At 44.7% G+C, this 72089-nt stretch overlaps 1 protein-coding gene across 1 annotated transcript; it reads left to right on the top strand.

Annotated features, from left to right (window-relative positions):
- The first annotated feature begins 13602 nt into the window (after window positions 1-13602).
- On the top strand, window positions 13603-71164 carry LOC123349779 (butyrophilin subfamily 3 member A3-like). The gene is made up of 19 exons (XM_044987952.1): window positions 13603-13743; window positions 26486-26595; window positions 30596-30943; window positions 33222-33305; window positions 34812-34829; window positions 35477-35557; window positions 38672-38698; window positions 41744-41767; window positions 43383-43412; window positions 47255-47275; window positions 48137-48157; window positions 51625-51645; window positions 52156-52185; window positions 55264-55284; window positions 56151-56171; window positions 61734-61754; window positions 62591-62611; window positions 69123-69149; window positions 69568-71164. The coding sequence occupies exons 2-19, from the start codon at window positions 26526-26528 to the stop codon at window positions 70095-70097; spliced, it is 1416 nt and encodes a 471-aa protein (XP_044843887.1). The 5' UTR covers window positions 13603-13743; window positions 26486-26525; the 3' UTR covers window positions 70098-71164.
- The last annotated feature ends 925 nt before the right edge of the window (window positions 71165-72089 follow it).

Below are 72089 nucleotides of genomic sequence, written 5' to 3'. Positions count from 1 at the left end.
TCCAGTGTCGGTAACCCACCTTCATGGTCCAGTCCCCAGTATATCTACCTCTCACTCCCAACCTCATCTTGCAGAATCACGGCCACCTCCTTCACTTGGACCTTCAATAGCTCTACCTCATGGCCTGGAAGATACATGGTTGAACCAAGCAGAGCTTGCTTGTTCGGACCCGGTGAGGCAGGTGCTTCTGGAGAGCCATAAGCCATCTACCAGGGCCACTTAGATAGCAAAATGGAAACCATTTTCTATCTGGTGTGCCCAAAGGCACGTACTCCTGCTCCAGGCTTCAATCTCATGTATTCTGGATTATCTCCTGCACTTGAAAGATCAGCGCCTGGCATTCGGTTCTCTCAGGGTCTATCTCGTGGCTATATTGGCTTTTCATCCTGGTGTTTCTGGGCCCTCAGTGTTTGCACACCCCATCATGGGACGTTTCCCGAAAGGTTTGAAGAAGATTCATCCCCCGATGAAGCCCCCTGTTCTTGTCTGGGACCTTAATTTAGTCCTTTCTCGCCTCATGGGTGCTCCTTTCCAGCCATTAACTTCCTATTCACTCCTCTACCTCCCTGAAGGTTGCTTTTTTGGTGGCCATCACCTTCACACTATGCATGTCTGAGCTGTGGGCCCTCACGTCTGAGCCTCCATAAACAATTTTTCATAAAGACAAGGTGCTGCTTAGACGTCTCCTGGCCTTTCTTCCTCAAGTCGTGTCCCGCTTTCATGTTAGCCAGAACATTTTTCTGCCAGTTTTCTACTGAAAACTGCATGCCAGCCCTCATGAACAGCGGCAGCATTTGCTGGATGTTAGAAGGACACTCGCCTTCTATATAGACCGAATGAAGCTGTTCCACCAAAGCACCCCGTAGTTCGTCACTTTAGCAGAGCGGATGAAAGGTTTCCCAGTCTCTTCCCAGTGGATCTCCTCCCGGACCACAGCATGTATTCGCGCTTGTTATGATTTGGTGAAGGTTCCTGCGACTGCCATTATGATTCACTCCATTAGAGAGCAGGCCTTGTTGACAGCCTTCCTGGCCCACATACCTCTTCAGGAGAGCTGCAGGGCTGCCACGTGGTCTTCAGTGCACACCTTTACGTCACACTACGCCATCGTCCACCAATCTCGGGACGATGTGGCCTTTGGCAGAGCGGTTCTTCAATCTTCAATACCTTGATTCCAACCCCACCTCCGAGGTAAGACTTGGGAGTCACCTAACTGGAATTGATATGAGCAAGCACTCAAAGAAGAAAAAATGGTTATTCATCCTTTTTGTAACTGTTGTTCTTCTAGATGTGTTGCTCATATCTATTCCATTCCCCCCCCCACACACACCTTCCCCTCTGTTGGAGTTGCTGGCAAGAAGGAACTGAAGGGAGATCGGGCCAGCAGAGTCGTATATAGAGCGCCATATTGGCTCCACTTCAGGGGGCTCCACGGCCGGCCCGACGGGTTGCTGCTAGGGAAAAGTTTCTGACAGCCGTGCACACAGCATGCACACACACTAACTGGAAGAGATATGAGCAACACATCTCAAACAACAGTTACAAAAAGGGTGAATAATTATTTTTTGTTACTCTTAGCTGGTAGCCCGGTCTGGAGGGGAAAACACAACGCCCTTGTAAACGGATCCAACATGGAAACCGATGTTGACTTTACTGAGAGTGTGTCCTGTTAGGAGACACAGGCATGCCCCAAACACAGGAGACAGCATCATAATTAACGGTAAGTGTCCAGGAGAATAGTGAGCTTCTAGCACAGGGGCAGGTGCATACTTGTGACATGCTACCCACCCCCTATAGAGCTTCGACCCATTCATTTCTCCATCTGTGACTCTCCAGGCATGGCTCCACCCCAGCTCCACCAGGCATGCTGTGCTGTCAAAGTGATGATGTATGTGTTTAGATTTTTAATTTCTGTGAGCTTGTTAACACAGTCCTGCCACCAATGCATTGTCCACCAGGCCTAACTGTGGAAGTATCAGGTGTCTCCTGATAAGCCCCTAATCTCCAACCCATTCCTCTTGTTCCTCTTGTCACACCTCGGGCAGGCATTAGGGATAGATAGCCCTCACACTGAGAGCTTGGGTATAGCAGGCAGGAAATCCTTTCTACACAAGGGGGCTGGATTTACCTAGTCATTGTGCCTGGGCTGTCCTTGTAATGCCTCCTTATCTGTCCATGTCCAGAAACTGGGATCAACTATTGAGCTTTCTTTCTTTCTTTCTTTCTTTCTTTCTTTCTTTCTTTCTTTCTTTCTTTCTTTCTTTCTTTCTTTTACCAAAAACAAAAGGAGTGTGTCGGGGAGGAAGACAAAGGTTATTGTTCATGGACTGATTGCTCATCTGGTGTAAATTGATGTAGCTCCACTGAAATCCACTGCCAATTTGCATCAAATTATGTCCCCATGAAGTTTTGCTTTAGTAGCTCTGGAGCACTTGTTCATTTATTATTGTTTTTTAAGTCTTTATAAAAATTGCAATAAAACATAGTTTTAAAAAAATGTTGCAGTGCGGGAGGACTAGATTGGGTATTAGGAAAAACTTTCACTAGAAGGGTAGTGAAGCCCTGGAACGAGTTACCTAGAGGAGTGGTGGAATCTACATCCTTATAAATTTTTAAGGCTTGGCTTGACAAAGCCCTGGTTGGGATGATTTAGTTGAGGTTGGTCCTGCTTTGAGCAGGAGGACTAGATGACTTCCTGAGGCCTCTTTCAACACTAATCTTCTATGATTCTATGATTCTGCTCTAGTATACAAAAGTCATCTTTCCCTGGTGTTACACCAGTGTAAACAAGAGCTGAATTGCATAAGGAGCTCCAGGCAAAGATTCCCTTCAAGCTCAATATATGAGTATGGAATTAGACTTTTACTAAGGCATTTTGCGAAAGCTCATTTGTTTAGGGCATCATACTTTGGGAGGCAGTTCCAATATGGTTTTCCTTGCAAATACCCCATGTCTTTTCTTATCTATGTTCTAATAGAACATGAGACTATGGGGTGAACTATCAGAGCAGCAGCATCCTCTCAACATGATATTCCAGCATTTTGCTCTGTCAGTTCAATATAATCTCAATTATAAATGACTCCACTATGAAAACTGTTCAGCACAATACTCCTCAGGTGGTAGTGATCTTCATGTTCCCCGCTTTGTCCACCCAAAATCCTTAATTACTGCTGACCTAACTCCTAAAGCATGGCTTTGCAAGCAGATTCACAGGGATGCCTTACAAACACTCATAGGATATCTGTTCCCTATGCTTTTTATTCTTAAAATCCTGTCAGATGTGCTGTAGAAACCTTTGGAAAAATGCACAGAAAGAATATTCAATGGAGAATTAATCAGACCCTATCTAATGAAATCATAGAGAATAATTCTTTCTTTGATGCTAGTGTAAAAAAAAGTGAATATAGCAAAATTGTATCTGCCCAGTTGCAAAGAATTGATAAATAAATCAGCTCCGACAGCCCAAGTATAGTTAATGAAAATATCAGTTCAAAGCTTTGTTTTTATATAAACCAGTTTACGGTAAGTAAATGCAGGTGTGTAGATTGATATTAATACATTAATGAATAGTCAGAGTCTCGGGAATTCTTTTCCCCATATTTACTAGTCTAAAGATCACAGAAATGAATGCAATAAAATCTCCTGAGTTTATAATGCAGCAATAAAACCCAACAGGTATGATGTATTGCTGGATGAATATCTTGAGTATTTAAAATTTGAACAGAACATGAACAAAAGCTATTTTGAAATATTTACATGGCTTTACCTTTAGTGTAACTAGAGCTGGGTAAATAGTGGAACTGAAGAAAAAAATGTTTTCCTTTGGGTTGAACCAAAAACAAATATGTTGTGAATCCAAAAAAAAAAATTCCTCCGACCCAATTTGAAATCTTGAAAAAAAATTTAAAAAAAAGCAAAAAGCAAAAGAAGACTACCTTCACAAAATGTTCTACTTCTAACCCAAGGATTAGAGCATTTATCTGGGAGACCCACGTTTATTTCCCCCATTCTGCTTGAAATGGAGCAGGTATTTGAACAGGGATCTAGTATTTTTCACACATGAGCCCCAACCACTGAGCTATGGGATGTGCTGGTGTGAGGTCCTTCAATCTCTCCTGTTCCACTGTGGTTAAATGATTAAATGGTCTTTGAATCAGTGATTTGATTTTGGGTCTTTTATATCCTGGGTAAATGCTCCAAGCTCTAGTGTCATTCTCATGCTCTTTTCCCTGCCTGAATGGCTATTCATTATCATTTCTAATGGCACTTCACAGTCCCATATTTATATGTGCACACACAGAGTCTCACTCTGCTCCCCCTGTTTTGTGTAGAAAAATGAAGATACGGATTGATTTTAGTGGTATTAACTTTAATTTTGTATTTTCTGATTTTCAGAGGTGTTTTTGCCACCTTGACACCTTCAGTTAGTTAGTATTCTGGCCCACAAATGAGAGAATGGACAGAGGCTCAGACCTCCCATCTCATGTGGAGGGAGAAGGGAAAACAGCTGAAACCTCCTTAGTGAGGCTAAGCCCCACAAAATCCATGGGAATAATGATAGATACTATTCTTTAGGAAAATAAGTCCTTCAAAAATACAATTGACAAAAGAGTCTACATTTCCATACTCTTCTAGGCTGGATTTAAATGAGAAAATCATCAAGATTTGTATTTCTATTTTTAGTTTCCAACTGATTTCAAGTCCCGTGAGACATGCTGTTGGACTTAGGGAAGTCACAACAGCTCTGATCATTCATAAAATGACTGCAGTATCATGCCTCTGGCACTTGGCTTAGTGCTTGATAGCAGGTTAGCTACAGCTGTGGTTGTTTCAGCTTTAATCTCCAGGCACGTTCCCTTCACATGCACATTCTCCTGGGGTCTAGGACCTTAGAAGGTGAGAGCGTCCCAGAGCTCTGTCTGCATCCCAAGCTGGAACATGTTCACCATAATTAAACAGCCCCTTAGCCCGAGTCCTGCGAGCCTGAGTCAGCCAGCACAGTCCAGTTGCTGGTGTTTAACTGCAATGTAGACATACTCATGGAGTTGAAGGCCAGAAGGGACCATTAGATCATCTAGTCTGACCTCCTGTAGAGCACCCACCAGAGAATTTCACCTAGTTACCCCAAATTGAGACCAACAGCATGTATTGGCCTTAACAGTTAGTCCTGCCTGCCTGATGCGCTCTAAAACCATTTTCAAATGTTCTAGGTGTTCGGGCCATGAATCAGAAAAAATGGCCACATCATCGAGGTATGCAACTGCACAGTCTTCCAATCCTGCTAGTAGACCATCCACCAGCCTTTGGAAGGTGGCAGGTGCATTCCGCAGTCCGAACGGAAGCACAGTAAACTCATACACCCCTGCATGGGTGATGAAGGCAGATTTTTCCCTGGCGGGTTCATCTAGTGGTACCTGCCAGTATCCCTTGGTTAAATCAATGGTAGAGATGAACTGGGCACGTCCCAACTTTTCCAATAGCTCATCAGTGCGTGGCATCGGATAGTTGTCTGGACGAGTTACAGCATTTAGCTTACGGTAGTCCACACAAAAGCGTATTTTCCCATCTGGTTTGGGAACCAGAACCACTGGAGATGCCCATGCACTGGTAGAAGGGCGGATGATACCCATCTCCAACATGTTGTCAATCTCCTGTTTAATAGCAACTTTGGCATGAGGTGACACCCGGTAGGGTGGTGTTCTAATCGGGTGAGCATTACCTGTGTCAATGGAGTGGTAGGTTTGCTCAGTCCGTCCTGGGATGGCTGAGAACAAGGGGTCGAAGTCAGTGTACAGTCCCTTGATCTGTTGCCGCTGTAGACGTTGTAGGGTTGTGGAGAGGGTCACCTCTTCCACACCACCATTTCTTTTACCTTCGTAGTAGACACCTTCAGGCCACTCGGTGTCATCTCCTTCCTGAACTGTAAAGTGACAGACCTGTAATTCTCTGGGATAAAAGGGCTTTAGAGAGTTAACATGAAACACTTTAGGCTTTAAAGAGGAATCAGGGAATGTTATGAGGTAGTTAACAGCTCCCAGGCGCTCCTGGACCATGTATGGTCCTTCCCAGGACGCTTCCATCTTATGGGCCTGTTGCGCCTTCAAGACCATGACCTGGTCTCCTACCTTGAAGGACCGCTCCTTGGCATGTCGATCATACCAGACCTTTTGCTCCGCTTGAGCATCTCTTAAGTTCTCTCGAGCATGGGCCCAAGAGTCTCGGAGGGTGTTTTGAAGGTTGCTTACAAAGTCCAGAATGTTAGTCCCTGGAGGAGGTGTAAACCCCTCCCATTGCTGCTTTACCAGCTGTAATGGCCCCTTAACCTCATGGCCATACACCAGCTCGAATGGTGAGAATCCTAAACTCGGATGTGGAACAGCCCTGTAGGCAAACAGCAACTGTTGTAACACTAGATCCCAATTATTGGAGTGTTCATTGACGAATTTGCGGATCATGGCCCCCAAAGTTCCATTGAACCTTTCCACTAGGCCATTAGTTTGGTGATGGTACGGGGTGGCAACCAAGTGATGCACCCCATGAGTTTCCCACAGGTCTTTCATGGTCCCTGATAGGAAATTTGTTCCCGAATCTGTAAGAATTTCAGAGGGCCAACCCACCCTGGTAAAAATGTCAGTTAAGGCCTGGCACACAGTGTTAGCCCTGGTGTTGCCTAGAGCTACTGCTTCCGGCCATCTGGTAGCAAAGTCCACAAAAGTCAGTATGTACTGTTTTCCTCTGGGGGTCTTGTTTGGGAAAGGACCCATAATATCCACAGCTACTCGCTGAAATGGGACCTCCATTATGGGGAGTGGTTGGAGAGGGGCCTTGACCTGGTCTTGAGGTTTTCCTACCTTTTGGCATACCTCACAAGACCGGACATACTTGACAACGTCCTTGCCCATCCCCTCCCAGTCAAAGGACCTTCCCAACCTGTCTTTGCTTCGTTTCACCCCAGAATGGCCACTAGGGTGATCATGGGCTAAGCTTAAGAGCTTTTCCCGGTACTTGGTCGGAACGAGCAACCGTTTTTGAGGATGCCAGCCCTCCTGGTGTCCACCAGAAAGAAATTCCTTGTATAACAGTCCTTTCTCCACAACGAACCGGGATCGGGTAGTAGAGCTGAGAGGCGGTGGGTTGCTGCGTGCCGCCGCCCATGCTTTCTTGAGGCTGTGATCAGCTTCCTGCTCTCTCTGGAACTGTTCCCTTGAGGCGGGAGACACCAGTTCCTCTGGAAGCGATGTAGGTGATGAGGTTGTTTCCGTTGACTGTGGACCGCTCCCCGCTGGTGCACAAAGTGTCATTTCAGGCTCCGGCTGAGCCTCTTGGGTAGGGTTGTTTGCTGCTTCTGCCAGTTCAGGCCCGTTGGCGCCCTCTGGCGGTGGAGTTGCAAGCGCTGGCGCCGGTGCTGGCGGTGGTTGCTCTTCCAGTTCCGGTTCTGGGACTGGATGTACTATGGCTGCTGTAGGTGTTGGCCTGGGATCCGGTTCCACCACCTCTGTCTGGGTCTCTGGTAACACAGACGGGGTCCCGGTGGATGGCTCAGGAACAGGGATGGGTCCGGCAGCTCGTCTGGCTTGGCTGCGTGTAACCACTCCCTCTGTTTTTTGCTGTTCAATGTGTCGGGCCAAGTCGTTCCCCAGTAGCATGGGAATCGGATGGTTGTCATAGACAGCAAAAGTCCACTTCCCTGACCAGCCCTTGTACTGGACAGGTAAACGCACTGTAGGTAATGTTACAGGTTTTGACATGAAGGGTCGAATTGTCACTTTGGTTTTCTGGTTGATGAATTTGGGGTCCACGAAGGTTCGGTGGATAGCTGACACATGTGCTGCAGTGTCTCTCCATGCCCCCCAAACCTGTTTTTCCTGTTGGATGGGAATGTACTTTGGCGAGCACTTCCCCCCACCTTAGGAATCCTGAGTGATACCTGATATCACAAAGGAAGGACACACCTCTAGGGAAGAGTTTTTCCTCAGCATAGCCAGCAGAGAAAAAAACTCCTCCCAACCCTGAAAACTGCTTGAAACTTGCCTTTTCCTCAAGCTGCCTCAAGCAAACAGAAGAAAACTGCTTCCAACAAAGCCTGCTGGAACTTAATTCCCTCCAGCCAACCTGGCTGAAACTGTAAACTCCCTCTTCTGTCAGGTTGCTTTCCTGCTCTAGAAGAAGAGAATAGCTCCCTTCAGCGTAGCCCAGCTGAAAAAAACTGCTTGTAACAATGGGTTCGAAACTCCGCTGCCACCATGTCAGAGTCTACCCTCACTTGAAACTGGGCGGTTTCAAAGTGAGGACCCGCATGTCTTCCCCCACCCCAAAATCCTAGGGTAGGTCTCCCCTTCGGCTGCCACCACCCGGTCAATTTCGTGGGCCGGGACACCCCTGTTTCCCCCCTTGGGAACACAGATCAATTCACAGAGGAGGACCCTCCCCCCTCCTCCCTCTCTCCAGCCTGCTCTGGAGACAGAGGTGCCTGGATTCAAACGCCTTGAATCTCTACACACAGGGAAGCAGCCCACTTCCCCCTCCCCTTCCCCTGAATTTCCCCAAGGGAAGGAATTAACCAAGTCCAAAGAAAAGAAAAGAATTTATTAAGAGAACAAAAGAAAATACAGAATCTCTATGAATCCAAGCTGGGCACTCATAGGGTATAACCTTGCTAAGTTCTGGAGAGAATCCTCTCTCTTTTTCAGTACAACCAGTACAAGCAGAATTAAGAATAATCAATAACAAACACACAGAATTGCAAACATAGGATTATCAGATAAGGACACAAAGTATCTTTCTAATACTCACTATCTTGACTAGAAGAAATTAGTTCAGAAAGGTGGAACTTGTAGGGACTTGATTAACTCGTCTGGTCTCTTGAACTCCAACCGGCCAAAGACAAAGACCCCCCCAAACAGAGGGAAAAGTTCCCTCCTAGGAGTTTCAAATTCTCTTCCCTGATTGGTCCTCAGGTCAGATGCCCACCAGGTACTATGCTTTAACCCTTTACTAACTATTCATGACAGTCTGGCTTCAGCTTCTACCCAATAGTTCTTGTTGAGACAGAAATGGTTACAAACAAACCAAAGTAAAAATATTTTTCTAAGACTAAAACTGAACTGAACAAACAAAAATATTTTGTTCAAAGTAGATTTCTCACCACAGTCCTTCTTCCAGCTGGCCAGTCCTTAGCCAGGGTCCAACACAGAGACAATTGCACTTGGTATCTTTGACTGTCAAGGGAATGGTTTCAGAGTAGCAGCCGTGTTAGTCTGTATCCGCAAAAAGAACAGGAGTACTTGTGGCACCTTAAAGACTAACAAATTTATTTTAGCATGAGCTTTCGTGAGCTACAGCTCACTTCTTCGGATGTAGCTCACGAAAGCTCATGCTAAAATAAATTTGTTAGTCTTTAAGGTGCCACAAGTACTCCTGTTCTTGTCAAGGGAATGATAACCCTGGGGTTCTCTCCCTTTTTCTTTTATAGTCCAGTAACCTTTACAATGTAGTCTTTGAAAAGTAGCCTAGACAAAGTTTCTCTCACCTGATGGGGTGCAGATGCCATTCTATCTACTCCCCCACTTGATAGTTTTATAGCTTTGTTCGCGTTATTTGCATCTTGATAGTCTCTGCCTGGTAACCCAGTTGGTCAGAAGCACAAATATCCATTCCTTGGTCTAGGGCATATTGGGTTCATGCATTGCTTGCCAAACATATTTCAAGAATGCAATTCCAGCCCATATTCATAGTTCTTTGTATGCACCCCATACACACACCGTGTGATGATTCTTCGGACCAGCGTGTTACCAGTTTGTATATGGCACCTTCCATGACAACTTTTAGACACAGATTATAACCCAGTGATTTGGGGTTTGCTGAGCTGGTCAGGTCATCTGAGATGCCTGCAAGATACTGGGGAGCCCCTTGCTTTCTGGCACTAACATGCTTTTAGCATCACAGTGATTTCATTGCCTAGAGCTAGATTGTGCCCAGCCATTACACAAATGTGCAGTGGAAAGGAGGAAATATTGGGCTGAATCAGAACGAGGTTGGATTCCAGCCCTGTGTCCCTAGCCTGCTTCCTCTCCCTCTCTGGGAGTGAGGTGCATTATAAAGACATGGGGAGTGGCTGGCATGGCCCTGGCTCAAACCCCACAATGAGAATTGGCCAGTGGAGTTGACTGGCTGCCCCAGGGTTTCTGAGATGGACCTAGCAGCCTGGGTGCATCTTGGGGCATGGGCTGCATGTATAATAGGCTAAGGGAAGCTAAGCCTCCCTTAAGCCAAGCCCTCGTCCCGACCATGCTCCACTCTCTCCCCCACGCTGGTGCCCAAGCCAGCAGGAGCTGAGCTTTGCTGCTGGCCTGAGGCCAGTGGGCCGGCGCTGAGGGTGGCTGTTGGGCCAGCGCTGCGCCCGATGCTGAAGCTGTCCGGCGACCCAGTGCAAGGCGAGGCAGTTTGGCCAGGGCTTCTCTTGCTGTGTGTGTGTAGGGGGGTGGGTGCTCCAGGCAGTGCCAGATGGGGGTAGGGGCGAGGCCCTGGGTGCAAGGGGCAGGGCTGTGTGGCTAGCCCCCCCTATGGGAGGGGATCACATGCCGCCCATGCCTGGGACATGCCAAGCCAGTCCCAGGCGGGGACAGCATTTACTTGCTTATGGGCTTCCCCAGAAGCTCTAGCATGGTCTCATCTGGCCAAGCCCTCTCCCCGCACTGGCTGCTCCCTGCTAGCCGTGTACCACCAAAGCAGCCACAACAGTAGGACACCCTGTGGCCGGTTTGCTCACCTAGGCATGCAGGCTGCCCTGCACTCAGTTCCTTGCTCTGAGCACCTGCCTCCGGCTCCTTGAGTTCCAGGCTGAGCCATGGTATCTGGTCATGCCCAGAGGGAGTGAAACGAGTGAGCTGTTTTATAGTCTCTGGCTATTCCAGTGGCTTTAACGACTTTTAATGTTTGTTTGTGAGATCTCCTGTGTCTCAGCCCCCTCATCTGGTTTCCATGGGGCTTCGGGAGACATTTGGTCATTGGTCCCTCAGCTGGTGTAAGCCCCCTGCCTGGTTGATTGGCCTGGAGGATCCTCTCAAACCAGCTTGGTGCTGGCATTCGGCTGTCAGAGGTAAAAGCCCCATGCCCAGAGTCTGCCTCAACAGCCCTGTCTGCTATGGGATCTGCTTCCCCCCACTTCTCTGGTTCACTCCAAGGTCAAGCCAGTAGCTGCACTCACAGTTAAACCAGCAGTGCTGGCCCCTGTGTGGTGTCTGGTTCCTCTCAGCACCCTGGCAGACAGCAGGTATTCGTGTAGTGATACTGTACATTATTTGCTAGGTGTATTACCATACTACCTGGATGCCCCACTCATGTGCCAGGACCTCATTGTGCTAGGTGCTGTACATACACAGATGTGTAAAGCCTCTAGCTAAACAAATTCTTCAGTTCCTTGATATTTATAGATTAACATATTTTAAGGCCCAAGGCCATTATGATCATCTAGTCTTAACTCCTGCCTTACATAGGCCCTAGGGTTTCACCCACTAATTCCTGCATTGAGTCCAAGAACTTGTAGTTGAACTAGAGCCGATCTTTCTGAAAGAAGCCCAATCCTGCTTTAAAGATTCCAGATGATGGAGAATTTACCATATCCTCAGGGGAGTTGTTCCAATGGTTAATTACTCTCATTTTTTTTAAAATTTGCACTTTATTTCCAGGTAAAATTTTTCTAACTTCAATTTCTAGTCACTGGATCCTGTTCTGCCTTTATCTGACAGGAGAAAGGGCCCCCATACAAATATCTTCTCCATGTGTTGGTATTTACAGACTGTGATCAAGATGAGCTCATTTCTTTCTTGTTTGCTTAGACCAGCAGTGAAATGGTTAACAATGATGCTATTTAAATGACTGTTAAAAGGTTTCAGAGATAACAATGCACTGAGTTGAATGGGGACAGTTTGCCCCATCAAATCTCATTTCAGTCTGTCCACATACATCACTAGCATCCCTGCGTCTGTTACACTCAGTTCACAATTTGAATTGTGTTGTCAGTTGGTGTACATGTGTGTTCTCGCTATATGCTGTCCCAGTCCTGCGCAGACAGTTGGTTCAGCAAACCTCAACAGTACTACCAAAAAAAGACCATAGGCTTAGTTTGGTGGCAAAAAAGCTTGGCCAGGTTTACTATCTAAAAAGCACTTTATCAGCATTCCATACACTGCATGGGCATCCTGCATGTATGCTCATGAACGTACCAGCACATTCAGTGTAAAGTCATTTCCTAAGCCAGTACAAAGAATCAAGGGGTGTACCTCGATATTTATGTGGTGAAACCAACAACTTACATGCCTCATGACATCTGTTTGTTACCTCTTCTTGTACCTTGTTCTTGATGTCTCAGACAAAACACCCCTATTCATTATTCTGTCAAACCATCTTATCTTGTGCTAGTTTGGGCAGTTAACCATTTCTGAGCAACTCCATGAGTTAATGCATCAATTCTGGGTGTTATCTGCTCACTTTTAGCTTTTGACATTGAAATTCTTTTTTATCCACTCCCTTGCAATCAAGTCACAGCTCCTGCCTCCTAATATGCTCTGTTAACTGCTCCATTTTCTCCTTCATCTGATTTACCAATCTGGTGAAAGTATTGTTTGCTACTTCTCCTTCCTGAGCACTTATTTCTCCCATTCTGACAGGCACCAGCCTAGGTCTCGGTTTAGGTTTTACAAGCACCTGGCTCCCATGATACAGTGATGGTTGCAGTAAGGCTCCCCCTACCCATGGATTGCTTGGTGGCTCTTTGTCTGGGTCATGCCCAATGTCCCCATTCCAGCAACCATTCCAATCATTCCATGTTCCATCTTTTAATTTTGCTCAGGGCACCTTTTTCCATTTCTGTCCCCATTCTTCAGGCACTGTACAATTACCTAAAATCTGCTGTTGCCAAAAAAGATTTATAATGGGGGATGGCACTTCTATTTTATGCAGATTGTCTACAGCGGTTCCTCATTTTCTATTCTGTTCCTGTGCTTTCCAGGGCTCTGTTACTTCTCTAATTGTCTTGGGTCTTCTATGACTTGCTCTGCCAATTTCAAGGCATATTGTCTAAGGCAATTTACTGCCATATTCGTTAATTTCAATATTCTACCCTTATTATTACTTTTTTAAATCTCTACCTCTGCCATTGTTTTACATATTTCAGTCCATGTTTCCCCATTATCCTTTTTGAACTCATATTGATCTCCTTTGCTGGCTATCCAGAGTGTCCATATCTCATCAAACTCTGTTGAGATATTTAGGGAGGAGAGGAGAGGATTACCTCCCTCTAATTTATTAATCTGTTTTTGATAGAGATGGGGTGAATTTCAATTCCCTTCAATATTGCCCAGCCTGGCATTCCCATGTCTGTATGTAACCCCCAATATCGAGGTTGTTTTAACATGGTTTGTTAAATGTTTGTTTGTTACAGACATAAAATTCATTCCCATCTAAACACTAAAATAGCTTTAGGGATCTGGGCAACCTTCCCTGGAAAAGACACATAAACTCCAGAACAACAGAAGAGTTAATATTTAACATACACTTTTTGCTTTCACTTTCCTTGTTCAGAGTTCAGCCCTTTTGTATTCAAAGTGTGCAATCCATTCCTCACAGGCACACTCTCAAATCCCATTTTAATTCCTTGGTTTTATTAACACTGGAGCCCCCGCATCTGGCACTGAGGGATGGAGAACCTTCCGGATTGGGGTCCAGCTTAATTACCTGAAAAAGGTAAGAGCCTCTGCTTTAATGCCAAATCCTCTGCTTGTGTTGAGGGGTGTGGCTGTGTTCACTTCAAGGAAGCTATAACTGTTTACGCTCACTGGCTCAGGGGACACAGTAAGGAAAACGGTGCCTGGAATCTATAGCTGAGTTCATAGTAGGAAGAATGCTTGATAGAGGACTGGACTTCATGACCTCTCGAGGTTCCTTCCAGTCCTATGATTCTATGATTGTGATTCTTTGAACAAATGTGTCACCTCTTCTTGATATTTTCCTCTTTTATTTGGTTGGTTGATCTGTCTGAGGGTTAACTAGCCCTGGACAATTTTGGGGCCCCGCAGGAGTGCTGGAACTCTGGCCCTGCCCCCTGTTCCTCCTCTCCCGCCCTCCATCCCTATGTCCTGTTCCTCCTCTCCCCCTGAGGGCATTTCCCCTGGCTTGGTCAGAAGATGAAACCTCTGGTAGGGATAGCTCAGTGGGTAGAGCATTGGCCTGCTAAACCCAGGGTTGTGAGTTCAATCTTTGAGAAGGCCACTTAGGGATCTGGTCCTGCTGGTGAAGGCAGGGGGCTGGACTAGATGACTTCTCAAGGTCCCTTCCAGTTCTAGGAGATTGGTATATCTCCAATTATTACCTTATTACCTCTGCCCCCACGCAGAGCTGGCTCTCCCACCCCCGCATGATGCGGGGCTGGTTTAAGGCCCCCTCTTACTCCCTATCCTGAGCACTGAGCAGAGCTGGCCCAGAGCACACCCCCTGTGGTGTGGAGCTGGCTAGGGTTTTCAATTTTGGTTGGATGTATTCCTGGAGATTTCATCACATGACCTAATCTTTAATTAAACATTAATCTTTAATTCCTGGAGACTCCAGGCCAATCCTAGAGACTTGGCCACCCTAGAGCTGGCCTGAGTCCCTCCTCCTGTCTGGAGCTGACATGAACTTCCCCTGCCCCATGATGGCCCAAGTCACACCCCCAAACATTCATCTGTCTCCCCATAGGGGGGCGTGCCTCACAGTTTGGGGACCACTGCCCTTGGCTGTGGTAAGAGTCACTGAGGGAGCCCGGGTATGTAGGGAGCCCCTGACCCACCACCTGCCCTGGGTGGTGGGTTAGAGGCCCAAGAGAAACTTCTGACCCATGTCCCAGCCCCCTGGGGCACACTGCCCAGAGCAGATAGAGGGTCCAGGGCTCTCCACAGTGGCCCAGGCTCCCTGGGAAGCTCTTACCACAGCCTGGCTTCTACTTCTAGCTAGGCCACGGGGTAAGGCCTTGGGGGAGGAAGGGGAAGAGCAAGGGTTGGGGCCCCATGGCAGGGAGAGGATATGGGGGGGCCCCAATGTTCTCTGTGGTCAGGGCCCCATATATCTTAATCTACCTCTGTGCAAAGGTTATAGTCCATCTCTTCTGATGATTCCTCTTTTGACTTCAGGCAAGTCACGTGTTAACAGCTACAGCCTTTAGTGCCACCAGATTCAAAATAAGAATCATAAACTGTATTCACTATTTTAAAGTACCTGAAATCTTCATCTGTTGCGGTTCTATTGAATCAATTTTTGTTGTCATAATAAAAATAATAATAATAATAATAATTTTGTTCTCTGATTGTCTCTATAAGATTGTGTTATAATAACATGTACAGGTCAAATATATATTTTAAAAACTTCCAAAATATTTTTGTGGATAAAAGCACAGTGCTCAGTTTGCTGTTACTCATGGGATTATGTTATTTGTTATGGCAGCTGCCAGATATTCCAGAGAGTGTTCACAGATCTCAAAAGTTAGATACATTTGTTATTCTTCTGTTTAAAATCTTTCTGGCATCCAATCAGAAACCAGAAACAATTCCAACTGCTGACCAATCATACACCATTAATAATGAGTATTCACAGACAGGTCATCGGCTAAAACAGGTTCATCTTATTTTTTTGGTAAATACTTAAAAAATAATAATGTTTGTTTGTTTTATCTGCCTAAGAAAGAAAGTGTATATTGTTACGGTGAAAGGTGCAAATGGCTAGCACATTACAGTCATTGATGGATAATCCCCCAGCACAAAACGCCCCACAGAAAAGGTTGAAGATACCACACAGTAAGGTCCCCCAGAGTGCTATTACGGGCTCTGTGTGGTCAAATCAGTCTTCTTTGGCTTGTACATACACAAGCACTCAGATAAATTATTTTGAATTTACTAAAGGGGTGAATTTAAAGTCAATTAGTTAAACTGTATTAAAGTCCTGTGTGGATGCTCTCATTCAGAATTAAAGTAGACTAAAAAAAATAAAGTCTTGGTGGGATAACTCACATGATTGGAGTACTGTCATGGATGGATATAAACTGTTCAGGAAGGAAAGGCAGGGCAGAAAAGGTGGGGGAGTTGCATTGTATGTAAGAGAGCAGTATGACTGCTCAGAGCTCCAGTATGAAACTGCAGAAAAACCTGAGAGTCTCTGGATTAAATTTAGAAGTATGAACAACAAGGGTAATGTCGTGCTGGGAGTCTGCTACAGACCACCGGACCAGGGGGATGAGGTGGACGAGGCTTTCCTCCAGCAACTAACAGAAGTTGCTAGATCACAGGCCCTGGTTCTCATGGGTGACTTTAATCACCCTGATATCTGCTGGGAGAGCTATACAGCGGTGCACAGACAATCCAGGAAGTTTCTGGAAAGTGTAGGGGACAATTTCCTGGTGCAAGTGCTGGAGGAACCAACTAGGGGAAAAGCTCTTCTTGACCTGCTGCTCACAAACAGGGAAGAAATAGTAGAGGAAGCAATAGTGGATGGGAACCTGGGAGGCAGTGACCATGAGATGGTCGAGTTCAGGATCCTGACACAAGGAAGAAAGGAGAGCAGCAAAATACAGACCATGGACTTTAGAAAAGCAGACTTCAACTCCCTCAGGGAACTGATGGGCAAGGTCCCCTGGGAGAATAACATGACGGGGAAAGGAGTCGAGGAATGCTGGCTGTATTTTAAAGAAACCTTATTGAGGTTGCAGCAACAAACCATCCCAATGTGTAGGAAGAAAAGTAAATATGGCAGGCCACCAGCTTGGCTTAACAGTGAAATCCTTGCTCGTCTTAAACACAAAAAAACAGCTTACAAGAAGTGGAAGATTGGACAAATAACCAGGGAGGAGTATAAAAGTATTGCTCAGGCATGCAGGTGTGAAATTAGGAAGGCCAAATCACACTTGGAGTTGCAGCTAGCCGGAGATGTTAGGAGTAACAAGAAGGGTTTCTTTAGGTATGTTAGCATCAAGAAGAAAGTCAAGGAAAGTGTGGGCCCCTTGCTGAATGAGGGAGGGAACCTAGTGACAGAGGAGGTGGAGAAAGCTAGTGTACTCAATGCTTTGGGTCAGCTCCCAGACAGCTGCACTCTGCAGCATGGTATGGGGAGGAGGTGACCAGCTCTCTGTGGAGAAAGTAGTAGTTCAGGACTATTTAGGAAAGCTGGATGAGCACAAGTCCATGGGGCCGGATGTGCTGCATCCGAGGGTGCTAAAGGAGTTGGCCGATGAGATTGAAGAGCCATTGGCCATTATCTTTGAAAAATCATGGCGAGCGGGGGAGGTCCCGGACGACTGGAAAAAGCTAATGTAGTGCCCATCTTTAAAAAAGGGAAGAAGGAAGATCCAGGGAACTACAGGCCAGTTAGTCTCACCTCAGTCCCTGGAAAAATCATGGAACAGGTCCTCAAGGAATCAATCCTGAACCACTTAAAGGAGGGGAAAGTGATCAGGAACAGTCAGCATGGATTCACCAAGGGCAAGTCATGCCTGACTAACCTAATTGCCTTCTATGATGAGATAACCGGCTCTGTGGATGAGGGGAAAGCAGTGGATGTGCTATTTCTGGACTTTAGCAAATCTTTTGATACATACAGTCTCCCACATTATTCTTGCCAGCAAGTTAAAGAAGTATGGGCTGGATGAATGGACGGTAATGTGGATAGAAAACTGGCTAGATGGTCGGGCTCAACGGGTAGTGATCAATGGTTCCATGTCTAGTTGGCAGCCGGTATCAAGTGGAGTGCCCCAAGGGTCGGTGCTGGGGTCGGTTTTATTCAATATCTTCATTAACGATCTGGAGGATGGTGTGGACTGCACCCTTAGCAAGTTTGCAGATGACACTAAACTGGGAGGAGTGGTTGATACGCTGGAGGGTAGGGATAGGATACAGAGGGACCTAGACAAACTAGAAGATTGGGCCAAAAGAAATATGATGAGGTTCAACAAGGACAAGTGCAGAGTCCTGCACTTAGGACGGAAGAATCCCATGCACTGCTATAGACTAGGGACCGACTGGCTGGGCAGCAGTTCTGCAGAAAAGGACCTCGGGGTTACAGTGGACGAAAAGCTGAATATGAGTCAACAGTGTGCCCTTGTTGCCAAGAAGGCTAATGGCATTTTGGGTTGTATAAGTAGGGGCATTTCCAGCAGATCGAGGGATGTGATCATTCCCCTCTACTCAGCACTGGTGAGGCCTCATTTGGAGTACTGTGTCCAGTTTTGGGCCCCACACTACAAGAAGGATGTGGATAAATTGGAGAGAGTCCAGCGGAGGACAACAAAAATGATTAGGGGGCTGGAGCACATGACTTATGAGGAGAGGCTGAGGGAACTGGGATTGTTTAGTCTGCAGAAGAGAAGAATGAGGGGGGATTTGATAGCTGCTTTCAACTACCTGAAAGGGGGTTCCAAAGAGGATGGATCTAGACTGTTCTCAGTGATAGAAGATGACAGAACAAGGAGTAATGGTCTTAAGTTGCAGAGGGGGAGGTTTAGGTTGGACATTAGGAAAAACTTTTTCACTAGTAGGGTGGTGAAGAACTGGAATGGATTACCTAGGGAGGTGGTGGAATCTCCTTCCTTAGAGGGTTTTAAGGTCAGGTTGACAAAGGCCTGGCTGGGATGATTTAGTTGGGTTTGGTCCTGCTTTGAGCAGGGGATTGGACTAGATGACCTCCTGAGGTCCCTTCCAACCCTGAGATTCTATGATTCTATGATTCTATGAAAGTCAAATTAAAGCCATTTGAATTCTAAATAAAAGCACCCACATCAGCAATTAATCCACTTTAAAAATTTAGTCAGATTATTTTTTCCCTAGTGTCCCTATGTAGACAAGATCTTGTGTCTCTGGCTTAGTCTACAGTTAAAATTTAGATTGACATAGCAACTATGCTCAGGTATGGGAAAATCCAGAGAGAGAGATACAATCTTTTGATATTACACAGAACTCTTTTTCAGGTCTAAGAAATTTACTCAGAGTGTCACAGCTAAATGCACACCCCTGAGCAAGGGCGCCAGAGCAAGGGACGCCAAGGGGCATTGATCTACCCACTTTTGAAAGCGGGTGGGCGTGTTGTATCCTCTTTTCACCACAGGCCTGGCCCCCTGCCTCTCATCTTCCCCTTGAGACCAGGCCCTCCAGCCAGGCTGGAAGCTGGAGCCCAGCTCGATAAAAGCGACCCACAGAGCTATGGGGGAGGACTGATAGCATCTCCTGGCCCATGTCCACCACCCCCGTACCCACAGCAGGTGGAGGGACTGCAGCTCCCCATAGGTGCCCAGACAGCTCTTACCATGGCCCAGCATCTGTGGCTCTTCAGTTGTCAGGAGCTGTGGACCCTCCACCTGCCTTGGTTGTAATGTCCAGGGATGGAGACATGGGCTGGGGGCCACTCTCAGCCCCGTCTCTGGTGAGCAGTCCTGGATTAGGGCTTTCCCACAGCCCTGGGTGGCACGTGACCCGCTCAACCCCACCAGTTCTGTCCAAAGCCCCGCCCCTTCAATGCCCCCTACCAGACCCCAGAGCCCCCCACCGCAGTCATCGCCCTCTGCCTCAGGCTAGTAACCCAGAGCGCCTGGAGGACGGACATCATGGCTCCAGCCCCAGAGTGCAGCCCCAGCCCCTCTCCCGCAGCCCCAGAGTGGCAGGATGGCAGGCAGCATGGCCCCCATCCCCAGACGTGGAGTGCCGGGAGAGCAAGCAGCCTGGCCCCAGAATCACAGGCACAGGAGCTAGGGTTGCAGGGGATGCTGCAGCATCTCCAGGCTCCCAGCTGCCAGCACTGCACCCGGGGTCTCAGTTGCTGGCCCACTGCCTGGGGTCCCGGCTACTGACCTCACGCACCCACGGCTCTGGCTGCTGCCCCACACACTCGACACTCTACTACTGCCCTCTTGCCTGGGGTTCCAGCTGCCGGCACTGCATGCCCGGGGTCCCGGCTGTCGGCCTCAGCTATGGAGGAGGGGTGGTGGAAAGGGGGCTGGCTTTCAGCACCCCCACTATTAAAAATTTTGCAGTGTCACTGCTCAGGACAAGCCTGCCAACCCCAGCCTGAGCTGGGCCCAAAGCTCATGGTAAGAGCTGATCCATAGCAGAGTGAGAAGCAGGAGATGGACTGGGGGTGCAGCATGGGAAGGGCCACACCTGGCTGTGTGGGGAGGCACAGCCTTAGGGTGACCAGATGTCCCGAATTTATATGGTCAGTTCCGGTATTTTGGGCTTTTTTCTTATATAGGCTCCTATTACCCCCCATCCCCTGTCCCAATTTTTCACACTTGCTGTCTGGTGACCCTATACAGCCTCCCCTGCCTATGATACCCGCCGCCCATGTCCACAGCTAAAAACTCAGGGACTGGGGCACGAAGAGGAATCTATGAAGCAGTGTGTCTGTAAACAGAGAAAGAGAGGCCAAAGACAGCTGCTAGTCAGGACAGGTTGGCAGTGCCTGGCCAGAGATGTTTGCAGAAGGGAGTGGTTTATGTTTCTTTGTTACTCCAGTTCCAGGGAATGGGACTAGTGTACATTTAATAAATAAACAGTATCACTGATTTCTCTTGTAAATGTGAAACTGTCCTGCTGGGCCTTGAATTTGGCAACTTTTTAGGTTAGGTTAGTTTAGTTTACTTTTTTTTAAATTTAGCTTTAAAAAAACCATGAAATAAAATAAATAAAATAAAACATGTGCCTATCCAAGGATCTGGGTTTCCCTGCCATAAATTACAAATAAACAAATAAAATTAGAAAACCAAGGTGTGTTAGGAAGCATCGTTTATGGAGTAACTTCTGTTGATGAGCGAGATGAGCTTTCAAACTTACAGAGAGCTCTTCTTCAGCTCTGGAAAACTTACTGACAGTATCACAGCTAAATACAAGATGGAACAGATTGTTTATCATAAATAATTAACACACATTTCAAGGGACCAAAATAAAATAAAATAAAATAAAATAAAATAAGTGCTTATCCAAGGATCTGGGCATCCCTGCCATAAATTACAACTAAACTAACATAACAATTACACAGCCAGCCGAACATAAAACTCCCATCCAATAACTCTGATTCCCCTCAAAAGCCTTTCTCTGCAGCACCTCAAAGAAGCTTTGAAAACCAGTTTCATGACTGGCCAGGCTAGGGTGTGAAAGTTCTGTTTGTTTCTCCTTGATGAACCCCTCCCCCACTCTCCCCTGTTCACTCTACTTCCCTGTAAGCTAGCCACCCTCCCTTCGCCCTTTCAATCACCACTCGCAGAGGCAATAAAGTCATTGTTACTTCACATTCATGCATTCTTTATTAATTCATCACACAAATAGGGGGATAACTGCCAAGGTAGCCTGGGAGGGGTGGGGGCAGGAGCGAAGCATCGGATGGGGTGGGGGAGGAAGGAAGGACAAGGACACACTGCATTTTAAAACTTTAAAACTTTTGAAGGACAGCCTTCTGTTGCTTGGGTAATCCTCTGGGGTGGAGTGGCTGAGTGCCCAGAGGCCCCCCCACCGCGTTCTTGGGCATCTGGGTGAGGAGGCTATGGAACTTGGGGAATAGGGCTGTTGGTTACACAGGGACTGTAGCAATGGTCTGTGCTCCTGCTGCCTTTCCTGCAGCTCAACCATAGGCTGGAGCATATCAGTTTGATGCTCCAGCAGTTGGAGCATCGACTCTTGCTTTCTGTCAGCAATCTGATGCCACCTATCCTCTTCAGCCCACCACTTACTCTCTTCAGCCAACGATTCAGCCCACCACCTCTCCTCGCATTCATATTGTGCTTTTCTGCACTCTGACATAGTCTGCCTCCGCGCATTCTGCTGTGCTCTGTCAGCATGGGAGGACATCTGGAGCTCTGAGAACATGTCATCCCGAGTGTGATTTTTTTGCCTTCTAATCTTCACTAGCCTCTGCGAAGGAGAAACATTTGCAGCTGGAGGAGGAAAAGGGAGAGGGGGTAGTTAAAAAGACACATTTTAGAGAACAATGGGTACACCCTTTCACGTTAAACCTTTCTATTCACATTACACAGCACATGTGCTTTCGTTACAAGGTCGCATTTTTCCTCTTATATTGAGGGCCTGCCGGTTTGGTGTGAGAGATCACTCACGCAGTGCCAGGCAACAGAATTTGGCTTGCAGGCAGCCATGGTAAGCCACAGTCTTTTGGCTTCTTTAGCCTTCCTAACATGTGGGAATGGATTCAAACAGCAGCGCCCTCATTTCCCATACTAAGCGCACATTGGGTTGGTCATTTAAAACGGGATGGCAATTTAAAAGGAGGGGCTGCGGTTTCCAGGTTAACGTGCAGCACAAACCCAACCCCCCCCACACACACCCCCCAGTTCTCTGGGATGATCACTTCACCCCTCCCCCCACCATGTGGCTAACAGCAGGGAACATTTCTGTTCAGCCGAGCAGGAATGGGCACCTCTGAATGTCCCCTTTATAAAATCACCCTATTTCAACCAGGTGACCATGAATGATATCACTCTCCTGAGGATAACAAAGAGAGATAAGGAATGGATGTTGTCTTAATGCCAGCAAACACCGGAACAATACGCTGTCAGGCTTTGTTATGCAATGATTCCAGACTACGTGCTACTGGCCTGGCATGGTAAATCATCCTACCATGGCGAATGGAATGAGGCAGCCCTCCCCAGAAACCTTTTGCAAAGGCTTTGGGAGTATATCAAGGAGACCTTTATGGAGATGTCCCTGGAGGATTTCTGCTCCATCCCCATACACATTAATAGTCTTTTCCAATAGCTGTACTGGCCGCGAATGCCAGGACAAATTAATCATTAAACACGCTTGCTTTTAAGCCATGTGTAATATTTACAAAGGTAAACTCACCAGAGGTCACTTGTCCACCTTCAGGGTACGGGAGCCTGCCTTGGGTGGGTTTGGGGGTTACTGGCTCCAGGTCCAGGGTGATAAACATATCCTGGCTGTTGGGGAAACCGGTTTCTCTGCTTCCTTGCTGTGAGCTGTCTTCAATGTCTTCATCATCATCTTCCTCATCCCCAAAACCCGCTTCCGTGTTGCGTGATACTCCATTGACGGAGTCAAAGCACAGGTTTGGGGTAGTGATGGTTGCACCCCCTGGCATGGCAGGCAGCTCAGCGTAGAAGTGGCATGTCTGCAGCTCTGCCCCAAACCTTCTGTTTGCCTATCTGGTTTTGTGGTAGGCTTGCCTTAGCTCCTTAATTTTCACGCGGCACTGCTGTGCATCCCTGTTATGGCCTCTGTCCTTCATGCCCTTTGAGACTTTTTCTAATGTTTTGGCATTTCATTTACATCAACGGAGTTCAGCTAGCACGGATTTGTCTCCCCATAGGGAGAGCAGATCCCGTACCTCCCGTTTGGTCCATGCTGGAGCTCTTTTGCGATCCTGGGACTCAACCATGGTTACCTGTGCTGATGATGTCAGGGACTTTAACCCCGACAGCGAAATTCATTGTCTGCTCACAGAGAGATAGGTAACACCAGCAAGGTCCAATCAAAAGCTCTTTATTCACAAGTGCACGCATCAATAGAGAGCAGCTCGTCTCCAGAGAGAACCAGCCACTCTTTACAGCTTAGTATTAGCCTATATAGACAGTTTTATTACGTCATACATCACTCACTTGAGCAACCCACCCCACTTTGTCTAACAACTTAAAACTAGACACTTTTAATATACACACATGCCTAGACTTTATGTCTACAACTTTAGATTATTAATTATATCTTAACAAGGACGAAAAGTTAGGAATACAGGGGAGTTTTAAACAAGCCTATAACTCAACCAGGGAGTTAGAATCTGAACTGTGGGATGCTAGAGTTTCTTATCAGTTCTTTAAACAGTGTTTCTAACACAGTACAGCTGGTACTATGCCAGGAATGCAATCCCTGGCTTATCTCACTTTTTCCAGGGCTTTGTGAGACAATGCTGCTTCTCAGTATTTTCCACTCTGGGATTACTCAGAAACCTCTGTTAGCCTGACTTCGGTCAGGTTGGTATAACTGGTTTTGTGCTACATCTTTATTTAGGCCTAACAATGAGCTCTGTGTGTTCACCTGTGCTCTCCACGCTGGGCAAACAGGAAATGAAATTCAAAATTTCGTGGGCCTTTTCCTGTCTACCTGGCCAGTGCATCTGAGTTGAGAGTGCTTTCCAGAGCGGTCACAATGGAGCACTCTGGGATATCTCCCGGAGGCCAATACTGTCGAATTGCATCCACACTACCCCAAATTCGACCCGGAAAGGCCGATTTCAGCACTAATCCCCTCGTCGGAGGTGGAGTAAAGAAATCAATTTAAAGAGCCCTTTAAGTAGAAAAAAAGGGCTTCATCGTGTGCACGGGTTCAGGCTTAAATCGAGGTGATGCTGCTAAATTCGACCTAAAATCATAGTGTAGACCAGGCCTTAGCCGTTGAATTCCTTAGGACTGTTCATGGCTTAGGGTACCAATCTGCAGGGCCGGCTCCAGGCACCAGCCTTGCGAGCAGGTGCCTGGGGCGTCCAATGAAGAGGGGAGTGGCATGTCCAGCAGCAATTCGGTGGCGGAGCCGTCACTCCCTCTCAGAACGAAGGACCTGCCGCTCATCGCGATCGCTGCTTTTTCTTTTTTTTTTTTTGTGCTTAGGGTGGCAAAAATGCTAGAGTCGGCCCTGCCAATCCACATGAGTCAAGCCACAGTGTCCATGTTTAAAGAAGGCTGAGCTCAGCAGTACAATCATCCTCAGACAGCAGAACCCACAGCCCCCTCTGACTTCAATGCCAGACATTTCCCTCTCATGTCTTTAGATTTTCACAGTCAAATTACATCTGCTTCCTATGTGGCAGCAGGGAAAAGGTTGATATAATTTGGACCTCAGATTTAAAAATATTAAACATCAGTTTGTTTCTTCAGATATTTATCTAATTTTTCAGCAAACTGGAGATTGGTTTTTGCAGTGTCACAAATTATATAGTTTTTAGAAATATGTTTGGACACAGAAAGTAACTCAAACATGACAATAGTAATTTAAATTCAAAGAAAGACACATTTGACAATGTAGGGCTTGTCTACATGGGGATTCTGAGGAAAATGAATCCAAATTAATAGTTTAATTAATCCACTTTAAATTCACACATTTTTCTACTCTGGAATAATTTTTCGAGTACCCCCATGTACACAAACCCTTTTGTGCTGATAGCTTATGTAGATTTTTTTAGTCACCTATGTCTTTAAGGCTATGTCTACATTACAATAAAAAAACCTGCAGCACCAAGTCTCTGAGCCCAGGTCAAATATCTTGGGATCACTGGGCTCTGACTGCATGGCTAAAAATTGCAGTGTAGACATTCAGGCTCAGGTTGAAGTCTGGGGTCTGAGACCCACCCCCTTCGTGGAGTTTCAGAGCCTGGGCTCCAGCCTGATCCCAAAGGTCTATGATGAAATCTACAGCCCCACAACCCAATCCCAGCCATTGCCATGCTGCGAGGCTTTTATTGCAGTGTGGACATACCCTAAGGCACAGCCCATGGTAACAGAAATCCTGGAGACACTGTGCTGGATATCCCTAGCGGAGAATTTCCACTCTGTAGGGAAGTAAATCCTCTAGCTTTGAGGTTGTGTTGCTGGCTTGCATGCTACCCCAGCTCCTGCAGCGTATGGCATAGGGGCATGAACTGACATGTCTTGAGCATTACAGAACTCCAGTTAAACTGATTGGCTGTAAGGGCCCTTTGGGGCGATAGCTAGGAAACCCCCCAGAACTGGCAAAGAACTGGTCTCAGAATTAGGGAGTTGCAACCATTTCCTTTGTTCTCCCCACTGCCACAACACCAAAGTTTGTCCAAGTGGAACTGGGTGCAGCTAAGCATATGGTTATGCCACAGTCACTGGGTGTGACTACAGCTCAAGGGGACATGCCTGAGCTAGCTTTAATCTCACTAGCTCAGTTCCTGGAGTGGTGCGGTGAAGCTGCAGCACCACCAGCTAGTCCTGGGATTAATTATCCTGGGTTATGGGCTGGTTCATGCAGCCTGGATTGACGCTTGTGCTGCTGCAGGACTGGAGCTAGCGAGATTAAAGAGCTCACAGGCAATGACTGCAGCCTGGACATTCCCTGCGTCTCTGGCCCATTGTGCCTCAGGGAGAGTCAGTGCCTCTAGCAGCCCTGGAGAAGGGTGGGGGCTGTGTCATGCTTGAGCAGCAGTGGAGTTGCAATCACATGGCCATGCACTTCCTGAGCACTAGGACTATGATAGTGAATGGCCCTTTCACCATGACAAAGGTTCTCACATGATCTCACCACACACATATTCACCCCCATGCTGGCGGGACACAGTGACACCTTCCCATATTGTTCCGCTTTCCCTGCATCATACAGTGACATCGGAGAAGGAAGGGAAGGAACAGCCTGGGGAATTTCAAGAGGGAATAATGAGAAATCAGTTGTCTTGTATTTCTGAGCATCTGTGTCTATTTTGATTGCTGTTCTCATTTCAGATCAGGCCCTGTGACTCTTCCCACCGCAGCTACCAGAGGCATGGAGCTACGGGAACAGCTCTCCAGCTGCTTGTTCTGTGCCATACTCCTAGCAACAATTCCCTTTTCAGGTAAAAGCATTGTCCATAAAACACATCTCTGCAGCACAGAATCCCTGGGCGAAGATGCTGAAAACTGCACAAAACCCCTGCTGGTATCTGTGTTTCAGCAGAGAAAATGATTTTGTTTGTGTTACTGAGATACAAACAGGTGATTCAGGAGACATTGAGGATATGGTCCTGGAAGCATCTGGGTGCTCTCAGCTCCTACTGAGCTCAGCATCTCACAGCAGGTTCTCAGCACCTTGCAGTTTCAGAGCCGTTATTAGCCCTGGTTTCTCCAGTGAGATGCTGAGCTCATCATGGACCTGCAGTCAGGACGAGGTGGAGCTGTGCTATTTGTGAGCTCTGGGGATCTGCCCCAACTCTAGCCATCAGGGAAAGGTGACCAGTGCAAAGCCTTTAGTGTAGAAAAGTAAAAACACAATTTGGCTTGGTTGAACTTATCCCAGCTTAAAACGACACGCTTCACTAGTGGAAATTGCATCTTGTTCTGTTTATATTTAGAGCAGGGGTGGCCAACCTGAACCTGAGAAGGAGCCAGTATTTACCAATGAACATTGTTAAAGAGCCACAGTAATTGGTCAGCAGCCTCCCATCCTCTACCCACCTTCAGTCCCAAATGCATCCCACCCACCAGCAGCCCCGCCAATCAGCACCTCCCCCTCCCTCCCCATGCTTCCTGCCTGCCGCAATCAGCTGTTTTGCAGTGCACAGGAGACTCTGGCGGGGAGTGGGGAGGAGCGAGGGAATGGTGGAAAGGGCCGAGTAGTGGCAGAACCTGGGGCAGAGCAGGGGGTTGAGCAGTGAGCACCGCACAGCAAATTGGAAAGTTAGCATCTGTATCTCCAGCCTCAGAGTCATTGCCTATGCAAGGAGCCGCATATTAACCTCTGAAGAGCCACATGCAGCTCCCAAACTACAGGTTGGCCACCCCTGATATGGAAGGTTGCGCTGGTGGCTGATGGCTGGAATCAGGGTTGACATTGATGGCATACAGAGGGTTGACATTTTCATTTGAAACTTCTTTTTTTCAATAGGAAAATGTCCTTTTCCCCACATGACCATTTTCTGAAAAAAAAAATCATCTTTCAACAGACCTCTTTTTCCCCTTCCTCCATTCCCTCCTCTCATTTCCTATTTTATAAGGGAAAAAGGAGAAAAGTGAGAAAAAACACAGATGCTGCTTCCCCCCAAAAAAACAAACAAAAAATCTTCTCTTTAATCAAGTATCAGAGGGATAGCCGTGTTAGTCTGGATCTGTAAAAGCAGCAAAGAATCCTGTGGCACCTTATAGACTAACAGACGTTTTGCAGCATGAGCTTTCGTGGGTGAATACCCACTTCTTCAGTGCAAGTGCACAGGATTCTTTGCTGCTCTTTAATCAAAACATTGGGGAAATTTGAATTGTTTCACCATGAAAAAAAAAATTTTTTTTTCTACATTTCTTGAAACATATCTTAACATTTTTCAACAAGCTCTGGTTGGCCTGGAATCGCCCAGGGAGGCTCTTGTTAATTATTTGGCACATTTGATCAATTATACAATGTCTTGTACTCCAATGGTGCAATAACAAAACTGAACTTCATTGTTCTCTGACTCCCATCTCTCAGCCCATCGGCTATGATTGGGGCTGAGTGACATCTTTCCACCACTTTCAGTCTTTAACCAGCTTCACAGCATCGTTTGTTTTTAAAACTTTTCTACCCAATGTATTCTCAATCTTCCTCTATTTCTAGTTCCTTGCACTCTGGCATATATCACTGTACATGGTATCCTTTTCAGGCCCATTCCTGACACATATCAAACCATCACAGTTATCCTTCGTGAATCTTCTGGAACACAGTTGGTTCTTGCCTTACCCATTTTCTTATCACTTCACTTTTTATTTTCTGCAGTCTAGAAACAATCAGTATTTCCTCCAGCCAGTTCATTTCTGCAGGCAATATCTTCCATGAGTTGGCTTGCCTCATACTCCAGCATTCCATCCTCCACAGCGGTATCAGCAAAGCACTTGTCTCATACATGCTGAGCTTCTTTGTTACAAACATGTCTTTAGCTTTCCAGATATGGTGCAGTTTTCTTATTATATCATTTTCACAATTCCCGTTCTTTGATACTTGTCATAAAGATACACCATTTTCCCACTTCTTCTAGTTCTTTGTCTCTGACTTTGATCTTTACCTCTTCTTCTTGTCTTCTTCCAATTGCCATAATTTTTGTCTTCCCTGTGCTGATGCCTAGTCCAAAGTTTCTACTTTCCTGGTCTAACTTACCAGGAATTCTCTGTAAATCCTCCTTGGTCAATGCTATAAGATCAATATCATCTGAGAAGCTAAGGTTTTTAATAATAATGTAACCCTTCTTCCCGGCTGAGTTGGCAGCAACTAGGGCCGGGTTCAGTATCTAGGGGTTCCGTTTCAATAACACAATGCAAAACTGGCTCGAGCCCCAACCCAGTGACCTGGGACAATTACATAGCACCTCCGGGCACCTCTAAGAGGCAATACATCCCCTCTCACAAGCACAGAGTCTGAGTGTTACAAAATCCTTTTAATAAAGGAGGGAAACAATGTGGCATTATGTTGGGGAAACTCCACAAACAGGATTCATAACACAAACCATGAGCAGAGTCTTAAGTCCAGCAACCCAAAAGATCACCCAAAGTCCCAAAAGTCCAACAACCCCAAAGTCTCTGTCCCTGGTCAATGCAGCGATAGAGTTCAAAAAGTTATTTGCAGAGTTTTACACCCCCAAGCCTGGGTGGAAATGTGGGGGGGACCTTAAAGGGCACCTTACATGGTCCGAGGCTGACTGCCACACCTTTCCATGGGGTTCTGCTGCAGCCTTCACCGTGAGCCGCTCCACTCCACCAGCCATCCCATGAACTGCTCCACTCTGCCAGCTGCTACACTCCACCAGCCATCCCATGAGCCACTCCAGCTATCCCACAAACTGCTCAACTCTTCTCCGTCAGCTGTCAGGCAAGCCACACCAATCTTCCCACAAACTGCTCCACTCTGCCAGCCACTTAGCAATAGATCTTCGGCCCCTCCCCCCCACACACTAGTAAACACAGCAGTCAGTGATTTTAGCTCTTGCTGACTTCCGCTTGTAATAGGGGAGCCCCAGTGCAGGTGTACCATTGGGCCAAAGTGAATTCAGCTCAGCAGCCTGTAATTCGACTCCTAATGGAATCAAAATTAGCTCTGATATTCAATAGTACAGAGAGAAGGTGGTGCAGTTAGTGTTTCAGGCCCTCAAGCAAGGCCCATACCATCAAATACCCATCACCAGCCTCTCCCAGTTCACTGGGTTTTGGAACCCATGTCCCTTGTATAGCAAGTGATACTTAGTTGATGGTGAGTCCCTCTGTCATAAAACAGTTCCACTGGCCTTGATTCACATAATCAGAATAACAACACTTTATTCTTCCTGTCCCAATAAAAATGAAACTGGGGATCCCACAGCAGCCAAAGTGACCATTTCGGGCAGCTGTGGGTTCATGCTAGGCGGGGTGGGTGTGCCTATGCAAACAAGATCAGCCCCTGAATTTCTTTTGCACAAATCACCACAATTCACCACCAGATGTCAGGGTAGAGCTCATCCTGACTCTGCTTACATTAAGAATAATCTTAGATCCTTATTACTCTTTAATTTATGAAGATAGATTCCTGCCTCACCACTTGGAATTCATGACTATTACAGACACCAGGGTACGATTACACTGTAGCCAGAGGACTGATTGCAACTAAGGTAGGAATACCTGTGTTATCTTGAATCTCGCTAGCCTGGAAGACACAGCAGCATGAACCCCTCTGTGCGTTAGGAATGTGAGTATGTATCTAGAGTTCCAGGAGAGCTTATACAGCTAAAGTCTAAGCCCCATGTGTTCATTGCTTTTTTTAGCAAGGCTAGCTATATTCAAGCTAGCACTGGCATATCTACTGAACTGCAGTCACACCTCCAGTTGCAGCATGGACACTCCCTCATTTAGGTTTGCTTCTTTCAGAGAGTTTTGAAGTCATCTCGTCCCCAGCTGTCATGGGGATCATCGGCCAGGATGTGGTCTTACCCTGCCAGATCTCCACCAGGACACAGCCGGACAATATGGAAGTGCAGTGGAAGAAAATTATTCAGACACATATAGAGACTGTCTATGAATATAGAGCCTGGACAGGCCAGGATGTGCCAGGACAGAAATACCAGGGCCGGACTGTGCTGTTGAAGGATGGATTCACCTCTGGGAATGTGTCCTTAAAGCTGAAGAACGTCCAATCGGCTGATAGGGGAACATACATCTGCATTGTGAAGACTAATGAGTGGAGCGCTGATGTTGAAACTGAGCTTCAAATTGCAGGTTGGTGATTTCATTGGCACTGGATCAGATTTTGCCTGTCCATGATGCAGATGTGCAGTGAGAAGAGAGCACAAGGCTCCTTGTCCCTCTCTGGGTCCTGTTTAAAGGTCAGGCAGAACTCCAGTCCCTGTCCCTCACGATGCCCTGAGGGTGCTGAGCAGGAGGCAGGCCCATAGCTCTGCCCAACATGAACCAGTCCGTGGAGCTGCCACCAATCTCTGCAAGAGGCTGCGAGCTGTATGTAGCAGCCTCTGTACACCTAGGCGCTCTGGCGTACGACAATTCCCCACTGGCCCCTTACTCTAAACTGCCTGTACGGGGCAACTGAGCCCTAAACGCAGAGAGTACGAAACACTGGGCCTGGTTTTCAGTCACACCAAGGACTCCTGATGCTGCACTGGACTCTTCTCCTGATGCTGCACTGGCAGTGTAAAGGGTCTTAAAGTGGGCAGAAATGGTCCCCTGAAAATAGGCCCTGAGCAGGTCTCTGGCTGGCTTAATGGCTTTGCACCCATTCAGCACCCAGCCTCCAACAGAAGGACAGATTGGGATGTGTTAGGCACCTGGGCAGAGCACAATGGATATCCTCTGCTTACCACAGCCCTTGGGGACCAGCTGCTCTAACTTACACCAGGGGTCTGGACAGGCCCTACCTGGCCACTGAATAGAGAGAGAGTCAAAGTGGGTTAAAGGCCTTTCTCTCTTCCATCCCTTGACCCAAGTGCAGGAACTAGGGAGTGGAGAAACAGGCCCAGCCCACTGAGGTCCCTGTCTAAGTGCTTATCTCCACTTCAGTGTAGACTCACACTACAGCAACAGGAGGGGTTCTATACTGTGGTTAGGTTGGCTTAACTGCATCACTCAAGGCCGGGTGTGGATTTTTCACCCCCCTGAGCAATATAGCTGGGTCAACCTAACTCGCCATGATTTGAAATCCCCTGAAGAAGCAGGTAGACAATTTCTTTGAACTCCAGCAGGAAAAACACAGAAATTGGGACAGTGCCCTGAGTTAAAAATAAAGCCATAACAAAGGGACAATGCTGTTTCCCTGAAGATCGTCCCTTCTGAATCTTTCTCTTGTTGCTTTAGCTGTTGCTTCTATGTCCATTGATGTGCTGGGTCCCCAGGACCAGGGGATTGACCTAGCCTGCAGGTCATCAGGGTGGTTCCCCAAACCTGAACTCCACTGGGTTACAAAGAATCAGCAGGATCTGCAGCCTGTGACCAAAACAGAGCAGGATCATGAATTTATGTACAGTGTTCTGAGCCATGTCACAACCCTGGGAGAGGAAACTGGACAAATCAGCTGTGTTATACAGAAAAGCTTGTAACAGATGACTGGCTGATAGCTAATGTAGCAACACTTTTATTTAAAAAAAGGCTTCAGAGGTGATCCTGGGAAATTACAGGCTGGTAAGTCTAACCTGAGTACCAGGCAAATTGGTTGCAAGTATAGCAAAGGGCAGAATTCTCAGACACTTGGATGAACGCAATATCTTGGGGAAGAGTCAATGCAGCTTTTGTAAAGGGCACTCACGCCTCACCAATTCTTTGAGGGAGTCAACATGTGGACAGAGGTGATGCATGGATACAGTGTAGTTGGATATTCAGAAAGCCTTAGACAAGGTCTCTCACCAAAGGCTCTTAAGCAAAGTAACCCATCATGGGATAAGAGGGAAGGCCCTCTCATAAATTAGAAATTGGTTGAAAGACAGGAAAGAAAGGAAAGGAAGAAGTTTTCAGTTTTCAGAAGGCAGAGCGGTAAATAGCGGGGTCATCCAAGGATCTGTATGGGGACCTGTGCTGTTCAACATCTTCATAAATGATCTGGGAAAGGAGGTGAACAGTGAGATGGAAAAAATTGCAGATATTAATGTTAATTCTGTTTGCTAACATTTGTATTATCTCTCTTAGCCTAACTTTGCAAAGCTACACGGCAGTCTTGGTTAACCATTCTTTAGCGTAACTTAGAGTTTCAGGCCTCTGTGTTAATCGATGCAAATGACAATTTTTGAATGCTGCATCCGATGAATTCCAGAATTTCAGGGAGTGTTCTAGATATCAATGGGCAGAACCCTGTCAATGTTGGGGGAAATCTGAAAACTGAAAAGGGCAAATGGAGGACACATGGATTGCCTAGCACCCGGATAGCAGAGCTAGCATAGAACTTTCAACCACTTCTAGAATTGTCTGTAGATCAAAGAACCAGTTGATGGCATAAAGAACACCTTTCAGCATAACAACTCCCCCATCTCATCTTTGTCCTGTGTCCCAATAGAATTAAAAAACAGTGAAACACTAAGAGAGAAAGGAAAGAAGAAAGTAAGATTTTCCCTCCCAGAAACCCCTCAGAAGAGCACTGGTAAGTCTGCATTCTTTGCTCTCTACTTTCAATAACACCAACATATTTATTATGCTAGATTATGAGTAATATCATAATAATAAAAGGTAAGAACCATTGAGGAACTTCAGGGTAGACACACACTACAGCAACAGGAGAGGTTCTCCCATCACAGTAGTGAATCCATCTCCCTGAGAGGTGAAAGCTAGGTTGACATATGAATTCTTGCGTACAGCTAGTGCTGTCTACACTGAAAGAGAGAGAAAAGAAGAGAGAAAGGAGAATAAGACTGTGGAGGTAGGAAGGTGGGAATGGGGATGCATGTGAGGAGAAGGGCAAGGGGTTGCACAGAGGACCTCCAGCATGCAGGGGCCATGGGGCACTTGGCACGAGGACAGAGTGGATGGAGGGACACACAGATTCCCTGGCATGGGGAAAGGTTGGTGGCTGCAGGGAGTCCCTGAAATAGAGGGGAATAGGATGGGGTCCCACAGGGAGCTGTGCGGGGATGAAGAGATGCAAGGAGCCCCTGGTGCATGCAATGAGCTCAGCCTGCATAAACTATGGACGGTGTGATCCCCCAACCCCAGTTTACAGGAGCCTGAGGTGTGTGAGGTGCTAAGAACCCACAGCTCCCAGTGACGTCAGGGTAACCTCCAGGAAGCTGGTTAGCATGTGTTGTGATATATCATGGCCAGAGGGCATCTGGAGAGCGTTAGCAGGGAGCCTTGTTCCCTGCAAGGGGAGGAAGGTTTTCTATAGATTAACTAGAGCACCTGAAGCCAATTAGAGCACCTGAAGTCAATTAGAGTACCAGCAGTGGGTCACATGATATAAACCCCTGCTTCAGGTCAGACAGTGTGGGTTGTTGGAGTAGGAAGGTTTGGTTGGAGCAGAGAGTGGTTTGAAGGAGTTGAAGCAGAGAACAAGTTTGAAGACAGACAAAGGGAAAGTTTGGAAGAGTGCTGTGGTGGGCTGGGAGGTCCAAAAACCCTAGTTAAGGGGCACCTGGCTTGTGTAGAAGGAAGGCAAGAAGCCCCTCCACAAGCTGAAGGGCAGGAGAAGGAAATAACCCAGGGGAAGGAACCACCAGTTCAAGTGGTTCACCACTAACCTCAGGGCCCCTGGGTTGGGAGCTGGAGAAGAGTGCAGGCCCAGGTCCCTCCCTCTCCACTCCACTCCTCAAGGACACTAGTGGGGTAATTAAAAATACCGGTTCAGAGGCAAGCAATGGCGCCCTGAACCTTCCCCAAAGAAGAGAAAGCACAAGACCCAGCATAACAGTACCGGCAATTTGCCACAGTGTGTAGGGTCTTCTCTTGTTTTCTTAAAACAATACTTCCTTAAACACAATGCACTTACCTATCACACCATTTCCCAAAACACACAAAAGAAAAGAAGCTTTGATTAGTACAATGTGGGCACACTCTCCTTCACTGGGGCATCTGATCTATTTCCCACCCCAGTGCACATATAGGAATCCACAGTTTTGAGGAAACAACATATTTTTTCTTTTTTTTCCCCCAGAAACCCCTGAGAACACTGGTAAGTCTGCATTCTCTACTTTCAATAACACCAATAACAACAAAACCTTTATTATGATCGATTATGAGTAACATCATAATAAGAAAAAGTAAGAACCGTTGGGGAGCTGCAGACAAAAGCCCTTTTAGGCACTGTGACAATTTTAAGGAAAGTCAAAGGCGAACAAGTGCATTTTGAGAACTTAAAATGAGGGAATTCTGCAGAAGATTTAACAAAATTCCTGACCACCCAAGCCTAGTGAGTCAGTTTGTGGTCAGGATTTATTGTTGACTCATTGGGATAAATTGTAGACAGTAGTTTTCCCCTTTTTATGCTTAAAGATTTTGTATGTTGTGAAAACTATTTGTTTAAAAAGAACCCTCTCTGGTATAATATTGAGGAACAAAAATAATAAAGGAGAAATTATGATGCTGTGCTTCTTGTTTCTTTGTTTTGAAATCTTGACAGGTCTGTATCCATTTCATCCCTTTCATCTGTCAAATAATTTTAATTGTGCTTCCAGCAAACACATACAACAAAGGACCCCAAACAATCTAGAACCATTGTCTCTTTTTAAAATGGAAAGACATTTCTGGATCAGCACAAATCTATGTGTTGGGTATTTTCAGTAACTAATTACCTTTTTTTTTTTTGGTCTTGTTCTACAGAAAACATGGTTAAGGCTATCTTAGGTCTACTCCTGAGCATGATCGTCATCGGGATCATCTTCTTCATTTACTATTGTTGCAGTAGGAAAAATTTCCTTCTACAGTTCTAGACTTTCTTCATATTTATCATATACAACTAAATTCTATGTAAATAATTATGTGACAGATAGGCTACTTCCGATCTAGACAAAATAATGTGTACCTCTTTCTTTCTTTTTTTTAATTTTGGTTTTGTGTATTGTTTTCAGGGTGGTGATTTTAAAGGTGTAGGTGATTTTAGGGAAGTGCTAGTCCTGTGTGTGTGTTTAAAATTTGTATCAGATTAATTGACAATTTTTTTTGGTTATTTTTTTCTGCTTATTGTAGTGTGTGCAATGGCCTATGGCTATGATGCTATATTAAATCACTTACTCGGTCTTTACTGAAATTGGCATCCAGGGGAATATTTGGTGAGCAGGGCTGCAGTCTTTGGCCCTTCACTTGCAAATGGTATAAAGTATTACTAGAAACAGGCTCAAGAATTGGAACCACTTTTTGACTCAGCCCCTCACATATTTGTGGGTGTTTGGCTCCATTATTTTGGTTCAGTGCATTATTGACAGACAAACCATGACGTTTTTCTCTGGATCCAGATTTAAATTGCATCTTTACAAAGCAAGCCCAGGAAAACAACATCTCCCCATAACCAACTGATAGGGTGCTCCAAGACCAGGAGGAATTTCAGCATATATTTGGTGATGTTTCCCCTGGTAAACCCTATGCTTTGGGGAAGGGCGCGGGCAAGGTTTCTTCTGACACTGACAATAATGTCAGGTACAAAGCCAGTTCCCTCTTAGCCCTGGTCTACACTATATAGTTAGGTTGACATAAGGCAGCTCACGTCGACCTATCTATGTCGTTGTACACACTACAGCCTTGCTGTGCTGTTTTAAGTGCCCTGCTACACTGACATAATAACTCCACTTCCACAAGAGGCGTAGGGCTTACGTTGGCTTAGTTAGGGTGAAGCAGTGTCTGTCTTGACAGTTCCATGAAACTGACAAGGAAGTTCTTCTGCTCCCAGCCGTGCTGCGCCCCTCAACCCTGTTCCCCACTCCCAGCTGGGCTGTTATCCAGCCTCTTCTCTTCCCGCCCAGAGCCGGACTGATCCAGGCGTCCCAGCTCCCTGCTTCCTGCTGGGAGACTGGCTGCACCGAGGCTCCCAGGTTCCCATTGGGAGTCCTGGCAGTTGTCCCATTCACAGAGGAGTGGGGAGGAGAGAGCCCAGGCATCTGCCCCACTCCCATTGGGGAGCATGGAGCCGAGAGCATGGGGGCTTGCTGTGCTCCCAGCGGGGAGTGCAGAGCTGAAAGCAGGGATGGGGGTCAGCTGGGCTCCCAGTGGGGAGCATGGAACTGAGAGCAGGTGTGGGAGGGCAGCTGGCAGGAAGCCTGGCAGGGAGTGCGCAGCCGAGTGCCCAGGAGGCTACCGTGGTTCCAGCAGGGTTTGCAAAACCAAAGTCATGCTCAGAGCAGGATGGATAGCTGGGAGAGGGCAGCTGGCAGGGACCCTGGGGTTATTGAGCTCCCGGCAGAGAGCTGTGAGCTGAGCTAAGAGCCCTGGCTCTCAGCTCCCCACAGTGTCCCTCCTAGGTCAGTGAAAGAGCTCATGGTGAGGACATGCACCACTGACTGAAGGAGGGTCACATGGACATGAACCACTGCAGTGACTGCTGTGGTGACTGTAAGTTGACCTAATATAGTCGACTTAAGTTTTTAGTGTCGACATGCCCACAGTGTCTGAGACCTAACGCTGCCTCCGTGGGGCAATATCCTCTTGCTCAAATCCTTTCTTGAGTGGTGGCAGTGACAGCCCTTCTGGATGTTCTCCAGGAGGGAGATGGAAGGGAAGAGTTGGTGTTAGAGGATGGGTGTTCCAGGAATACCAAACATACTGGTGCAACCATAGGCCTTGATCAAGGCAACTGTTCCACACAGCATCAGGTTCTGCCTGGAAGGATGTGGGATTGCGGCCATAATGCATGGATATCCTTAAGTGTTTTCATGGGGACAGACACACGGAACTCTTGTCAGGGCAAGCAAGGTACCCAGCTAGTGCATGCAGCCCATGTCTCTATAGGGCTTTCCTTACCTAGTGCAGACATTTCTTTTTCTGCATGATGCATTTTGTTAAATTGGGAAAGAAGAGGTTATATCTACAGACCTGGGGCTAGATCGACAAAGGAGTTGAGGCACTTTAGATGCCTACCTCCAAAATTCAGGTCCTCAAAACTCTTTCGCTGCTGCCACCTGACCCTGTAATTGTCTGCAGTTTCTCAACACCTGCATTTTTATTGGAAAAGTCCCCATGATGCCTATGTTTCTGCTAATGGCATATGCAAAACCACCTAAGTCCTGGAGACCAGGTTCCTAAGCTCACACCTAAGCCTCAGCAGCATAGTCAAACTAGGCATTGCCCACCAGACCAGGCCTTGCCAAAAATGATGCCAGAGAGGAGGTGTCACTAATGCCCTTATAGCCATTAACTTGTTGTTTGGACCACTCACCCAAAATGTTGGACACCCAGATTCAACTCCCTCTTCTGCCTGACATTGGATTCTCTAGCCTTCCCCACAATCCTTTTCAGGGGAGCATCCTAACCATGGGATAATCTGGGATAAAGGTCACACCCTTTTCCTTTCAGGCAGAGAAGGGACTTGAACCTAGGTCCGTTAGGAAAAGTTGTGGTTTAGACCCCTAGCTCTCAGAGAGGGCTCATGGCTGTCAGTCCTCAGTGGACTTCGGCCACTCCCTTCTCCTTAGCATTTCCTATTGGCTAGCTTAGGCATTTCCCTTCACAGCATGCTGGCTTTTGTGTAGCCCGTTCTTAGGCACCTAACTCTCCCCATGCATTGTTAGGGAATGTGGGTGCCTAACTCCAGATTGCACACTGCACTGGGAGGCAGGGCATCTAGAGATTAGGCTTTTCAATGCTGAGTCGCAGTCCTTTGTGTAGCTCGCTTTAAAATATATAGTAGACTTACTACTGTGCTAGGTGGTTTCTATTGAATAACACTGAGATCCTGTTTAAAAAACATACATCACTCCCTGTCTCTGGGGCTTTAGAATTTTAAGGCTGTAGGGTTTTAGGTAATGAGGAATTGCTATTTACATCGCCATGGGTGTTTTCATATATTATCTCTGATTTTTATTTTAGGAAAGAGAAGCAGAGATCCTGAAACAGGTAACAAATCGGGCAGATCAATGTAAATTTTTGCCAAGTATTTATGTTTATTCAAATATAACATATATATATATATATATATACACAAACACAAAGGATAAACAGAAAAAATACTATTTGCAGTGAGTACTAATTTCCCAGATGAGTATGTAACCAGTGAATTGGCCCATCAATTCCATACTCTTTTGGAAATTTTAGGAAAAATCCCCTCAGCTGTTTGAGACATTAAAATTACATTTTCCCTCAATATTGTAAGAACATTGTTACTCTTAAAGGGTTAGATTTTGACTTAACCATGATCCTTAAATATGGGTCAATGTGTAGCTGCACTGTCCCAATAGAAAAGAGGAAGGGACTGGACTTAGAAACGTACAACGTTGTGTGTTTCAATGAGACAGTTACACTCTCCCTCCCACAAACTGTCCAAGCAGAGAGAGGGAGGGAGGAAGAGACAATAGCCTCTGAACATGCCTGGGATCCTGGGAGGGGTAAAGAAGTACAGAGTAACACAAGGTAAACAATAGAAAGTGCAGGCAGAAAATGGGGAAGGCTGAAGACATCTGGGATTAAATGCACTCTCAGTATGCAAATTAGGACACTTGATTCTGGCCCCCATGAACTACTAAGGCAACATACAATAGCTGGAGTAGAGTTACAATAGTGCAAGGAAGGATTCTCCTGGCGTAAGCACAGCATAGCCCCATGCAGCTCTATACTGCTGTCTCTAAGCTGTGATATCAGGGGAATGCCCAAGGGTGGACTTGTAGTACACAGTCTACAGGGGATTCTGGGCTACAATGCATCCCATTTCACACCCAATGCAGCTTACTGAGGTGTACCTGAGCTACTTAGTACATACCTAGGGTCCGGGTGAGATTGTACTCAGGTGCTAGCTCATGCAGCCTCCCATGCCACCATTGCTACATTGCGATTTTTAGCAAGCTAGCTACATCAAAGCTAGCTTGGATATGTCTACACATGCTGCCATTGCACCTCCCGACTGCAGTGTAGACATACGCTTAGACATCATGCTTGATCCTAGACAGGAGTAACTTGGGTGCGGATTTTCAAAGGTTGTGTTGCATGCTAAACTCTTTTGAAAACCTGGCCACAGGAGGTGACACAGTAGGTCTCTCATTAATTCAGGGTTTCTGCTGCATTCCTGTCCTATTCATGACACCTTAACCTCATACACGCAACACTACACCAGCCATGGGTGGGAACCAGATCCAATCATGGGACGTTTCTGGGATAAAGAACTTTTGGAAAACATAGAACTGGTGTTTATTACTTTGAATGCTTTGGGTCAGACCTTGAGTTTGAGAAAAAATGACAGAGGGGGGAATCTGATAACAGTCTCCAAAAATGTTAAGGGCTGCTATAAAGAGGAGGTGATCAATTGTTCTTCATGTCCACTGAAGGTAGAACAAGAAGTAATGGGCTTAATCTGCAGCAAGGAAGATTTAGGTTAGATATTAGGAAAATCTTTCTATTTCTAAAACTAGTTAAACTCTGGAATAGGCTTCCAAAGGAGGTTGTGAAGTCCCCATCACTGGAAGTTTTTAAGTACGGTTGGACAAAAAGCTGAAAATGATGGTCTAGGCCAGGAGGCTCAAACACGCGGCCCATGGGGCTATTTCCTGCAGACCGCCAAGCAGCCCACGCCCCCACACCCAGCCTACCTCCAGGCCAGTGGTGGGCAAATTACACCGACCAGATATTGCCCCTTGAGCCCCACGCCACTCCCTGAAGCAACTGGCATCACATCCCTGTGGTTGGGGGAAGGGAGGGGAGAGCAGAGGGCTCCTGTGTTGCCCTGGTTTCCAGGCACCTCCTCCGCCCACGCCCCCGCAGCTCCCATTGGCCGGGAACGGGGAACTGCAGCCAATTGGAGCTTCAGGGGAGGTACCTGTTGGAGCGGCAAGCAGCACGCGGAGCCCTGCGTCCCTGCTCCCTCAGGGGCCGCAGGGACATGGTTCCAGCTGCTTCACGGAGCGGAGTGGCACAGAGCTGGGGCCAGGGCAGGCAGCCTGTCCTGGGCCTGGTGTACACTGCTGCCACCCCGGAGCCACTTTAGGTAAGTGGCTCAGAGCCAGAGCCCAAAGCCCTCCTGCACTCTGCCCACCAACTCCCTGCCCTTAGCCCCCACCTGCACCCCAATCCCTTGCCCTGAGCCCCTTGATATACCACATCCCTCCTGCACCCCAACTCCCTTCCCTGAATCATAGAATATCAGGGTTGGAAGGAACCTCAGGAGGTCATCTAGTCCAACCCCCTGCTCAAAGCAGGACCAATCCCTGAGCCCCCTGCTGCATCCCACACCCCTTCTACACCCCAACTCCCTGCCCTGAGCCCCCTGCCTGAACCCCAACCCTCTGCCACACCCCACACTCCCTTCTGCACCCCGCACCCCAGCTCCCTGCCCTGAGCCCCCTGCCTCACCCTGCACCCTGACCCCCTGCCGCACCCCTCACCCCTTCTGCACCCCCTCCCCAACTCCTTGCCCTGAGCCCTCTGTCGCACCCTGCACCTCAACTCTCTGTCCTGAGCCCCCACCACACCCCTCCTGCACCCTCTGGGGGCAGGGGGGGAGGCGGAGTTGGGATGGGGACTTCAGGGAAGGGGTTGGAATGGGGGCAGGGAAGTGGTGGGAAGAGGCAGGGCAGGGGCAGGGCCTCATGGAAGGGGTGGAGTGGGGGCAGGGCCGGGGGCAGTGAGGAGGGGGTGTCAGTGATGCGGCCCTTGGGCCAATGAACTAGTCCTCATGTGGCCCTCCTGGTCATTTGAGTTTGAGACCCCTGGTCTAGGTTTACTTGGCCCTGCCTCTCAAGGTCAATTCCAGTCCCACATTTCTATATCATTGGACCAGTTTATTCCATCTGAAGATCTGGTCCATATCTCTATAACATATAATAGCAGAGGGATATTTCTGGGGAGAATATGAAAGTGCTGTAATAAATATTTGATGTAGATTTACAGTGCTCATATGTGATATTGCTGTTAAACATTCTAACCTTCTTTGTGTTGCTTTGCTTTCTTTTGAAGAGAGACTCGTCAGTGCAGAAGAAGGTAGATATGGTATTTCATCACTTCATTATTTAAAATCTATATGTAAAAAGATCAGAAACCTATTTCTTTCTCATAATAATATATAGAGTTCATTATGCTTTCCCTAGATTTCTTGAAAGCAAATTCAAAATGTTTTGCTTTTCATCAGTATAAATTGGGGTTGTCAATGCAACGCATTGTATGGGACACATCTTCATAGATACACTGTGTGATGGACACCCTCTAATGGACAGTCTCCCATTCATGATGACCCACACTCCACCTTCCCTCCCATTCACAATTGCATACCACCCCTGGGGCAGCTACTACGTTTGCTTGCTTGGAAAAACATTATTGAGAAAGCCCAGTGTAGTGTTAGCTGCCTTTAGTGCTCTATATCAGTGGTTCCCAAACTTTTTTCCTCCAAGGACTCCTGTGGCATTTGACTAAATTTCCTGGACCACTTTCATTTTTATACATAAGTTTCATGTTGTTATTATTATTATTCTGTTAGTTAGGTTAATTTATTGTTTTAAAATAAATGTTTTGTAATTAAAATAAGAATTACAACGGAACCAAAAATAAACAGTCAGCGGTCATTACATTATCACATCAGACTGATTTTCACTTTAACTAAAATTATTTTGTGGTGTAGGGCACGGTGGTACCTACGGTGACCAGATAGCAAGTGTGAAAAATCGGGATGGGGGGGTGGGAGGTAATAAGCGTCTATATAAGAATAAGACACAAATATCGGGACTGTCCCTGTAAAATCGGGACATCTGGTTACCCTAGTGGTACCAGAATACTCCTGCCGCTTCTGGGACTGCCCCCCAAGCAGCATGACCTTTCACACATAGTGTAAGAGGTCACACTGTATGAAGGACACCATTCTGAGAACAAAATGGCTTTCTGCCATGCAGCAAAAGTGCCAGAACACTTTTCCTGCACATTCTGGTCCCACTGCAGTACTCGTTAAGGGACAGACCCCCACATAATCCAGGGCAGATCCCACTCTCCCCGGAGGTCCGGGGAACCCATTTCTGAATCACTGCTCTATTTGACTGGCCTTTTCTGAAGAAGAAAAAACAAAAAATCCATTATTCACCCATCTCTACTCATAAAGCTCTGTATGCAGCCCATCCACCACTAGAGGGGCATTGAGTGCCCCACTGAGTAGGTAGGTGCATGTTACACTGTCTCTCCATATATCTACCACCATGATCTTGATCAAGTATGGGTGTTTGGGGAACTTTTTCCAACTTTAGGGGCTGGTCCACTACTGCAGCAAACTGACTGATTTACTGCTAAAGCTCATGCTGAAATTCCTGGCCTCAAATCTCATTCTTGGCCCATGTGGTAGTGTTGTTATGGACTACTTTTTAGTTATGTTTTATTTTCAGTCTAATTATGAGCACACACTCCCAATAATAGAGACCTGGTCTTTTTGATTACCTGAAAAGTGTCATATACACATCCCTTGAATAATATACAATTTTATTTTTAAATACTCATTTTTTCAAAATAAACCTCATAGAAAATAGTTTTATTTAACAAGTTAATAAAATATCCTGGTCATTGTAATTGTTAATTAGTATTAATTATAATTATTTATAATTATTTTATTTATTGCCAGGACCCGGAGGTGATGATAGCCAGAGTCAGAGTAAGTGTAAGGGTCTTTTATACACAGGTTATAGTATATCTTCATTTGCAAATACACAGGGAAGGACCCTGGTCTCCACAGTGTACGTACCTCATTGACAGCACATTCTGGGGTAGATCCTATTCAGCTAATCAGCAGAATAAAAGGGTCATAGGAGATTCCCCTTTCTTCCCCCCTTGCATACTGCATTTACCTGACAGGCCAGAGTGCAGCTGCTCACAGCAAAGGAATGTTGAATAAATAAACAAGAGTATTCACATTGCAAACTACAGCTGGCCAAAAATACCTGCATCCAAACATTTTTCAACTAAAAATGGCTTTTCAACAGAAGTGAAAAATTGTGAGAAAGGTTTTCACTTTGCCCAGATATTTTTGGATTTCTTGATGAAGCATGCAAAGCCAAATTCACTTTTCAAATATTTTTAGGTTTATTTAGTTTTCTTCTATTTTTCTTCCCCCTCTGTCATTCCCCCCGTCCCTTTCTGAGGGAGAAAAAGTGCGGGGGGGGGGGGGGTCAATTTTTTTCTCTCTTTTCAATCTTTTTTTGTTTGAAAATTCCACTAAAAATTTTCACAGAAAAGCGTTAACATTTTTTACTAGCTCTGCTGGAACCAAGCAAACAAACAAAAAAAGGACTGCAGCACTGGAATTCTTGTTCTTTTAGAATGAATTGCACCCTCTGAATAGTGTCCGGATAAAACCTTCCACCAGGGGTCAGTGCTGACAAAAAGTAGATGGTGCTAGCCAGAGGTGCCTCCTCAGTGCAGCCTTCATCAGTTTGGCTTCTGTATAGCTCCATCCACAAACTAAAACAGCGCCCCAAAGGATAATGCAAAAGGGTCCAGATCTTTGAATGGCTATGCCTAGGACTATCAAGTAGCAATTGGCAGGTGATAATACTGCTGTATACAGCATTGTTTACACCATTACTGGGTACTGTGTCCAGTTCTGGTGCCCAAAGGATGTTGAAAAAGAGAACAACTCCAAAACATTTTGTGTCCCATCAGGTTAAAGTATGAAATCCGGCCAAGCCAAATTTGACGAGAGACTGCTCTGTCATGTGTGAGAATGAGACTCAGTCCTTCTTTCCCTTAGGAGCAAGGTGAAGGGCGTGAAAGGGGCAGCGTTTCTACTTAGTCTTAGCGTCTGTTAGTCTATAAGGTGCCACAGGATTCTTTGCTGCTTCTTCAGAAAGGAGTGCCCCATGTTCCTGTAATCTCTAAGCCCAGATGTGAAAGACACTTAAGCAGATGCTTTCCCTTACTCACAGGCATAGTCCCATTGAAGATGTCAAACAGATTACCCATGTGCTATAAACTAAAGGGGTGCTTTAAATACTTTGCTGACCTGGGGCTGTAGCTGGTGAGAAATAGAGCTGATTGTTTTGGACTCAGTTTAGTTATGGGCAGCATCTGAGCCGATCTCTGCCACATTCTGGGTTTGCTTTCTGAAGGGAAAAATAGATTTTATATTTTCCCACATTGATTTTCAGCATCAGAGAGAGAGAGTTGAAAAGAAAAAGTTGAAAAGATCGGTGCTACAGCCCTATTCCTGCTCTCATTGGCTGCAAAATCTCCCCTGTGGAATGGGTTATTCATCACTTCAATACCAGCTAGCCCTTCAAAATAGGACATAAGTGTGTACCTTGTGCTGCAGAAGTCTAGTCCTTCTCTCTCCAGGGATGAATTTCACCCTAAATCAGTCATAATATGTCTGTGAATATAGGAGTGAAGTCCTGACATTGTGTCATCAATTATACAATTTGCAATTTGCAATTGACTTTAATAATAAAAGTAACCACACTTCCTTTGAGATAGTGTGCGTGGGTATCCTGCTGTCAAATATAGACCATTACTCTTTTTGGTTTTTTTTCCCTATATCCTTTAGTAATCTCCCCACTACCCCCATTTGAGGTCTAGGGATTTACAGACACACACTTCTATCAGGTTTCAGGGATGTTATAGCCCCTCCAAGCCCTGTCACCCTGGCCAGGGTGTTCCCCTGAGGGGTGCAGGCAGGAATTTCTTCTTCTCTCCCCCATGTTTTGGGGGCTGGTAGTGAGAAATCTTTCCATTACAATTCCTGGTCTATGGAGTTTGGTGGTGCAAAAGAGGGGAGTCGAGTAGCAGAGCCAACATGGATTGGCTCCTTCCTAGCATAGCACTGTGGTGAAAGGGCTGAAGGCATCAGCACATTCCTTATGTGCATCATCAGAACTTGTAAAACCAGACACTCCTGCTCCTAGCAAAAGATGAAAAGGTGATGGGCTGTGTTTGAAGGTGGGGACACCTTCTTTACCTTTCCATCTGGTGCCCTCCAGCCTCACTTTGCAAGAGCTAGGACAAGACAACTTTATCAAGACAACTGTGGAAAAATTGGAAAGAGTCCAGCAAAGGGAAACAAAAATGATTAGGGGGCTGAAGCACATGACTTATGAGGAGAGGCTGAGGGAACTGGGATTGTTTAGTCTGCAGAAGAGAAGAATGAGGGGGGATTTGATAGCTGCTTTCAACTACCTGAAAGGGGGTTCCAAAGAGGATGGATCTAGACTGTTCTCAGTGGTAGCAGATGACAGAACACAGAGTAATGGTCTCTAGTTGCAGTGGGTGAGGTTTAGGTTGGATATTAGGAAAAACTTTTTTCACTCAGAGAGTGGTGAAGCACTGGAATGGGTTACCTAGGGAGTTGGTGGAATCTCCTTCCTTAGAGGTTTTTAAGGTCAGGCTTGACAAAGCCCTGGCTGGGATGATTTAGTTGGGAATTGGTCCTGCTTTGAGCAGGAGGTTGGACTAGGTAACCTCCTAAGGTCTCTTCCAATCCTGATATTCTATCATTCTATGTTTCATATGTGAAACAACTCTTTATCAAACTATCCTCTTTTTCAAAATTTGAATAGTAGTAGTAGGCCGGGGTTGCTTTACCTGTCCTGTTAGAATTTTCAAGGTTTCAAAACATTTTCCCATCCTGAAGCAGGATGAACAGTTGAAATTTTGAAATGTTTCACAAACCAAAAGTCTCCTATTCCAACCCAGTTCAGTTTAAGTCAAATAAAAATATCATTTTGAAAAGTTTTGTTTAGATTTTGAAGTCTTTTCCCTTTTTAACATTTCTTTTATATGTATATTTACCAAAATTTCTAAACAAAAAATCTCTTGATGTGAAAATTCAAATTCAAATCTTCCCATTACATAAATGTTGAGATGGGATGTTTTTAAAAACTCAAACCTTCTTTTATTAAAAGCTTTTTGATTCATCGTTTCAGTGAACAGAACACTATTTCTCAGTCAGTTTCAGTGATGAAGAATCAGCATTTTTCAACTAAAGACCCTTTCTCTGAAAACATTCCCAACCAGCTCTAATTTCCAGGCTGACATTGTTTAATTTCAACTTCCATTGAATCATGTTATGCCTTTCTCTGCTAACGGGCTCCTCAGTCTAGCAGAGAAAGGTATAACACTATCTAGGGTTACAAGCTACAGATAAACAAATTCAGACTGGAAATAATTAGTAAATTTTTAATGGTGAGGGTAATTAACCATTGGAAACATTTACCAAGGGTCTCTAGGAATTACTTTGGGGGAGTTCTGTGGCCTGTCTTATCCCAGGATTCAGGATATATAATCACAATGGTCTCTTCTGGCATTGGAACCTAGGAATCTGCCGTGTTATTCAAGTACCATTGGCTTTGATTCTTGCATTTTACTAGTTCTGTACTTACACTATTTTATAAATTACCAAACATTGTCTTGGTTTCGGTTATTCCATTATTTCTGTATGCTGTGGAGAGAAAATTGGAAGTACAGGATTAAAAACATGGTTTTCTTTTTGTTTTTGTTTTTCAGGAAGACTCCAGAAAGAAAAAGGTTCATTTCCATTGACTTCTGTTGCTTCGAGGATGTCTGGTTGTGTAATATTTGGGGAATATGTTTTGGGGGACACAAACCCATGTGAATACAAGAGAGATTGATGATTGTCAGTGTGTTGATGAAAAGAGACAAGCAGATGGGAGTGATGGGTTGTGAGAGCAGTTTCCATGAGAAGACAAGGAGTCGGTAGAGTTTCAATGCTGAGAGAAGGTTTGGGATTTCCTCTTCATGGGGTGAGGTTTATTCAGAGGCTGGTCATGGCTGGCAGATGAGTCTGGTTGGATACTGAGCATGGGGATAGCAGTTGGGAGTGGGTGACAGTGGAATATGTGGGGTGTTCCACATTGAAGGCTTTGGAAGTGGTTAAAATGTAATATTTGTGAGTATTTATTGACCCATTAAACACACAGACACACAAATGAGTGCAAGAAAAGATGACTACTAAAGCATAGAAAAGTAACTTTGAACTGGTTCTTCTTCAATACAGTTCTGTTAAACTGACTATACTAGTAAAAAATCTATAAAGATGTGTGCTGGGTTCACTGTTTGAAGTATGGGAGCAAAAATATTTTTCCCTAATAATCTTTTAATTAATCTCATGTCTTCTGACTGGACTGCAGAACGAGGCAGTGTGTAGCATCACTAAAGGACTGAGAATATTAAAAATTTTCTGTATTGCAGTGACAGGATTTATTAAAGTGTTTTACAGCAGGGGGATGAGTCTGGTTTGGACTCTTGCAACATAACTGGTGTGACATATGGTATTGCAAGCTTTGTGGAAGAGGTGTAATATCCGCTAGCTAACCCAACTGAAATTCACAAGGTGTGTGAATTAAAAGAATATTTTTTTCTTTGCAGATGAACTTCAAACAGAACTGAGTAAGTGTGTCTCGAGTCTTTGAATGTAAAAGTTAATTCTATTCCATGGTGGAAAAGTGATGCAAATAGAAATAAAATTGTCCCCGTTAGAAATAAGGAAACTGAAGGATCTTTGTTGTTATTAAAATATTATTTTGATAACATTTGCTAGGAAGGACAGATGAATGCTGCAGATCAATTCCTGCTCCTATTGCGTAAAAGTCTCTCCTATGCAATGGGCTATGTGTCACTTATATCCCACACATCCCTTCCAAAAAGGGCATACATGAGTATCTTGTGCTGCAGAGTCCTAGCACTTGCTTGCTGTGCAGGGATGAATTGTACCCCAAATAAGTCCTTACATGTCTGTGAATATAGAGGGAGTTAGGCCCTGACAATGTGTCTCTAAATATGTGATTTGGATTTTGCCGTTGATGTCAATAATGGCAGTAGGATCATGTTCTGTGAGATAGTATCTGTGTGAAAATTTGAAATATTCTATTATCCTTGCTGATTTTTTTGTATATCAATTGTGTCTTCCCCACCACCACCCTCCAGCCCCTCCTTGAGGTCTAGGGAGGGCAAGACACACGCTCCTCCAAAGCTTGAGGAGGGTGGGATCTCCTCCAATGCCTGTCACACTGGCCAGGCTTGAGGGGTGCACCCCCGTGTCTTTGAGGGCTGGTAGAGAGGGAATCTCTTCACTTCTATTCCTGACGTAAGGGGCCTGATGGAGCTAGAGAGGGGAGAGGAGTAGCAGAATCAACAGGGATTGGTGCTGTGATGGGTTCGGTCACAGAGACACCTATGGGACTGCCACCTGATGAGCTGAGATTACCTCTGAGCCCATTTTCCCTGCCAGCTTGGGACTCCAGAACCCTGCCTTTTTGAGCCACGCATCCTAGCTTGCTGCAACACAGACCCAGGGTTTTGACCACGCCCCCAAAGCTGCAGGCTTTAGGTGAAAACATCTCAGCAGGTTCCCTGCCTCCAGCACCCAGACATCCAGCTCCCAATGGGATCCAAACCCCAAATAAATCCATTTTGATCTGTATAAAGCCTTTACAGGGTAAACTCATCAATTGTCCACCCTCTATAACACTTTTAGAGAGAAATGCACAACTGTTTGCTCCCCCAGGTATTAATCACTTACTTTGGGTTCATTAATAAATAAAAAATGATTTGGTTAAGTATAAAAAGTAGGATTTAAGTGGTTTCAAGTAATTACAGACAGAACAAAGTAAGTCACCAAGCAAGATAGAGCAAAAACACGCAAGTCTAAGCCTAATACATTGAGTAACTGATTACAGGTAATATGTCACCCTCAGAGATGTTCCAATAAGCTTCTTTCACAGACTTGACTCCTTCCTAGACTGGGCCCAAACCTTTCCCCTGGTACAGTCCTTGTTAGTTCCAGCAGCCATCTCAGGTGGCAACTAGTGATTTTCTCATTACAGGCTGCCTCCATTGTTCTGCTCCACCTCCTTTTATACCTTTGGCAGAAGGCGGGAATCTTTTGTCTCTCTGGGTCCCCATCCCTCCTTGTAAATGGAAAAGTATCAGATTTAAGATGGATTTTAGTATCATGTAACATGGTCATATGTGCTCTGAGATCCAAGCCTCCATTCTTTTGGGCAGGCCTACAGGTACACGGGAAGGTTTGCAAGTAAACAGAGCCATTTACAGTTCATTGATTCCAGTTTAAATCTTATTCTCCTAACTCCAGACATAAAAATAATACATGCAAACAAATAGGATGAACACACTCAGTACATTATAGGCTTTCTAATGACACCATAAAGGGATATTTAGCACAAAGCATATTCCAGTTATGCCATATTCATAAGCATACTTCCATAAAGCATATGGAGTGCAACGTCACAGGTGCCTTCGAATTTCATTTCAAATATGTTTATATAAAAAACAAGTTTTAAATTTAATTTTTTTAAAATCTGATTTAAATGAAAGAAATCTGATTTTTTAATAAAATCATTGATTTTTATCCAGTGAGGCTTTTGTTATTCATTTAATATATGCTCCCATCTGTTTCTTTCTTACAAGAAGATTTTTATTTAAAGTATCAAAGAAATTGTTCAAAAATTGTTTTAGAGTATAGGAAACATTTAACATATACCTGACATTAAAAAAGAGGAAAAAAATACATTTGTAAATAAAAAATAGATTATTTTTAGAATATCAAACTCCTCATATGGATTTTGAAATGTATTAAAAGCCCATTGCCATAGGTGGTAGGTGACCCCCCCTCCCCTTCGGGATGTTTTAAAAAACTCAAACCTTGGTTTATGAAAAGCATTTTGATTCATTGTTTCAGTAAACAGAACACTATTTCTTAATCAGTTTTAGTTATGAAGCATCAGCATTTTTCAACTGAAGACGATTTCGTTGAAAACATTCCAAATCAGCTCTAATTTTCAGTCTGAATTTGTCTAATTTCAACTTCCATTGGATCATGTTATGCCTTTCTCTGCTAATGGGCTCTAGGGTTACAAGCTGAAGCTACACAAATTCAGACTGGAACTAATTAGTAAATGTTTAATGGTGAAGGTAATTAACCATTGGAAAAAATTACCAAGTGTCTCCAGGAATTACTTAGAATCATAGAATCATAGAATATCAGGGTTGGAAGGGACCTCAGGAGGTCATCTAGTCCAACCCCCTGCTCAAAGTAGAACCAATCCCCAACTAAATCATCCCAGCCAGGGCTTTGTCAAGCCTGACCTTAAAAATCTCTAAGAATGGAGATTCCACCACCTCCCTAGGTAACCCATTCCAGTGCTTCATAGAATCTCAGGATTGGAAGGGACCTCAGGAGGTCCAACCCCAGTTTTTCCTAATGTCCAACCTAAACCTCCCCCTCTGCAACTTGAGACATGGAGCCATTGTTCACTACCCATCTGGTTGGATACTGAGCATGGGGATAGCAGTTGGGAGTGGGTGACAGTGGAATATGTGGGGTGTTTCATAGTGAAGGCTTTGGAAGTGCTTACAAAGTAATATTTGTGTGTATTTGTTAACCCATTGCGCACACACACAAAAGAGTGTAAGAAAAGACGACTAACGATGCAGCAAAAAGCAACTTTGAATTGGTTCTTTTTCAGTAGAGTTCTATTAAACTGACTATACTGGTAAAACATCTATAAAGAGCTGTGCAGGACTAACTATTAAAAGTTTTGGAGCCATACCATTTTTTTTCCTAATAATCTTTTAATTAATCTCATGTCTTGTGTTTGGCCTCCAGAAAGAGACAGTGTGTAGCATCTCTAAAGCAGTGACAATATTCAGAAATTTCTTTATTGCAATGACAGGATTTATTGAGGTGTTTTACAGTAGGGGGATGAGTCTGCTTTGGACTCTTGCAACATAATTGCCATGAGGTATCAAATTGGAAGCTTTTTGGGAGAAACATAATATCTGCTAGTTAACCCAACTGAAATTCACAAGGTGTGTGCTTTTTTTTTTCTTTGCAGAGGAACTCCAAGGAGAACGGAGTAAGTAAGTGATTCTTTGAATGTAAAAGTTAATTCAATTCCATGGCGGAAAAGTGATACAAACAGAAATGGTTTCAGAGTAGCAGCCATGTTAGTCTGTATCCTCAAAAAGAACAGAAGTACTTGTGGCACCTTAGAGACTAACAAATTTATTTCAGCATAAGCTTTTGTGGGCTACAGCTCACTTCTTCCGATGCATAGAATGGAACACAGACAGGAGATATGTATACATACAGAGAACATGAAAAGGTGGAAGTACCCATACCAACTGTAAAAGTCTAATTATGAGCACACACTCCCAATAATAGAGACCTGGTCTTTTTAATTACCTGAAAAGTGTCATACACACATCCCAGGGATAATATACAATGTTATTTTTAAATACTCATTTTATCAAAATAAACCTCATAGAAAATAGTTTTATTTAACATGTTAATAAAATATCCTGGTCATTGTAACTGTTAATTAGTATTAATTATAATTATTTATTTTTATTTTATTTATTGCCAGGACCTGGAGTTGATGAGAGCCAGAGTCAGGGTAAGTGCAAGTGTCTTTTATACACAAGTTATAGTATATCTTCATTTGCAAACACACAGGGGAGGACTCTGGTCTCCACAGTGTATGTACCTCATTGGCAGCACATTCTGGGGTAGATCCTATTCAGCTAATTAGCAGCGTAAAGGGGTCATAGGAGATTTCCCCTTTCTGCCCCCCCTTGCATACGGCATGCACCTGAGGCAGGCCAGAGTGCAGCTGCTCACGGCAAATGAATGTTGAATAAATAAACAAGAGTATTCACATTGCAAACTACAGCTGGCCAAAAAACCTGCATCGAAACATTTTTCAACTAAAAATGGCTTTTCAACAGAAGTGAAAAATTGTGAGAAAAGTTTTCACTCTGCCCAGATATTTTGGGATTTCTTGATGAAGCATGCAAAGCCAAATTCACTTTTCAAATGTTTTTAAGTTTATTTAGTTCTCTTCTATTTTTCTTCCCTCTCTGCCTCCCCCCTCCCATTGTGAGGGAGTAAAAGTGGGGTAGAGTCAATTTTCTTCCTCTCTTTTCAATTTTTTTTGTTTGAAAATTCCACTATAAAATTTCACAGAAAAGAATTAACATTTTTTTGACTAGCTCTGCTGGAACCAAGCAAACAAACAAAAAAAGGACTGCAGCACTGGAATTCTTGTTCTTTTAGGATGAAGTGAACCCTCTGAATAGTGTCCGGATAAAACCTTCCACCAGGGGTCAGTGCTGACAAAAAGTAGATGGTGCTAGCCAGAGGTGCCTCTTAAGTGCAGCCTTCATCAGCTTGGCTTCTGTATAGCTCCATCCACAAACTAAAACAGCCCCCCCAAAGGGTAATGCATTGGAGTGATTATCAATGAAAATGGCTTAGGGTGAATTTCCCAGTAGCAAAAAGGGTCCAGATCTTCGAATGGCTATGCCTAGGACTATCAAGTAGCAATTGGCAGGTGATAATACTGCTGTATACAGCATTGTTTACACCATTACTGGGTACTGTGTCCAGTTCTGGTGCCCAAAGGATGTTGAAAAAGAGAACAACTCCAAAACATTTTTGTGTCCTATCAGGTTAAAGTATGAAATCCGTCCAAGCCAAATTTGATGAGAGACTGCTCTGCCATGTGTGAGAATGAGACTCAGTCCCTCTTTCCCTTAGGAGCAAGGTGCAAGGAGTGTGAAAGGGGCAGCGTCTCTTCAGAAAGGAGTTCCCCATGTTCCTTTAATCTCTAAGCCCAGATGTGAAAGACACTTAAGCAGATGCTTTCCCTTACTCACAGGCATAGTCACATTGAAGAAGTCAAACAGATTACCCATGTACTCTAAACTAAAGGGGTGCTTTAAATTCTTTGCTGAACTGGGGCTGTACTGGTGAGAAATAGAGCTGATTGTTTTGGACTCAGTTTAGTTATGGGCAACATCTGAGCTGATCTCTACCAAATTCTGGGTTTGCTTTCTGAAGGGAAAAATAGATTTTATATTTTCCCGCATTGATTTTTAGCATCAGAGAGAGAGTTGAAAAGAAATACTTGAAAAGATCGGTGCTACCGCTTGTGCACAGGTCAATTTGCAATTTGCAATTGACTTTAATAATAAAAGTAACCACACTTCCTTTGAGATAGTGTGTGTGGGTATCCTGCTGTCAAATATAGACCATTACTCTTTCTGGGGTTTTTCCCTATATCCTTTAGTAATCTCCCCACCACCCCCATTTGAGGTCTAGGAATTTAAAGACACACACTTCTATCAGGATTCAGGGATGTTATAGCCCCTCCAAGCCTTGTCACCCTGGCCAGGGTGTTCCCCTGAGGGCTGCAGGCAGGAATTTCTTCTTCTCTACACCATGTTTTGGGGGCTGGTAGTGAGAAATCTTTCCATTACAATTCCTGGTCTATGGAGTTTGGTGGTGCAAAAGAGGGGAGTCGAGTAGCAGAGCTAACAAGGATTGGCTCCTTCCTAGCATAGCACTGTGGTGAAATGGCTGAAGGCATCGGCACATTCCTTATGTGCATGATCAGAACTTGTAAAACCAGACACTCCTGCTCCTAGCAAAAGATGAAAAGGTGATGGGCTGTGTTAGAAGGTGGGAACACCTTCTTTACCTTTCCATCTGATGCCTTCCAACCTCACTTTGCAAGAGCTAGGACAAGACAACTTTATCAAGACAACTGTGGAAAAATTGGAAAGTATCCAGCGGAGGGCAACAAAAATGATTAGGGGGCTGGAGTACATGAATTATGAGGAGAGGTTGAGGGAACTGGGATTGTTTAGTCTGCAGAAGAGAAGAATGAGGGGGATTTGATAGCTGCTTTCAACTACCTGAAAGGGGGTTCCAAAGAGTATGGATCTAGACAGTTCTCAGTGGTAGCAGATGACAGAACATGGAGTAATGGTCTCAAATTGCAGTGGGTGAGGTTTAGGCTGGATATTAGGAAAAACTTTTTTCACTCAGAGAGTGGTAAATTAATGGAATGGGTTACATAGAGAGTTTGTGGAATATGATTCATTGTTTCAGTGAACAGAACACTATTTATCAATCAGTTTCAGTGATGAAGAATCAGCATTTTTCAACTAAAGACTGTTTCTTTGAAAACATTCCCAACCAGCTCTAATTTCCAGTCTGACATTGTCTAATTTCAAATTCCATTGGATCATGTTATGTCTTTCTCTGCTAATGGACTCTTCAGTCTAGCAGAGGAAGGTGTAACACGATCTAGGGTTGCAAGCTAAAGCTAGACAAATTCAGACTGGAAATAATTAGTAAATTTTTAATGGTGAGGGTAATTAACCATTGGAAATATTTACCAAGTGTCTGTAGAAATTACTTTGGGGGAGTTCTGTGGCCTGTTTAATCCCAGGATTCAGGATATATAATCACAATGGTCTCTTCTGGCATTGGAACCTAGGAATCTGCCGTGTTATTCAAGTACCATTGACTTTGATTCTTGCATTTTACTATTTCTGTACTTATACTATTTTATAAATTACCAAACATTGTCTTGGTTTCGGTTATTCCATTATTTCTGTATGCTGTGGAGAGAAAATTGGAAGTACAGGATTAAAAACATGGTTTTCTTTTTGTTTTTGTTTTTCAGGAAGTCTCCAGAAAGAAAAAGGTTCATTTCCATTGACTTCTGTTGCTTGGAGGATGTCTGGTTGTGTAATATTTGGGGAATATGTTTTGGGGGACAAGAACCCATGGGAATACAAGGGAGATTGATGATTGTCAGTGTGTTGATGAAAAGAGACTAGTAGATGGTAGTGATGGGTTGTGAGAGCAGTTTCCATGAGAAGACAAGGAGTCGGTAGAGTTTCCATGCTGAGAGAAGGTTTGGGATTTCCTCTTCGCGGAGTGAGGTTTATTTAGAGGCCTGTCGTGGCTGGCAGATGAGTCTGGTTGGATACTGAGCATGGGAATAGCAGTTGGGAGTGTGTGACAGTGGAATATGTTGTGTGTTCCACATTGAAGTCTTTGGAAGTGGTTAAAATGTAATATTTGTGAGTATTTATTGACCCACACAGAGACACAAAAAAGACACAAAAGAGTGCAAAAAAGATGACTACTAAAGCAGAAAAAAGTAACTTTGAATTGGTTCTTCTTCAATACAGTTCTGTTAAACTGACTATACTAGTAAAAATTCTATAAAGAAGTGTGCAGGATTCACTGTTAGAAGTATGGGAGCAAAAATATTTTTCCCTAATAATTTTTTAATTAATCTCATGTCTTCTGACTGGACTCCAGAAAGAGGCAGTGTACAGCATCTCTAAAGCAGTGACAATAATAAAAATTTGCTGTATTGCAGTGACAGGATTTATTAAAGTGTTTTATAGTAGGTGGATGAGTATGATTTGGACTCTTGCAACATAACTGGTGTGAGGTATTGTATTGGAAGCTTTTTGGAACAGGTGTAATATCTGCTAGCTAACCCAACTGAAATTCACAAGGAGTGTGAATTAAGAGAATATTTTTTTTTCTTTGCAGATGAACTTCAAGCAGAACTGAGTAAGTGTGTCTTGAGTCTTTGAATGTAAAAGTTAATTCTATTCCATGGTGGAAAAGTGATGCAAATAGAAATAAAATTGTCACCATTAGAAATAAGGAAACTGAAGGATCTTTGTTGTTGTTAAAATATTATTTTGATAACATTTGCTAGGAAGGACAGATGAATGCTGCAGATCAATTCCTGCTCCCATGCAATAGGCTATGTCTCTCCTATGCAATGGGCTATGTGTCACTTATATTCCACACATCCCTTCAAAATAGGGCATATGTGAATATCTTCTGCCGCAGAGTCCTAGCACTTGCTGGCTCTGCAGGGATGAATTTCACCCCAAATAAGTCCTTACATGTCTGTGAATGTAGAGGGAGTTAGGCCCTGAGAATGTGTCTCTAATAATGTGATTTGGAATTTGCCTTTGATGCCAATAAGGCATTAGGATCATGCCCTGTGAGATAGTGACTGTGTGTAGGTGTCCCACACTCAAAATATGAAATATTCTATTACCCTTGCTGTTTTTTTGATATATCAATTGTATTTTCTCCGCTACCTCCCTTCAGCCACTCCTTGAGGTCTGGAGAGGGCAAGACACACGCTCCTCCAAAGCTTGAGGAGGGTGGGATCTCCTCCAATCCCTGTCACACTGGCCAGGCCTGAGGGGTGTACCTCACTGTCTTTGAGCACTGGTTGAGAGGGAATCTCTTCACTTCCACTCCTGACCTGGAGCTAGAGAGGGGAGAGGAGTAGCGGAACCAACAGGGATTGGTGCTGTGATGGGTTCAGTCACAGAGACACCAATGGGACTGTCACCGGATGGGCTGAGATTACCTCTGAGCCCATTTTCCCTGCCAGCTTGGGACTCCAGAACCCTGCCTTTTTGAGCCACGCATCCTAGCTTGCTGCAACACAGACCCAGGGTTTTGACCACACCCCCAAAGCTGCAGGCTTTAGGTGAAAACATCTCAGCAGGTTCCCTGCCTCCAGCACCCAGACATCCAGCTCCCAATGGGATCCAAACCCCAAATAAATCCATTTTGATCTGTATAAAGCCTTTACAGGGTAAACTCATCAATTGTCCACCCTCTATAACACTTTTAGAGAGAAATGCACAACTGTTTGCTCCCCCAGGTATTAATCACTTACTTTGGGTTCATTAATAAATAAAAAATGATTTGGTTAAGTATAAAAAGTAGGATTTAAGTGGTTTCAAGTAATTACAGACAGAACAAAGTAAGTCACCAAGCAAGATAGAGCAAAAACACGCAAGTCTAAGCCTAATACATTGAGTAACTGATTACAGGTAATATGTCACCCTCAGAGATGTTCCAATAAGCTTCTTTCACAGACTTGACTCCTTCCTAGACTGGGCCCAAACCTTTCCCCTGGTACAGTCCTTGTTAGTTCCAGCAGCCATCTCAGGTGGCAACTAGTGATTTTCTCATTACAGGCTGCCTCCATTGTTCTGCTCCACCTCCTTTTATACCTTTGGCAGAAGGCGGGAATCTTTTGTCTCTCTGGGTCCCCATCCCTCCTTGTAAATGGAAAAGTATCAGATTTAAGATGGATTTTAGTATCATGTAACATGGTCATATGTGCTCTGAGATCCAAGCCTCCATTCTTTTGGGCAGGCCTACAGGTACACGGGAAGGTTTGCAAGTAAACAGAGCCATTTACAGTTCATTGATTCCAGTTTAAATCTTATTCTCCTAACTCCAGACATAAAAATAATACATGCAAACAAATAGGATGAACACACTCAGTACATTATAGGCTTTCTAATGACACCATAAAGGGATATTTAGCACAAAGCATATTCCAGTTATGCCATATCATAAGCATACTTCCATAAAGCATATGGAGTGCAACGTCACAGGTGCCTTCGAATTTCATTTCAAATATGTTTATATAAAAAAAAGTTTTAAATTTAATTTTTTTAAAATCTGATTTAAATGAAAGAAATCTGATTTTTTAATAGAATCATTGATTTTTATCCAGTGAGGCTTTTGTTATTCATTTAATATTTGCTCCCATCTGTTTCTTTCTTACAAGAAGATTTTTATTTAAAGTATCAAAGAAATTGTTCAAAAATTGTTTTAGAGTATAGGAAACATTTAACATATACCTGACATTAAAAAAGAGGAAAAAAATACATTTGTAAATAAAAAATAGATTATTTTTAGAATATCAAACTCCTCATATAGATTTTGAAATGTATTAAAAGCCCATTGCCATAGATGGTAGGTGACCCCCCCCCCCTCGGGATGTTTTAAAAAACTCAAACCTTGGTTTATGAAAAGCATTTTGATTCATTGTTTCAGTAAACAGAACACTATTTCTCAATCAGTTTTAGTTATGAAGCATCAGCATTTTTCAACTGAAGACAATTTTGTTGAAAACATTCCAAATCAGCTCTAATTTCCAGTCTGAAATTGTCTAATTTCAACTTCCATTGGATCATGTTATGCCTTTCTCTGCTAATGGGCTCTAGGGTTACAAACTGAAGCTAGACAAATTCAGACTGGAACTAATTAGTAAATGTTTAATGGTGAAGGTAATTAACCATAGGAAAAAATTACCAAGGGTCTCCAGGAATTACTTAGAATCATAGAATCATAGAATATCAGGGTTGGAAGGGACCTCAGGAGGTCATCTAGTCCAATCCCCTGCTCAAAGCAGGACCAATTCCCAACTAAATCATCCCAGCCAGGGCTTTGTCAAGCCTGACCTTAAAAACCTCTAAGGAAGGAGATTCCACTACCTCCCTAGGGAACCCATTCCAGTTCTTCACCACCCTCTGAGTGAAAAAGCTTTTCCTAATATCCAACCTAAACCTCCCCAACTGCAACTTGAGACCATTACTCCTTGTTCTGTCATCTGCTACCACTGAGAACAGTCTAGATCCATACTCTTTGGAACCCCCTTTCAGGTAGTTGAAAGCAGCTATCAAATCCCCCCTCATTCTTCTCTTCTGTAGACTAAAAAATCCCAGTTCCCTCAGCCTCTCCTCATAAGTCATGTGCTCCAGCCCCCTAATCATTATTGTTTCCCTCCTCTGGACTCTTTCCAATTTTTCCACGTCCTTCTTCTGGTGTACGGTCCAAAACTGGACACAGTACTCCAGATGAGGCCTCACCAATGTCCAATAGAGGAGAATTATCACGTCCCTCGATCTGCTGCCAATGCCCCTACATATATACCTCAAAATGCCGTTAGCTTTCTTGGCAACAAGGGCACATTGTTGACTCAGATCCAGCTTCTCGTCCACTGTAATCCCTATGTCCTTTTCTGCAGAACTGCTGCCTATCCATTCGGTCCCTATTTGTAGCAGTGCATAGGATTCTTCCGTCCTAAGTGCAGGACTCTGCACTTGTACTTGTTGAACCTCATCATATTTCTTTTGGCCCAATCCTCTAATTTGTCTAGGTCCCTCTGTATCCTATCCCTATCTTCCAGCGTAGCTACCATTCCTCCCAGTTTAGTGTCATCTGCAAGTTTGCTAAAGGTGCAGTCCACTCCATCCTCCAGATCATTAATGAAGATATTGAACAAAACCGGCCTCAGGACCGACCCTTAGGGCACTCCGCTTGATACTGGACATGGAGCCATTGTTCACTACCCATTGAGCCCAACAATCTAGCCACCTTTCTATCCACCTTATAGTCCAATCATCCAGCCCATACTTCTTTAACTTGCTGTCAAAAATACAGTGGGAGAACGTATCAAAAGCTTTGCTAAAGTCAAGGAATAACACATCCACAGTTTTCCCCTCTTCCAGAGCCAGTTATCTCCTCATAGAAGGCAATTATGGTAGTCGGGCATGACTTGCCCTTGGTGAATCCATGATGACTGTTCCTGATCACTTTCCTCTCCTCTAAGTGCTTCAGAATTGATTCCTTGAGGACCTACTCCATGATTTTTCCAGGGACTGAGGTGAGGCTGACTGGCCTGTAGTTCCCCGGACCCTCTTTCTTCCCTTTTTAAAGATGGCCACTACATTAGCCTTTTTCCACTCATCCGGGACCTCCTCCAATCGCCATGAGTTTTCAAAGATAATGGCCAATGGCTCTGCGATCACCTCTGCCAACTCTTTTAGCACCCCCTGATTCAGCGCGTCCGGCCCCATGGCCTTGTGCTCGTCCAGCTTTTCTAAATAGTACCAAACCACTTCTTTCTCCACAGAGGGCTGGTCACCTCCTCCCCATACTATGCTGTTCAGTGCAGTAGTCTGGGAGCTGACCTTGTTTGTGAAGACAGAGGCACAAAAAAGCACTGAGTACATTAGCTTTTTCCATATCCTCTGTCATTAGATTGCCTCCCTCTTTCAGTAAGGGGCCCACACTTTCCTTGACTTTCTTCTTGTTACTAACATACCCAAAGAAACCCTTCTTGTTACTCTTAACATCTCTTGCTAGCTGCAACTCCAAGTGTTATTTGGCCTTCCTGATTTCGCTCCTGCATGCCTGAACAATATTTTTATACTCCTCCCTGGTTATTTGTCCAATCTTCCACTTCTTGTAAACTCCTTTTTTGTGTTTAAGATCAGCAAGGATTCCACTGTTAAGCCAAGCTGGTCACCTGCCGTATTTACTATTCTTTCTACACGTTGGGATGGTTTGTTCCTGCAACCTCAATATGGATTCTTTAAAATACAGCCAGCTTTCCTGGACTCCTTCCCCCTCATGTTATTCTCCCAGGGGATCCTGTTTAACAGTTCCCTGAGGGAATCAAAGTATGCTTTTCTGAAGTCCAGGGTCCATATTCTGCTGCTCTCCTTTCTTCCTTGTGTCAGGATCCTGAACTCGACCATTTCATGGTCACTGCCTCCCAGGTTCCCATCCACTTCTGCTTCCCCTACTAATTCTTCCCCGTTTGTGAGCAGCAGGTCAAGAAGATCTCTACCCCTAGTTGGTTCCTCCTGCACTTGCACCAGGAAATTGTCCCCTACACTTTCCAAAAACTTCCTGGATTATCTGTGTACCGCTGTATTGCTCTCCCAGCAGATATCAGGATGATTGAAGTCTCCCATGAGAACCAGGGCCTGTGATCTAGTAACTTCAGTTAGTTGCTGGAAGAAAGCCTCGTCCCACTCATCCTCCTAGTCTGGTGGTCTATAACCGACTCCCACCATGACATCACCGTTGTTGCTCAACTTCTAAACTCATTTTTTTCTGCAGTTTCACACCAGAGCCCTGACCAATCATACTACTCTCTTACATACAATGCAACTCCCCCACCTTTTCTGCCCTCCCTATCCTTCCTGAACAGTTTATATCCATCCATGACAATACTCCAGTCACTTTGCAGGAGTTCTGTGGCCTGTCTTATCGCAGAATTCAGGATATATAATCACAATGGTCTCTTCTGGCATTGGAATCAAGGAATCTGCCATGGTATACAAGTACCATTGGATTTGATTCTTGCATTTTACTTTTTCTGTACGTACAATATTTAATAAATTACCAAACATTGTCTTGGTTTTGGTTATTACTTTATTTCTGTATACTATGGAGACAAAATTGGAAGTACAGGGTTAAAAACATGGCTTTCATTTTATTTTTATTTTTCAGGAAGACTCCAGAAAGAAAAAGGTTCATTTCCATTGACTTCTGTTGCTTCGAGGATGCTTGGTTGTGGAAATTTTGGGGGATATGTTTTGGGGGACTAAAACCCATGTGAATACAAGCGAGATTGATGATTGTTAGTGTGTTGATTAAAAGAAACTAGCAGATGGTTGTGAGAGCAGTCTCCATGAGAAGACAAGGAGTCTGTAGAGCTTCCATGCTGAGAGAAGTTTTGGGATTTTCTCTTCATGGGGTGAGGTTTATTCAGAGGCCTGTGCTGGCTGGAAAATGAGTCTGGTTGGATACTGAGCATGGGGATAGCAGTTGGGAGTGTGTGACAGTGGAATACGTGGGGTGTTTCATATTGAAGGCTTCAGAAGTGATTACAATGTAATATTTGTGTGTATTTGTTAACCCATTGCACACACACACAAATGAGTGTAAGAAAAGATGACTAATGAAGCAGCAAAAAGTAACTTTGAATTGATTCTTTTTCAGTAGAGTTCTATTAAACTGACTATAGTAACAAAACATCTCTAAAGAGCTGTGTTGGACTCACTGTTAGAAGTTTTGGAGCCATACTATTTTTTTCCTAATAATCTTTTAATTAATCTCATGTCTTGTGTTTGGACTCCAGAAAGAGGCAGTGTGTAGCAGTAAAGCAGTGACAATATTCAGAATTTTCTTTATTGCAGTGACAGGATTTATTGAGGTGTTTTACAGTAGGGGGATGAGTCTGGTTTGGAATCTTGCAACATAATTGCTGCGAAGTATCAAATTGGAAGCTTTTTGGGAGAGACATAATATCTGCTAGTTAACTCAACTGAAATTCACAAGGTGTGTGCATTTTTTTTTCTTTGCAGAGGAACTCCAAGGAAAACTGGGTAAGTGTGTGTTGATTCTTTAAATGTAAAAGTTAATTCAATTCCATGGTGGAAATGTGATACAAACAGAAACGTTTTCAGAGTAGGCCATGTTAGTATGTATCCTCAAAAAGAACAAGAGTACTTGTGGCACCTTGGAGACTAAGACATTTATTTCAGCATAAGCTTTTGTGGGCTACAGCTCACTTCTTCGGATGCACAGAATGGAACACACAGACAGAAGATATTTATTCATACAGAGAACATGAAAAGATGGAAATACCCATCCCAACTGTAAGAGTCCAATCAATTGAGATGAGCTATCATCAGCAGGAGAAAAAAAACCCTGCACTCGAATTAATATGCAAATTAGATACAATTAACTTAGGTTTAAACAGAGACTAGGAATGGTTAGGTCATTACACTAAATGAATCTATTTACCCATGTTAAGTTCTCCTCACACCTTCTGTGGATCATCTCAATTATCACTTCAAAGGGTTTTTTTTCTCCTGCTGATGATTGGCTTCTTCCAGTTGGTATGTGTACTTCCACCTTTTCATGTTCTCTGTATGTATAAATATCTTCTGTCTGTGTGTTCCATTCTATGCATCCGAAGAAGTGAGCTGTAGCCCACGAAAGCGTATGCTGAAATAAATTTGTTAGTCTCTAAGGTGCCAAAAATACTCCTGTTCTCTTTACAAATAGAAATGACGTTCTCACAGTTAGAAATAAGGGAACTGAAGGATCTTTGTTGTTGTTAGAATATTATTTTGATAAAATTTGCTAGGATGGAGGGGTGAACACTACATACCTATTCCTGCTCCCACTGGGTGAATTTCTCTCCTATACAAATGGGCTGTGTGTCACTTATATCCCACACATTCCTTCAAAATACGGCATAGGTCTGTACATTGTGCTGCAGATTCCTAGCACTTCCTTGCTGGCCAGGGATATATTTCACCCCAAATAAGTCCTTACATGTCTGTGAATATAGAGGGAGTTAGGCCCTGACAATGTGTATCTAAATATGTGATTTGGAATTTGCCATTGATGCTAATAATGGCAGTAGGATCACGTCCTGTGAAATAGTGACTGGGTGTGGGTCCCACACTCAAAATATGAAATATTGTATTACCCTTGCTGATTTTTTGGTATATCAATTGTGTCTTCTCCACCATCACCCCCCTGCCCCCGAGGTCTGGGGAGGGTAAGATACACACTCATGCAAAGCTTGAAAAGTGTGGGAGCCCGTCCAATGCCTCTCATAGAATCATAGAATCATAGAATCTCAGGGTTGGAAGGGACCTCAGGAGGTAATCTAGTCCAACCCCCTGTTCAAAGCAGGACCAAACCCAACTAAATCATCCCAGCCAGGGCTTTGTCAAGCCTGACCTTAAAAACCTCTAAGGAAGGAGATTCCACTACCTCCCTAGGTAACCCATTCCAGTTCTTCACCACCTTACTAGTGAAAAAGTTTTTCCTAATGTCCAACATAAACCTCCCCCTCTGCAACTTGAGACCATTACTCCTTGTTCTGTCATCTTCTACCACTGAGAACAGTCTAGATCCATCCTCTTTGGAACCCCCTTTCAGGTAGTTGAAAGCAGCTATCAAATCCCCCCTCATTCTTTCTTCTGCAGACTAAACAATCCCATTTCCCTCAGCCTCTCCTCATAAGTCATGTGCTCCAGCCCCCTAATCATTTTTGTTGCCCTCCGCTGGACTCTCTCCAATTTATCCACATCCTTCTTGTAGTGTGGGGCCCAAAACTGGACACAGTACTTCAAATGAGGCCTCACCAGTGCAGAGTAGAGGGGAATGATCACATCCCTTGATCTGCTGGAAATGCCCCTACTTATACAACCCAAAATGCCATTAGCCTTCTTGGCAACAAGGGCACACTGTTGACTCATATTCAGCTTTTCGTCCACCGTAACTCCTAGGTCCTTTTCTGCAGAACTGCTGCCCAGCCATTCGGTCCCTAGTCTGTAGCAGTGCATGGGATTCTTCCGTCCTAAGTGCAGGATTCTGCACTTGTCCTTGTTGAACCTCATCATATTTCTTTTGGCCCAATCCTCTAATTTGTCTAGGTCCCTCTGTATCCTAGCCCTACCCTCCAGCGTATCAACCACTCCTCCCAGTTTAGTGTCATCTGCAAACTTGCTAAGGGTGCAGTCCACACCATCCTCCAGATCGTTAATGAAGATATTGAACAAAACCGGTCCCAGCACCGACCCTTGGGGCACTCCACTTGATACCGGCTGCCAACTAGACATGGAACCATTGATCACTACCCGTAGAGCCCGACTATCTAGCCAGTTTTCTATCCACCTTACCGTCCATTCATCCAGCCCATACTTCTTTAACTTGCTGGCAAGAATACTGTGGGAGACTGTATCAAAAGCTTTGCTAAAGTCCAGAAATAGTACATCCACTGCTTTCCCCTCATCCACAGAGCCGGTTATCTCATCATAGAAGGCAATTAGGTTAGTCAGGCATGACTTGCCCTTGGTGAATCCATGCTGACTGTTCCTGATCACTTTCCCCTCCTTTAAGTGGTTCAGGATTGATTCCTTGAGGACCTGTTCCATGATTTTTCCAGGGACTGAGGTGAGACTGACTGGCCTGTAGTTCCCTTGATCTTCCTTCTTCCCTTTTTTAAAGATGGGCACTACATTAGCTTTTTTCCAGTCATCCGGGACCTCCCCTGATCGCCATGATTTTTCAAAGATAATGGCCAATGGCTCTGCAATCTCATCGGCCAACTCCTTTAGCACCCTCGGATGCAGCGCATCCGGCCCCATGGACTTGCGCTCGTCCAGCTTTCCTAAATAGCCCCGAACTACTTCTTTCTCCACAGAGAGCTGGTCACCTCCTCCCCATACCGTGCTGCAGAGTGCAGCTGTCTGGGAGCTGACCTTGTCTGTGAAGACAGAGGCAAAAAAAGCATTGAGTACACTAGCTTTCTCCACATCCTCTGTCACTAGGTTCCCTCCCTCATTCAGTAAGGGGCCCACACTTTCCTTGACTTTCTTCCTGTTGCTAAGATACCTAAAGAAACCCTTCTTGTTACTCCTAACATCTCCGGCTAGCTGCAACTCCAAGTGTGATTTGGCCTTCCTGATTTCAAACCTGCATGCCTGAACAATACTTTTATACTCCTCCCTGGTTATTTGTCCAATCTTCCACTTCTTGTAAGCTGTTCTTTTGTGTTTAAGACGAGCAAGGATTTCACTGTTAAGCCAAGCTGGTTGCCTGCCACATTTACTTTTCTTCCTACACATCGGGATGGTTTGTTCCTGCAACCTCAATAAGGTTTCTTTGAAATACAGCCAGCTTTCCTCGACTCCTTTCCCCATCTTGTTATTCTCCCAGGGGACCTTGCCCATCAGTTCCCTGAGGGAGTCGAAGTCTGCTTTTCTGAAGTCCAGGGTCTCTGTTCTACTGCTTTCCCTTTTTCCTTGTGTCAGGATCCTGAACTCGACCATCTCATGGTCACTGCCTCCCAGGTTCCCATCCACTATTGCTTCCTCTACTATTTCTTCCCTGTTTGTGAGCAGCAGGTCAAGAAGAGCTTTTCCCCTAGTTGGTTCCTCCAGCACTTGCACCAGGAAATTGTCCCCTACACTTTCCAGAAACTTCCTAGATTGTCTGTGCACTGCTGTATTGCTCTCCCTGCAGATATCAGGGTGATTAAAGTCACCCATGAGAACCAGGGCCTGTGATCTAGCAACTTCTGTTAGTTGCTGGAAGAAAGCCTCATCCACCTCATCCCCCTGGTCCGGTGGTCTGTAGCAGACTCCCACCACGACATTACCCTTGTTGTTCATACTTCTAAATTTAATCCAGAGACACTCAGGTTTTTCTGCAGTTTCATACTGGAGCTCTGAGCAGTCATACTGCTCTCTTACATACAACGCAACTCCCCCACCTTTTCTGCCCTGCCTGTCCTTCCTGAACAGTTTATATCCATCCATGACAGTACTCCAATCATGTGAGTTATCCCACCAAGTCTCTGTTATTCCAATTACATCATAATTCCCTGACTGTGCCAGGACTTCAAGTTCTCCCTGCTTGTTCCCCAGGCTTCTTGCATTTGTGTATAGGCACTTAAGATAATCCGCTGATTGTCCTGCTTTCTCGGTCTGAGACAGGAGTCCTCCCCTCTTGCAGTCTCCTGCTTGTGCTTCCTCCCAGTATCCCACTTCCCCACTTACCTCGGGGCTTTGGTCTCCTTCCCCCGGTGAACCTAGTTTAAAGGCCTCCTCACTAGGTTAGCCAGCCTGCTTGCAAAGATGCTCTTCCCTCTCTTCGTGAGGTGGATCCCATCTCTCCCTAGCAATCCTTCTTCTTGGAAGACCATCCCATGGTCAAAGAATCCAAACCCTTCTCTCCGACACCATCTGCGTAGCCATTCGTTGATTTCCACGATTCGACGGTCTCTACCCTGGCCTTTTCCTGCCACAGGGAGGATAGACGAGAACACCACTTGCGCCTCAAACTCCTTTATCCTTCTTCCCAGAGCCACGTAGTCTGCAGTGATATGCTCAAGGTCATTCTTGGCAGTATCATTGGTGCCCACGTGGAGAAGCAGGAAGGGGTAGCGATCCGAGGGCTTGATGAGTCTTGGCAGTCTCTCCGTCACATCATGAATCCTAGCCCCTGCAAGCAGCACACCTCTCGGTTTTCCCGGTCAGGGCGGCAGATAGATGACTCAGTCCCCCTGAGGAGAGAATCCCCGACCACCACCACCCTCCTCCTCCTCCTCTTGGGAGTGGTGGTCGTGGAACCCCCATCCCTAGGATGGTGCATCTCATGCCTTCCAATCAGTGGAGTCTCCTTCTGCTCTGTTCCCTCAGGTGTATCATCCACTCCACTCTCTGCACTAGTACCTGCGGAGAGAACACGAAAACGGTTGCTCACCTGTATCTGTGTTTCTGGGACGTGGATGTTTCTGGTACTCTTTCCCCTTCTGGAAGTCACATGCCGCCACTTATCCTCGCTGGCCTTCTGTCCCCGCTGCGTAGCCTGTTCTGAATCTTCAGAACATTGTGCCCGCTGCAGCTGATCCTGACGTCTATCCAGGAAATCCTCATTTTCTTTTATGGAACGCAGGGTTGTTATTCGTTTCTCCAGACCTTGAATCTTCTCTTCCAAGATGGAGATCAGCTTGCACTTGGTACAGACAAAGTCGCTCCTATCCTGTGGAAGGAAGACGAACATGGCGCATCCTGTGCAGGTCACAACGGCAGATTGCTCAGCATCCATGGTCTCTTCCTTCTAAGAGCTCTCTCCAGGCAAACTACCAGGCAAACTCCTTCTGTTTGCCTCTCTGCTGTTCGCTGCTCAGCTGGTTCGTAGCTGACTGCCTTTTTATAACAGTCAGGACCAGCTGGAACAAAGCACTCTCACACTGGCCACACCTGAGAGGTGCAAATACATGTCTTTGGGGGCTAGTAGAGAAGGAATCTCTTCTCCTCCACTCCTAATCTAAGGGTCTTAATGGAGATAGAGAGGGGAGAGGAGCAGTAGAGACCACATGGATTGGTGCCTTCCTTTCAGGCACAGTAATGAAAGGGCTGAGGACTTCAGGAGCACTCCCACCTTTTTGGTTCAGGGAGATTGGAAGGGAGAAGGTTTCTTCATTTGCTGAGGAAAGAGGGGGTCTCTCAGTATGGGCAACAGCTCTGATGGGCTGTAAGCCAAATGAGTTGGGCAGGTAGCCAATCAGAATGGGGTTTCCATATAGAAACATCTGAAAACCTGTGCATTATGGGGAAATCCCATAGATCTGGCAAATTAGAGGTCATCTGAAATCCCACTGAGCTGGCAGGTCTGAGCTGATTTGACTTTGAAAGGTGTTGCCCAGTTGAAATATCAGTAAGTACAGGTACAACATTGTCACACAAACATCTGATTCCCTTGGTTATCTTTGTGCAATGATATTTTTCTATCTCATCCACTCTCCTCCCTCACCACCCTTAAACACCCTCCTCTCTAGGTTATTTGGAGGGAGCTGGGCTGGGACTCTTGTATTCCTCTTCGTCTATCTCCCTGGCTGCTGTAGCCCATTTTCATCTCTCTCCTAGCAGGAAAGACAGGAGCTCCAGGCAGAAATAATGCAGCTACTCACATTCCCAGCATCACCACATGTATTTGTGGTCTGCTGCCTCTGCTTGAGACTGAGGTATGGATGGAACATACCTAGTGACTCCAGGAGAGACACATATGGGGCCCAAAAGTGTAAAATAACCACAGTGTGTGTGTACCATTAATGTGCTTTACTTTCTCTTTTCTGCACAAGTAAATCACTCTGTATTGTGCCTGACGATCTCAGTTATCTGCAGTGTAGTTGTAGCCATATTGGTCCCAGGTTATTAGAGAGATAAGGTGGGTGAAGTTGGCCCAATAAAAAATATTACCTTTGATAGTTATCATCGACCTGGGATATTTCTGCTGCCAAAAGGTGGAAAATAGGTAATAGATGCCCCTTTTGAATTCAATGTCTATTGTTTCTCATTTTCATTTCAGATTGGAGAATGATTTGCAAGTATGCAGGTAACAAAATATACATTTCTCCTGGTAATCAGAAATCATCCTCATAATTAAAAAACCCGTAGAAATAGAACATATTGCTATCATGGAGATAACTGGAGCTTTACTCTATTTCATCTCAGGCCTTACTTGTTCTGTTCTTTCTACCATTGTAACTTATATCAGAATCTGGCACAATACATTTGAGTAGCAACAAGATAAACATTTCAGTACCCCTCCCATTTCTCAGTACAGTTCAATCAAATATCACATCTCTAAAATATGTCACTAACCACATTGTCAGAATAGAACAAAACCCGATATCAGTGGGAGTTTTGCCAGAGTAAGGACAGCAGGAATTGGCCCAAAAGCCATCTCTCCCAAGTTTCAGTTTTTGCTTTCATGAGGGAAAGTATTCTTGAATCCAAATCTCTCTTTGCAGATAACATCACTCTTAATCGAGACACAGCCCACCCCAACCTCTCCATTGCTTGGGATCAGAAGAGTTTGAAACACAAAGCCCAACCTCAAAATGTGTCACCAAACCCAGAGAGGTTCGATTCGACTGTCTGTGTGTTGGGCTCTGAAGGATTCTCCTCTGGAAAGCACTACTGGGAGGTGGATGTTGTGAGCAGCACTGACTGGGACCTGGGAATGGCCAGAAAATCAATACAGAGAAAAGGAAAACTTTCCCTGTCCCCTAAAGAGGGATTTTGGGCTCTGGGTCTGAGTGGAAGAGATTATTGGGCAAAAACAGATCCGTGGACCCGGGTCCTGGTGCAGAAAAAGCCCAAGAAAATTGGAATTTACCTTAGTTATCAAGATGGGCAGGTGACTTTCTTCAATGTAACTGACATGTCTGTGTTGTTCATATTTAATGATTGTTCATTCTCAGGAGAGGTTTATCCATTTTTTAAAAATTCACACAAAGAAACAACAATGAGAATTTGTTCTATAAGAGAAGATGAATGAGGTTAATTTGGCACTGCCACTCACTTATCCCACTGTATCTATGAAATCAAATTTCCCATCAATGAATTTGAATTACACTTTGTCTCTATATTATCCATAGTGCCATCTCTAAAACAGCACCATTATTCAATTTATGGCTATGAACCTATAACATCAAATTTCGCTCAAAAAAATTTGAACTGTAGTTTTTACTCTGTACTTTGTGAGCTTCCATCTTAATTACTTGCTTTCAACCACAAATGATCTCGTTTGTCTCTTCTGAAAAATATTATTATTTGACTAGGGTTGTTAAGGAAAAGATATTATGTTGCAGATCTTCAAATGAAATCAGCACCAAAATTAGGTTTTCAAGATTTCAATATTTTCAAGAGCTCAGCTGCCCTTTACCCAGCATGAAGAGCTTCTTAGAAAACCTGAGAATAACTGTCACAGTGGGAGCTGCTGGGTAGATATTACTGGGAAAAAACCCATCTTATCTTACACAGTCATCTTTTTCTCAGAGACACACCATCACCAAACATATAACATAACAAATTAGCAGCTTGTCACTGGCCTGTGTACCACACAGTGAGGTAAGAGAATATAAAATAACTCCCATCTCTCTACACAGCTACACAAGATTTACTATCATAGTTACAAGGCAGATGAACCACTGACCTCCCACCACTGAGAGCTCCCACCCTGTGGTCTCTTTACCTTACCTATCTCAGCGTGGAATCTCATGAGTTTTCAACTCTTACATGTGGGGTCTGACTATAGTAACCTGGTCATACCAGCCCTTACCACCCATCAGCCCCATCTCAGATTGGGCCCCTGCTTGATCCTCCTTTCAGGAAACTGACCAATAATGACCAAAAGCCTTTTAAAAATCTAAGTATTTTTATTTTGCAGTTGTGTAGTATATAGAGTAATATCCCTTTAAATCATCTATGAGCTCTCTGTTTGTGTTCATCTTAGTCTGAACTGGAAGCTGACAGAAACCAGTCAGAGCAGCAATATGTATGGACCTAGGCCATGCGTGCTTGTGTATATTTAGAAAACTCATTTCTTTGGAATAAACTTATTTCTCTGGAATATTTGGAGCCTGTGTTGTTTCTTCACATTTTTTTGGCTTTGTAAGGAGCAGATGACACAATGATTGGTCACCAGGAGGAAAGCCCAATCAGTGTACACTGAAACAGAGAATAACTGCAGAGTCCTAAACTAAAAGGAAACCGCAGCCACTTGTACCGTGCGAAAAATGATCATTCCAAGAAAAAAAAAGGGTTTATAAAAGTCTGTCTGTTTGGGGAAAATTGGTTTGTTTGATAGGTGGGTCAGCCCTGTATTGAGCTGTGATGAGAGAGTGGAACACATTGTGATAGCTAATGGTATCAGTGTTGAGCAAAAGGTGTCAATTTGACTGAGTGTAATGAGGACTAAAGCCTACAACATGCCGTGTAGCCCGACAGCTCCTGTTGAACCAGCAGACAGAGCATTTGCTGAGATTGTGGAAATTCTCCAAAATTGCCTCTTGGCAAAGCCATTGGCGATTGCAGAGCATTTCTGATTTTAAGAATTTAAATGATGTAATTGTGTAATAAGCAAAATGAAGGAATCCAAAACAAATTATTAACTGAGGCTAATTGGACCATACAATATGCACTAGAACTTGCTGTATCAATAGAAACTGATACTGAAGACATCATGGAGCTGCAATCACAGCACGTGATCTGTTCGGTAAACAAACTGGCAGTAAGTGGAAGCACAGCATGGATAGTGCTAACACAAAAACTGTGCTTTCTTTTGGAAAACAGTCTCACGTGCAACTGACTGTTGGTTTAAGGGCAAAACCTGTAGAAACTGCAACAAACAGGCTCACACTGTCATATGGAAGTCCGTGAACAATTCAGAATAATTACAACACAAGGGCACTATACCAGAGGATTCTGGATGCATTAGCATGCAGGTGACAACATGGTGCCCACTGAGAATGTTATAACATCCCTATGA

The sequence above is a fragment of the Mauremys mutica genome, chromosome 15 (genome assembly GCF_020497125.1).
Source record: "Mauremys mutica isolate MM-2020 ecotype Southern chromosome 15, ASM2049712v1, whole genome shotgun sequence".
NCBI lineage: Eukaryota > Metazoa > Chordata > Testudines > Geoemydidae > Mauremys > Mauremys mutica.
Note: the sequence above shows the minus strand (reverse complement) of the source record. Positions and strands in the feature narration are given on the sequence as shown.

Coding starts and splice junctions, on each gene's coding strand:
- LOC123349779 (XM_044987952.1), top strand. CDS start 26,526: ATGGAGCTACGGGAACAGCTCTCCAGCTGCTTGTTCTGTGCCATACTC. Junction 38,699..41,743: donor AAGCAGAGATCCTGAAACAG/GTAACAAATCGG, acceptor TTTCTTTTGAAG/AGAGACTCGTCAGTGCAGAA. Junction 41,768..43,382: donor ACTCGTCAGTGCAGAAGAAG/GTAGATATGGTA, acceptor ATTTATTGCCAG/GACCCGGAGGTGATGATAGC.